The 66163-nt window shown below is 50.9% G+C and overlaps 1 protein-coding gene across 4 annotated transcripts; it reads left to right on the top strand.

The window, feature by feature from the left end:
- Positions 1 to 13912: 13912 nt before the first annotated feature.
- Positions 13913 to 32774, top strand: LOC102945093 (galanin receptor 2b). Of its 4 annotated transcripts, XM_037910822.2 has the most exons (5): positions 13955 to 14043; positions 19882 to 19986; positions 21203 to 21256; positions 24678 to 25078; positions 30745 to 32774. In XM_037910822.2, the coding sequence occupies exons 4-5, from the start codon at positions 24705 to 24707 to the stop codon at positions 31493 to 31495; spliced, it is 1125 nt and encodes a 374-aa protein (XP_037766750.1). In that variant the 5' UTR covers positions 13955 to 14043; positions 19882 to 19986; positions 21203 to 21256; positions 24678 to 24704; the 3' UTR covers positions 31496 to 32774. The 4 variants fall into 4 exon arrangements, with proteins under 4 accessions (XP_037766749.1, XP_037766750.1, XP_037766752.1 ...); XM_037910824.2 differs by lacking the exon at positions 21203 to 21256; XM_043523479.1 differs by lacking the exon at positions 13955 to 14043 and having other exon boundaries at positions 19894 to 19986; positions 21203 to 21259.
- The last annotated feature ends 33389 nt before the right edge of the window (positions 32775 to 66163 follow it).

Raw genomic sequence — 66163 nt, 5'->3', positions numbered from 1 at the left:
CGGCGTTCTGGAGCATTGCCGTAGAACCTGGTAGGGTTTCGTTTGTTCAGTAATGACTGAGTTGTATCGGCTTTTCTTGGTGCTCATGACCCTACTGTGTGAGCAGCACACAGTCGTGCAGTTAGCCTCACAACATGCCCAGGAGTAGGGAAGTATTAGTCCCATCACAAATGGGAAACTAGCACAGAGAGATTAAAGACCCAATGCTACGTTCAGTGGAATCATTAGACAATTAGCCATTGACTTCAATAAGACCAAAGTTGTATTCCCACGGACTGCCTGCAGCTGGGAATAGACCCAAGCCCTCCTGACTGTCAGTCCAATGCCTTAACCAGAAGGCCGTCCTTCTCTCTGACTCAGCCAGCTACTGAACACACCTGACATTGGTTTGCCTATGAAAGCTGACCTCACAACACAGGAGGGTACAGTGTGTCTAGTGGCAAAAAGCTTGAAACTGTGCTTAAAAATAACAGCATTGATCCTATTCCTCTGCATAGCATTTTGCAAGTCAGTCTTGGGTTTGTTTCTCCCACTCTCCTCCAAACACACAGTTTCGGATTTAGACGTCGGAGGTCACACTGGTTTTAAAAAAATTATTTTGGTGCTTTCAAAGTCGCAGCAACCTGCTTTACCCTAATTACCAACCTCTGTGGATGGAGAGACAACATCAGCCAAGGGTGTGCTGAGTTAATACACAGTGAGAACCTGAGAAAGCCATTCCAGAAGGCATGTTCCATGGGAAATACATCATTCAACAGGAGGTTAGAAGGACTCTCAGCCCTCGCACTTGTGTATGGAGAGTGCAAGTAACAAGTTTTCTGGGAATTAAAATAAGAATAGTGAGAGGACCTTAGTCTGGGCAGGTTCCTTCAGAAATTAAACAGAGCAAGCTTTATTTCAGTTTAACTTAAAAAGGAATCTCTCCCCAAACAATAAACCACATCAGGGCGGAATTGCTGCTGCAAAGAGGGTACCAAAGACACGGCAGTTTCTCACAAGTGGGTTTGCATTTTGGAAATGGGGAATTTCCTTTTGATTTGTATTGGGGACGGCGGGTGTAAACCCTCAGCTTGTGTAAATTGGCAGAGGTCCCTTGACCTCCATATAGCTCTGCTGACTTCAACAGAGCTACGCCAGCTGGAATCTGCCTGATGTTCACAGCACAACTACTGAGGACTTCCTTGGCTCTGCTGTCTTGTCAAAGGTTAAGAAGAAGGTCCCTGGGTGAAATTCACTCCTGCATAGAGGATCAACACAAGCCCCTTAATCACTGAAGCCAATGCACACAATGGAATAACAGCAGGCTGCTACTTCTCCCAGATGGATCTGTGGGTGTTTATCTCCCAACTCACAACTGGCCACCCTCCCTGTTACTTTGGTAGGGACACTGCTCCTGTGTTAATTCCATTTCCATCTCTAAGTTTCTCTCTCATGCATGTGTAGGGGACATACTGCAAAGAGTTCATAGAATAGAGTGGGCTCAGAGCAGGTGGAGAACTGGGGCAAAAAATCGTGACAAATTTCAAGATTGTGTCATTTTAAAAAAAAATGATTAATTTCATTTTTTGGAAAACAAGTGTTTACAAATTGTTTATTGTAATATTACATTTCTCACTTCAAGTTTATCATTTTCCATTTTGACAAATGTTTCAAAAAATCCCACCAGGTGATGCCAAAAAAAATTAATCTCTGAAAATAGTTTCAACATTTAAGAATGTTTTTGGAAGATATCATTTCAAAAATGGAAACACCATAAAGGAAGATTTTTGATCATTTCAATCAAAATGTTGCAGGGGGAAAAAAATCAAAGACAGGCACTTTTCAACGAGAATATCTTTTGTTCAAAAAAGATGTTGCCTAGTGCTAATTAGGCCCAATTCACCGCAGGCCTGGTGCTTGTTTGGTCACTTACACCTACACAAAATGAGCATCGGACACTACCACACCAGTGCTAGGGCTTTGAAGCCACTTTGGGCAGGGATGGCAGCAGGCGTGCGGCGGAGGAGGCAGACCCAGGTGAGACATCTCTTACCATCCTTAGCTCATTTAAGGCATTGGCGGCCCCTCAGATAAGATTTTTGAAGAGTCTTTTTAAAACTTTATATGAAGAAGATAAAATGAGCCCCGGTATGGTAACCAACGTCAATTTCAAGTAAACATTCTGTCAGGAACCAGGACCTGCAGCATTGCAGGTGTCCAGGCAGCCTCCTCAATACAGCTCGCTGCTGAGGCCAGCAGGCTAGCTTGTAAGTCAGCAACAGCAGCAGCTCGCTGGCTTCTCAGTGCTCATGCCCGCCACTGTGCCCACGCCACCTTGTTCCTGCCCCTCTTGCCTTGCACCTAGTCTTGCCTCAGTGCCACCCCTGCCTTGAGCCCTTCCTTACCTGATCCCCTGCTTACTCCATTTCCTGACCTCCGGTTCTGACCCCTGGCTCAGGCTCCTGATTCCAGACTCCAGTTTGACCCCCTGGCTCTGGTATCCCATTCCTGACCTCCGGTTTTGACCCTGGCTCTGGTGACTGACTGTGGCTCTGATCCTGGCCACTAGGCCTGCTGCCCAGCCTCATCCTGGTCGGCTGACACATTCACCCTTTCCAGACCAAGAAACAACAATGATGGGCACCAATATTAGAACCTCTGTCATCCACCTTCTCCACCAGAGAAGGAAGTTACAGATCAGAGCGATTGCTGCATTGAGCGAGACAGCCCTGAGAGGATAGTGAAGCAACAGGTAATGAAATTCCCACCCAGACTGCATTGCTATAATCACTCCGCAGACACACAGCTCTAAGGCTTTCGGTTTTTGTTCCCGGCGATTGCTCTTGCAGTGAAAATATTAAAACAAAATAATTCCTCATCTCGACTATGTTACTGGAAACAGAGGGGTGGGCAGAGAATGCAATCTCAGGATGATGGCACCCAAAATACCATTCTGCTTACATTTTAAATCACCTCTGATCGCCACATGGGCAAATTCAGATCTGGGGTGTGCCTGTGTTATAAATAAATTTTAAAAAATCTCAAGTAAAACATATGAAGTGGGAAGGGAATAAGCCAGGTTGGGGAAGGCTGGATGGACTGACCAGGAACATATATTGGCTATACCTGCCTGTAGGAGCCTCAAAGGTAAGACTGTGGCTTGAGTTAACAGCCAGCTAAGGCCACTTTGCTTCTAAAGAGAGCATTCACATGAGCGCTTCATGTACTTTAACCAGTGTATATTAATTTCACTCCTTTAGTTAATTCACCTGAACTTGCCGTGTTGACGAGCCCTAAGACGCACAGCAGATGAAGGGTAGGGGACAGGGATATATACCATACGAGCAAATGAAGATAGTAAAGGTTTGGCACAGCTTGGTTAATTACATGTGTTAGTGTTGGATTCAGTCTGGCCAGCTGCAGTCATTGAAGAAATCAGGAGACAGCCCAACCTCCTCCCTCTCCACAAAACGTCAAGAGAGATGATTTTTAAGCCAGAGATTTAAAAATACACTTTGGGTACTTTTCCTTTCCCTTCTGGTGTCTGAGCTGGTAGGGTGCACTAGGGCCACCATTTCCAGCTTCCCCCACCCCCACATGATGGCTAGAAGCTTACCTTTTATTTAAGGAAAGCTGAGAGCTCTCATGCAATGTAATACTTCTAGGAGCTGGGGTTTTAAGAAAAAAGTTGGCAACACGGAATTGGAGGTAGAGGTACAGTGAGGGGTGGGGGGTAGCAAGAGAAAGGGCGTGGGAATAAGGGAGGAAGGGGAAGCCCTCATGGCCAGGCCAGTGAAGAGTTTGGTAGCCCCCACCTGGCAGAGCAGTGTCTTAAGGAGATTAACTCTTAGAGCTGGTCAGAACATTTCCCCAAAAAAGATTTCAATTATTTTTTTCCATTTTCTTTGGTGGCTTGGGGTTGGGGGTTCCCAGAAAAACCGAAAAGTTTTGATTTTCAGCAACCCAAAGTTTTAAATGTAAACTGAAAAATCTGGTTTCTCAGCTGCTGAATACACAAAAAGTTGGGGTAGGTGGGGGTTCAAAGTTTCTATGAAAACCTGAACATTTGCACCGAATTTTTCATCACAATTTCCTCTGTATGCCAAAAGCCATTTTTAATTAAAGAAACAAAAAACCAAAGTTTAATTATTGGCTCAAACCATAAAGCAGCCAAAATTCACAAACATGATTCACAAGAGGTGATTTGGCTAGCTCTCACAGCAGCTGAATGCCAGCACTCAATCCGCAGAGGCTGAACTACCCAGAACGCGACATGCAACGGCGACATTATTCTCTGGGGAAATAGTTAGGTATAAATCGTAACTGTCCAACAAGAGGCTGGAAATGTGACCATGCCCTTGGCTGCGCCAGCCCCTGCTTTTACTCACTCACCATTGAAACAGTTCAGCACAAACTTTGCAGCAAGTGATTAAACCTCCGCTTAGCGCTTGAGCGGACAATGGAAAGCCACGTTCCAGATGGGATTCCCTGTGAACGCCAGACAGCTTAAGGAAGCAATGGTGCGAGGTGACACACCAGAGTGTCCTCAAGATGCAGAGGGAAGAGAATTATACTGGGAGCGCAGGCAGAAAGGGAGTCTTCCAACGGCAGGAGGCTTAAGCAGATTGGAAGGCGTTGGGAGGCTGAATGGTAATAACGACAAATAAACAGAGCTGTAAAAAGACTCACCCACCATGCCAAAAGCAGGGGTAAATGCAGTGGAATGATGTTAACAAGGGGAAGGCACATGAGTTTAGCACAGCATGGAGTCCATTTATGGACTGTATGGAATGTCTAGTTAAGGAATTAACTCTGCTATTTCCTTCAGCTCCCATGGAGAATCCAGCGGCCATATGGATATATTAAAAAAAACCCCAACACATCAAAAAGCAAAACACCCACTCACCCACAGCACAGAGCTTAGTGTAAACAAGTGCTTGCTGATTGGGTAGGGTTTGCTCTCGCTTTACTTCTCCTTATCTTACGCATCAATGAACCACCTCCAGATTGAGCTAATGATTTTGATGACCAAGTAATTTGTCTAAAATAAATGTCTTCTGGAACTGTGGCTCTACCATCTGGCGAAGGGGTGGGGGAGAGACCAGAAAGATGGGGTGGAAAATCTGAATGAGTATTTCTGAAAACACAGGCTCCTACTGGTAAAATCAGCCTCTGTCAAACAGGCAGCTAAGATTGTTTCAATTACATGTTAACAGGCACTAAGATCATACTCGGTCCTGTTTGCAAGCCTATAGGCTCCTGAGCTTGTACAATGGAGCTTCCCAGTTGGTTCCCCAAAGGAGTGGTCAGTCGCAGGAGGATTGTTCGGGGCCTGCAGAGAGTTAGGAGACAGGAGGTCTCATTCTCTTCTTGCATATACCAGTCCTACACTACTGGCGTCAATGGCATTACACCGATGCAAAAGGGGAATCAGGCCCAGAAATTCCAAGAATGTTTCTTTATAGTGGGGCCTGGGTGTGACAATCACAAAAAGAGGAGGTCAGCCAGTTACAAACAGAAAGCAGAGGGTCCCCGCTCTACTGTCGCTACTCCCCGTGCATCCCTAGTGAATCCAGTCCTTGAACTGAGAGCACTATGGCCAGTAGTCTCTGGCGCTGAAGGCCCCCTGCACTGCTCCCTGTGTAAGCTTCCTGTATCCCACCATGGCCAGTAGCTCCGAGGTCATAGCAGACATGCAGGGCCAGATGCTTAGCTGTGATGTGGTCCTGGTCCATGACTAGGACCCCCAGGAATGACGGTAGTGCAAATAAATAAATAAGGGCAGTTTTGGACCATTCCTCTAGTGCACAGTGGCCTGAAAGCCAGCTCAGCAGGCTATGGGAAGAATGCTGTATCATATAGGGCAGGCGTTTCTATGTTACCTCTGTCACTGGGGTCAGTTTAGGGAGTTGTGACTTGGGAAAAGCGGTGCATCTGGGGCATCCCTGTGCCCAGTGATTGCTGGTGCTGTAACAGCTGCTTGGGGCTCTTGGCAGCGGCCCAACTTAGAGCTCCCTTCATGGGGGCCTGGCCTGGCACAGGCTGGGTCACCGTCACAGGAGTGCAAGAGAAGATCCCTTCCTCAAAAATTCAATGTCAAATTTTGATTTTTTGTTGAAAAAACCGACACCCCCAATTTCAGTTTTTGATGGGGAAAAAAATGGAGGAAACCAGGCACTTCCCCTGGCAAGTTTCACTTCATCAAGCCCCTGTGCACCACCCCAATTTTCCAGAGGACAGAAACATTTCCACCAGCCTTAAGGACAGGTGTCTGTCACTGCTGTGTGGGCAGAGCTGCTGCTGTCCGCACCCTGGCTTTCCTGTGTACCTGTCACTTCTGCTGCTGAGCAGCGTGCCAGCCTGGATTGGATGCATCACTTCAGCAAGGGGTGCTAATTGGTTTGTTTCTCCCGCAGGAAGCATGCGGCGCTCTCTCGGCAGGCGATCTCTAGCGCCTTTCTCAGGCTCTCGCCCAGGAAATGTCACGCTGGCAAGTGGCGCGCTGGCCCTGGAGAGTGCACTCCCCAGCACTAGTGAAGTCTGCACAGGGCCAGCGTCCCAGCACCATCTCACCAATGCACCCCAGGGCTACGTGGGAGATCAGAACCTCCCTTAGCCCAGGCAGCCTTTGCTGTCTCTCCTGCTAGCTATTGCCCATCACATTGGGGCTTTTTATGATACAGAAATTTACCCCTAGGAACTGGGCTGAGTCTACATGGGACTACAAAGCTTTGTCATGGCCAGCTTGGGCTGGCTGGGCAGCCTGGCGAGTTAGAAAGGAATGCCATTGTGTCTCAATCCCCTGCCACATGCAGTACCCTAGGTTTGCTGGCAGTCTTCTCATTTCCCTGGTACCTGTTCCTGAATCGCTCATCAGATCACCCTGTGCCACTGGGGCTGGTATTCTTAACAGTGCAGTGGACTCATTTCCATAGGGATTCCTTAGCTACGTGTGCAAACACCTCCGCACAATACGTCAGGCTTAAACATCTACATGAACACACTCGTCATGTCAAGTGTCACAATGCCGCAACTCCCCCGACGGCTTACTGTGTCCACGAGATCCCGCTCCCTTACATGGCTTCACGCCATTTGTAAATCTCAACACGTTCAGGCTGTTAGCCACTTGACATGTCTTTCACACCCCGAGGCACATGGAGACACATGTCAGAGACTATCCTATTAGCAGGGTGTTAACACATGTCAAAGGCTTGTCTCTGCCCCTTTATTTCATGAGAATATCTACTAAAAATGCCCTTCAGAGTTTGCACAAATGAGGCATCCGGACAAAGCCCTGCTGAGATGCACTGCTGGGCTCTAGAAGGTACACTGAATTGTAACCTTAAGAGTTTGGGATGGGGGCAAGACAGCAGTATGATGAGGGTGACAAAAGTGCCAGAGAAAGAGCATTTGTTCTATTGCTTGTTTTATATTGTACAGAGATTCTTCTACCATTTTCAAGAGATGGGAGCAGAGTGGACCTGCATCCCTCCCTCCCCCACGGTCTGAAGCCCCCTGTGATGTAAGACCCAAATTCAGTTGTCTATCCCTACTCAGAAAGGCACTGCTGTGCTTAAGTGGTTTGCTCTACAGGGATGGATTTAAGTCAGTTCTTAAATATTTGGGGCTAGGAAAGTTCAGATTGGGAGTAGAGGGGGAAATCATGTTCATGGCACACATAGAGACGTTAGATAATAAAACATAAAACACCCTTGGTGGATGGTGACAATTTAACGCTGCTCTATTTCTTAGAATTCACCAGAACCCCAAAAACAGAGTGAGACAAAACAGGCTGCTCCTTAAAAATGGAGTGACACAATTCACCCCACCTTCTTTTAATCTAGGTGGTCTGCAGACTGCCTCTGATCATACACTTCTGTACAGAGCTCCCTGGCTGCAAGCAGGACCAGGAAAAAAAACCCCTGCATTTTAAGTAGTTTTCAATATACCATAGGGGAGGGGACGGACAAATCCGCTGTATTCTCAGTTCTGTTCCTGGGCCTGGATTCAAGCTATTTGACTCAAAGATCTCTCTAGATGAGTGGAACTAGAACACGTAATCCAAACAGCCTCAGCCTTTCAGGTAGTTCTGATTTGATTTCAGAGAATTCTGCTGGAGCAACCAAGACACAAAAACATTCATAACTCAGAATAGGGAGTGAAAGGGAAGAAATATCCAAACTCACTCCTAGTTTGTTCACATTTATATGCACTGGGCCCTATTGTGGGGGGTAAGTGACAACAGAATTTGGCCAACTAATTAGAAAAATATATCATCAAAATCTCCAGATTATAAGCAGTATGTTGAATCCTTATTGATTTGTATATGGTGCAGTAATATAAGCCAGGTCACGCTATATAATGCAAGAAGAAACTGGCATACAGAGTATAGCTAAGGAGTAATAATTAGGATTTCTGACTTATATCATAATACAGGATAACAAATGTATAAACATTTTATATTCAATGATTCTTAATCAGGTTTATCAGATTCCTTTCCTGTTGAGGGCAGCAAAATAGACCAACATAAAAAAGACTCCAAATTCAGTTTAGTTTGTTACAATCTGCAAAATGGTTCTTTCTATAAAGCCACCAGATGTGCTCTAAATCAGGCCATTTTCAAACAAAAAATATTTGCATTATAAGCCTGTGGCAATTCCCATGTTTGCATGTGTCTGATGCAAAGAGTAAATGACACTGAAATGTGCTGAAAAGCTAACATGAAATCAGCCAATCCAAACTGGCGACAGCGCTCCCATTCAATGCCATGAAAAGCTGTTCGCCAGTTGTGTGCAACAGAGACCTGTGGCTACACAGGGAAGGAGTAAAGTCCTGGGGTGCAATTTTCAAAGCTGAAGAAGGGACTTGGGGCCAAATTTTCAAAGGTATTTAGGCTCCTAAATACCTTTGAAAATCTGCCCCGAGGATACTCAGTTCTCACTGATTTTAATTCAATGCATGGGAACTGTCTACCAAATTAAAGGGTTAATTACAGCCAAAGGATGATGACGTGGTTGAGGCACTGGACTGGACTCAGGAGACGTGGGTTCAGTTCTGGGCACTGTCACAAATTTTGGGGCTGATTTTCAAAGGCATAAATGGGAGCTAGGATGACCGTCCAGAGAAAGGGTGGGCAAACTTTTGGCCCAAGGGCCACATCGGGGTTGCACAACTGTATGGAGGGCTGGGTAGCGAAGGCTGTGCCTCCCCAAACAGCCAGGCCCCCGCCCCCATCCACCCCCTCCCACTTCCCACCCCCCTCAGAACCCACGACCCATCCAACCCCCCCCCGCTCCTTGACCCCTGACCGTCCCCTCTCGGGACCTCCCATCCCCTGACAGGCCCCCTGGGACCCCACCCCCTACCCAACGCCCCCCACTCCCTGTCCCCTGATTGCCACGACCCCTATCCACACCCCCACCCCCTGACAGGCCCCCCGGGACTCCCACACCCTATCGAACCCCCCCCCCGTTCCCTGTCCTCTGACCCTCCCCCCAGAACCTCCATTCCAACCGCCCCCCAGGACCCCCGCCATCTACACTCCCCCACTCCCTGTCCCCTGACTGCCACGAACTCTATCCACACCCCAGCCCCTAACCACCACCTGGGACCCCACCCCCTATCCAACCGCCCCCTGCTCCCTGTCCCCTGACTGCCCCTCGGGACCTCCTGCCCCTTATCCAACCCCCCCGCTCTCTGCCCCCTTACCATGCTGGAGCCAGCCATGCTGCCACGCTGCCTGGCAGGAGCGGCTGGCCAGAGCGCTGCCCAACTGGAGGCGTGGCTGCAGGGGAGGGGAGAGAGCGGGGGAGGGGCTGGGGACTAGCCTCCCCAGCCGGGAGCTCAGGGGCTGGGCAGGATGGTCCCGCGGGCCAGATATGGCCCGCGAGCCATAGTTTGCCCACCTCTGGTCCAGAGGGAGTCAGTGCCTTGGTGTCTTTGAAAATTCCCCTCTCTTATTACAGCAGAGTCCAGAGGACACAGTCAGGAACGAACACCCCACTGTGCTAGGGGCTTTACACACACAATGAAAAGACAAGTCCCTGACCCAGGGGGTCTTACCATTTGGCCAAATCATCTAGGGTGGGATATTCAAATCAGCCTAAGGGAGTTAGGTGCAAGTCCATTGACATGTACTGAGAGTTGGGTATCTAAGGGTACATCTACATGGCTGCTGGGAGCAGGCTTCCCAGAGTGGGTGGTAGACGGACACGCGCTAGCTCAGCTCGAGCTAGTGTGCTAAAAATAGCAGTGTAGCTGCGGTGACACAGCTGGTGGCTGGGACTAGCCACCCAAGTACAAACCCAAGGGGTCAGGCAGGTTTGTACATGGGTGGCTAGCCCAAGCTGCTACCCATACTATTGCAGCCACAGTGCTATGTTTAGTGTGCTAACTCGACCAAAGCGAACCGACCGACCTTTAGGTTCCTCAGAAAATTCCAGCCTCAGACTCTGCTGCTCAATTCCCCATCGGTCATCACTGGGATAAAACGCTTTCCTTGTCCCCACTCTTTGTCTGTCGTGTCTCTTTGGGGTATGGACTGTCTGTACAGCGCCTAGCACAATGGGGACCTGATCTCAGCTGGGGGCTGTGGTTGTCATCCTAATACAAATGGGGAACAATCAGAAGATTTACCCGTGCTGAGCAAGTTTTACAAACAGCAGAAGATAAAAATAAATAAGAAAAGAAAATAAAGCTCCAGGGAAAAATCTATCTGAGCTGACAAGCAGCCCTTTGAATGTGAATGCAAGCTCCAGCACCACTCATTACGGGGAAAACCAGACACAGACAGCACTGTTTGCCCAATAGATGAAGAGAATGACAGGCGGCTCAGGGGAGATGAAAGGAGCAGACGGGAAACTTTCGCTGCAGCCTATGGATGGTTGCAGGGGAGCGGGGTGTCAGGGAACAGCTCTACAGCTACCAGCTCATAAACAAAACTAGCATTAAACAAAACCCTCTGTAGGCAGGGCAGCACCTGGGCAGGCTGCTGTCTTAGACCAAAAGGGATTGGCACTGGGGCCACTGTTCAGCAGCCCAAACCAGGCCTGATCACAGTGAGGCATCTCCAAACACCAGGAGCAGCCGTGTGTGACACTGTACAGCGATCAGGGAGATGCTTGGGCTGGGCTATTTGAGTGAGTGAAGGAGGGAGCGGGGAGCCAGGCAGGGCTAGGGAATGCCTGAACAAACGAATAGCTTACCAGGTGCCCAGGCCCACGGAGGAACCCTGTCTCCTAATACCAGCCCAAAGTGGCAGCCAATGAAACAGAAAGGCAGCACATTCACAACTGATACAAGGGAATACTGTGAACACAGTGCCTTACTAATCTGCGGAACTCGCTGCCACAAAACAGAACTCAGGCGAAGAGCTTAGCAGGATGTGAAATTGCATTATACATGTACATGGATAATGAGAATACCGCACCCCCCGCCCCACCCCAGTTACCTTAGCTAGGGAAAAGGAGGCTATAGACTCTGCTGCTTTGCAGCATGAGCTACCTGATGGGGGGACAGGAAGAAACATTCCCTACTCCGTAATTGTGCATTGCAGGGTTTTACCTCTTCCTCTGACGCAGCTGGTGCTGGCCACTGTCACGGACAGGAGATAGGATTAGAAGGGTCTTGGCTCTGATCCAGTCTGGCAGCTCCTATGTTCCTCTGAGCCTGGGCCAAGGGACAGTCCTGGCTTCACATCTTGCTGGGGAAGGGTGCGGTGGAAGCCTCTGAGATGCCATTCGTCTGCATCAGAAAGCAATGCTCCATGGGCAGCATCCCCAGCAACCCTAAAACAGCCTTTCTCTCAAAGGCTCCCCCCCCCACCCGCAACTCGTGCCTGATGGAATGATGAGACAGTGACGGGGACAATGTCAGATCTCACAGCTCCCCTTGTCGCAGGGTCCGCCTGCCCTCCCTCCCTAGCCAGGCGCTGCCCCCACCCCCTTCGGCACTGCCCCAGCCTTCACTCTCCAAACACAAGAGGAGGCTTGACATACCCAACTACCCTGTCTGTACTTCCAAAGAGCACCAGACTTTGCCTCCAATCTCAGCGATCTCACTTTGGGGAGGATCCTGGAGCCAGAGGACAGAGGCCTTGCAAGCTGGGGATTGTTTTAAAGGGAGGGGGCTGCTGGCAGAGAGTGTGTTTGGGGCAGATCCCATCTGGGGTGTCATATGCTGTCAACATCTGGCAGCTGCACCAGGGATATCTGGGGCCAGCTTGTAGAGGACCGGCTCTAGGCACCAGCAACGCAACCACGTGCATGGGGCTGCACTTTCCCAGGGGCGGCGTTCCGGCCATCCTTTTTTCCCCCCTGGCCCCGCTCAGTCAACCAATGAGCCCCTGTGTGGGGCGGGGCAGCGGGCTCAGAGTGGGGATCCCGGCCTGGGGGTGGTCCCTTCCCTGGCCCCCCGCCTCCAGGGGAGCGGGGCAATGTGGCTCCTCCCCCCGCCTGCCCCGCCGCACATGTCACAAGCGGTGGAGGAGCCGAAGCCGAGTAGAGGGGAGCCCGGGATTGGGGCAGGACCCGCGGCCGGTAAGGGACCCGCTGCCCAGGGCAGTTCGGCACTGGGCAGGCGCCCCTGGTCCACCCCCCTCCCCGCAGCTGACCCGCCCTCCAGCCACTCTGTCGGTTACTGTCCCCTCTGCGGGGGTGAGGATGGGTCTGAGATCAGGCTGGGGGCCCACAGGTGGGATGTACAGCCCCAAACACCTCACTCCAAACACTGCGATAGCATTACGCAGTCTTTTAACATTACCAGTATCAGCAGCTTCTGGTGAGTGCAGTTTCTCAAAACTGAAATGATGAAAAAATTATTTGAGGTCCACCATGTCTCAGAATCATTTGTCAGGACTGGCATGAATTTCAATTGAAAGGACCATCGCAAAAAATGTAGATTTCACTGAATTATTAAAAGACTACACAAGTATGAAACCCAGAAAAATTCAGTTCATATAAATTCTTTTAATGTATGAGAAACTGGGAGCATGGGAAGACACTAACATTTTTCATTACAGTGTACAGTTGAACCCGAATTGTTTGTAATTGTGATTTTGTTAAAATTAAATGAGTACACTAGTAGGGAATTGTTTTATTTCACTAACTACAAATTCTCTGTTTTCATTTTTGTAAAATTTTAAACAGTCAAAAAAATGGCAAAGTGCAAACTTGTGTAAAAGCCAAAAAATGGGGGGGGGGCAATTTTTTTTTTGCTTGGGGCTGCAAAAAACCTAGAGCCGGCCCTGGCTTTGTAGCTGTCCTGTGCTCTGGCTGTGCCATAAGCAGTGTCTCAGTGAATAACAACAGCACAGAGAGCCAAGTGCAGAACCAACTCTGCCAGCCTCAGGACCCCCGGCGGGGGCCATGCGGGGTGGGCTGGAGGAGGCGGGGCTGGGGTGGCCCTGCCAATTCTCTTGCTGCCACAAAGTAACTCCCATGGGAGCCATCGCAGCAAGGGGCTCTGGAGAGGAGGGTGCTCAGGGATGGCCAGCCCTGTGCCAAGGTCCAACCCGCCCCTAGGGTTGCCAACCCTCCAGGATTGTCCTGGAGCCTCCAGCAATTAAAGATTAACATTAAATTAAAGGTTATGTCCCTGTGATGAAACCAGAATGGGCAACCCCACGCCCCCGACCCTCCCGGATCGGCCCGTGCTCAGCTCCTGAACTGGCTTTGCCTCCTGGAGAGAGAGATTCTGGTCTCAGTCTCCCGGGGGTAAATCCGGAGTGACTCCGCTGAAGCGAACGGGGTTCACACAGGGTGGGGGGAGCCACCAGCCGAATCCGCCCCCCACTCCCCAGGATTGCGCTGGCAGCAGGGCGGAGGGGAGGCGCGTTGCCCGTGTGCCCAGCGCAGCGCCAGCCGGCGGCAGCCGCCTCGAAGGGGCGCGCGGGCGGCCCCGGGCGGGCAGGAGGGAGGGGGCGGAGCGAGAGGCCGGCAAGGGCGGGGCCGGGGAGCGCGATGCGGGAGCGGCGTGGCGGGGACCAGCCGCGCAGTGCCGGGGACGGTGCCAGGCGCGCAGGCAGCGCGCTGACCGCCCGCGCCCGCCGCTGCTGCCCGGCACGAGGTAAGAGCGCGGGGCGGCCCCAGCCCGGGGTCGGTGCCGGGGACAGGCGGGGGGAGCCGGGCAGGGCGCCTGGCTCCGGACCCCAGCTGTGCCACTGCGGGACGGGGTTGGCAGGTGCCCCGGGCGTCGCCTTCAGCCCGCGGCTCCGGATCTTCCCCGGGGCTTCCCGTCGCTGCCCCCAGCCTTGCTCCGCGCCTCCCCAGCCTCCGGGCTGCGCGCTTGGAAAGGCTCCGGAGTTTAGCCCCCGGCTGGCCAGGCTTTGCCGGGGGCCGGCTGCGCTCCGCCGGGAGCGGAGAACGGGGCTGGGGTCCGATCGGCTGTCGGGGGTTGGAGGAGGGGGGCAGAGTAGACAGATCCCCTCGCCCACTCCTCCCCTGAAGTGAGGCGTTACAGCTGGCTTGTGCCAGCCCTACCTAGCCCAGAGGTTGCCCCTGCCGCCCCCTGCTATTTGGTCCTCCTGGGGCCACCCCCAGTGATGGGTTACCCGCAGCACAACACCCCCTTGCCACCCCCCCATGAGATCTGACAACGCCAGCAGCTTTGATGGCCCACGGACCCAGGGGCTCGACTCTTGCCAGCCAGCTCCGCTTCCAAGGGCCAGGCAGAGGGAGGCTGGGTGGAACAGACCAAGACCCTTGCAAGCTCTTTAATAGGCGGTGAAGAGACAGAAGCGCCCACAGGATGCCACTGAGCGGGGATGACGAGCCACGTGATTGTCCATGGTGCCCTCTGGGCAGGGCCGGCTCCAGGTTTTTTGCTGCCCCAAGCAAAAAAAAATTTGGCACCCCCCCTTTTTTTGGCTTTTACACACGTTTGCACTTTGCAATGTTTGTTTTTGTTTTGTTTTGTTTTGTTTCTTGACTGTTTAGAATTTTTTTAAAAAAATGAAAACAGAGAATTTGTAGTTAGTGAAATAAAACAATCCCCTACTGGTGTACTCCTTTAATTTTAACAAAATCACAATTACAAACAATTCGGGTTCAACTGTACACTGTAATGAAAAACGTTAGTGTCTTCCCGTGCACCCAGTTTCTCATACATTAAAAGAATTTATATGAACTGAATTTTTCTGGGTTTCATACTTGCGTAGTCTTTTAATAATTCAGTGAAATCTACATTTTTTGCGATGGTCCTTTCAACTGAAATTCATGCCAGTCCTGACAAACGATTGAGACATGGTGGACCTCAAGTAATTTTTTCGTCATTTCAGTTTTGAGAAACTGCGCTCACCAGAAGCCACTGATACTGGTAATGTTAAAAGACTGCGTAATGCTATCGCAGCGTTTGGAGTGAGGTTTTTGGGGCTGTACATCCCGCCTGTGGGCCCCCAGCCTGATCTCAGACCCATCCTCACCCCCGCAGAGGGGACAGTAACTGACAGAGTGGCTGGGGGGCGGGTCAGCTGTGGGGAGAGGGGCGTCCCAGGGGCGCCCGCCCAGCGCCAAGCCGCCCGGGGCAGCAGGTCCCTTACCAGCCGCGGGTCCTGCCCCGATCCCGGGCTCCCCTCCACTTGGCTCCGGCTCCTCCACCGCTTGTGACATGTGCAGTAGGGGTAGGCGGGGGGGAGGAGCCGCATCGCCCCACTCCCCCAGTGGTAGGGATCCAGGGCAGGGACCTGGTTGACTGAGCGGGGCCAGGGAAAAAAAAGGATGGCCAGGATGCCGCCCCTGGAAATGTGCAGCCCTAGGCACGTGGTTGCTTTGCTGGTGCCTAGAGCTGGTCCTGCCTCTGGAGGTGTTCGCAGGAGGCTGGAGACAGATATCTGGTCAGGCAGGGGGTGGGTGGGACTGGGGGAATCTTGGCTAGCTGGGGAAGGACTCTGCTCTTGGTACACTTTGGGACAGGGGTGGGCAAACTTTTTGGCCCAAGGGCCACATCTGTGTATGGAAATTGTATGGCAGGCCATGAATGCTCATGAAATTGGGGTTGAGGTGTGGGCGGGGGTGCAGGCTCTGGGGTGGGTCCAGAAATTAGGAGTTCAGGTTGCAAGACGGGGCTTTGGGCTGGGACAGGGAGTTGGGGTGCAGGGGTGGTGATGAGGGCTCCGGCTGGGGGTGTGGGCTCTGGAGTGGGGCTGGGAGTGCAGGAGGGTGCTCCGGGCTGGGACCAAGGGGTTAGGAGGGTGGGAGGGGGATCAGGGCTGGGGCAGGGGTGCAGGGGTGGGGATGAGGGCTCCGCCTGGGGGTGTGGGCTCTGGAGTGGGGCTGGGGGTGCAGGAGGGTGCTCCGGGCTGGGACCAAGAGGTTAGGAGGGTGGGAGGGGGATCAGGGCTGGGGCAGGGTTGTTGGGGTGCAGGGGTGGTGATGAGGGCTCCGCCTGGGGGTGTGGGCTCTGGAGTGGGGCTGGGAGTGCAGGAGGGTGCTCCGGGCTGGGACCAAGGGGTTAGGAGGGTGGGAGGGGGATCAGGGCTGGGGCAGGGGTGCAGGGGTGGGGATGAGGGCTCCGCCTGGGGGTGTGGGCTCTGGAGTGGGGCTGGGGGTGCAGGAGGGTGCTCCGGGCTGGGACCAAGGGGTTAGGAGGGTGGGAGGGGGATCAGGGCTGGGGCAGGGGGTTGGGACCCCCACTCAGGCTCCTATGTGGAGGTGCAGCTAGGCAGCTCTGCGTGCTGCCCTCTATGCAGGGGCCACCGCTGCAGCTCCCACTGACTGTGGTTCCCAGGCAATGGGAGCTGCGGGGGCAATGCTTGGGGCGGGGGCAGTGTGCGGAGTCCCCTGGCTGCCCCTATGCTTTGGAGCCGGAGGAGTACATGTCGCTGCTTCCGGGAGCCGTGCAGAGCCACAACATGCGCAGAGTGGGGCAAGCCCCCGACCCTGCTCCCTGGCTAGACTGCTGGAGCAGGGCAAGCCCCCAACCCCGCTCGCCGACAGGAGCTTGAGGGCCGGATTAAAATGTCTGAAGGGCTGGATAGTTTGCCCACCCCTGCTTTAGGACAAAGGCTCAATGGCCTGGGGTACATGGGCCCTTTAGGACTCGGGAGGCAGAAGACCTCATTCCAGGGAGTTGGAATGAACAAAGACCCAGGAAATGGGGTAATTAGCAGTTGGAAGGTGGCCTGGGACCACGACCATTTCCTGGGCCTTTGTTCATTCCAGTTCCCTGGAATGGGGTCTTCTGCCCCCTCTACTCTTAAAGGGCCATTACACCATTACACTGGGTTATGTGGGGACATGGCTGTACAGCATCTTTAGGAGTCTGGGCTAGGGTGCGATTGCCATTAAAAATAGCACCCTGATGCTGCGAAAGCAGGAGAAAGAGCCCTGGTTCTGTCAGGGGCTCGGAAGGAGGAGTCAGGTTACTTACTATCCTTTAAAAGCAGAAGGCTCTGCAAAGATGGAAGAGGAGGGCATGCCCCTTCCATTTGAGGCAAGCCAGGAGTTTATTTGCTGCTGGGTCACAAGAGGAGCGTTTCGGGGGAGGTGGGTGTTTGAGTCAATACCACCTTCGCTCTCCCCCATAATAGAACCACCAGTCCCACTTGGCACTCAGGCACCGCCTTTAAGCTGCCCATCACGGTGCTGCACAAAGGTGGGCAAGTGCCATTATCCCCACTGTACAAAGGGGGAAACTGAGGCAAGGGGGAAAGGAAGTGACTTCCCCCAAAAAAGTCAGTGGCAAAGTCAAAGCTAGAACCCAGGAGTCCTGACACCCTACCCAGTGTTGAGGCCATTAGCCCACAGCGGCCCACTCCTCTCCTTTTTCAACTCTCCCTTCCTCTCCCCCTCTATCCCCTTCCTCTGTATGCCTCCCTGTCCTCTGCCCCTGCTGGTTCTGAGGCTCCTGTCCTGGTGCTGATCCTGCCCCACTCTCACTGATCCACCTGATCCTGCTGGGGCCCAGAGATTCATGCTGGGAGGAAGGGCACCTACTGCTGCAGAGAGCAGGGCTGTGCAGCTTCTGCCCCCAGCTCCCTGCTCTAGGAAATGGCCTGGGTTGGTTCATCCCTGCACTTTACTCCCCGCGTTAGGCGCCCCTTAGCTGGTGCAGGAATATCAGAGACCCTTTCCCTCCCCACCCTGTTGCTCTCTTCCTCTTCTGGTCCCACACTATGGCAGTCAGGACTCCTGAGCTCTGTTCCTAACTGCCATTCACTCAGTGGGCAGCCTGGGGCATGTCACATCACGCCTTGATTGCCACACTTGTAAAATGGGGACAAAGGGGCCTCCTGGAGGCTCGGGTACCATGGTAGGGTGCTTGGGACAGTATCCCCCATGGGTCTGCCTGTGGCTCCGGATCCCCCTTTTCTCTGTTCATTTCTCTCCCGTCCCTCCCACTTCTCCATTCAGGCGTAGCTGTGCTTGCTGTCAGAACCAAGCACAGGCACCGCTACACCCAACCTATTAAAGCCATTAATCAGACATGGGCGGTGGGAAATACTTGGAAATCACTTCACCCAAATCCCATGTGGAAGGATGGGCCGGTGACTGGGGTGCTAGAGGGAGACCTGAGCTTAATTCTCTGCTCTGCCACAGACTCCATGTGGGACCTTGGGTGAGTCACTTAGTCTCTTTGGTGGGACAGATCAGTATTGCCCCAAATGAGGTGCTAACTAGTAACTGGGTCACTGGACTAGGGAGGGAGGAAGCGTACCTGGATATTGAAAAGGATTTAAGGGGTTGGGGGGTGTAGCCATGGCCACTGCCATGGGACACACACATGAAATGTCTGGGCACATGCTGATACAGGTGATTCTGGAGTTCTGGCTGAGAGCTGTAAACTGGGCTCTGATTTTGCTAATAACCCTGCTCAGAAGAGTGTATACAGGGCCAGGTGTGGCTCTCAGTCACTGCAATGTAAGCACACAGTAATGCTATGGTCTCTTGATTTACACAGGTGTAAGGCCGATCAGAATCTGAACCATTTAGAGGAAGATGAAATAACTGGGGACCGGCTGCATCCTCTCCCTCACCTTGTTGCACCATGGAGTTACCGTTTTTATGGAGAAACTCCAATGGGGACAAGTGTGAAACCAGTATGAGACCCCATGTGAGATAAGAATGTTACACCAGAGAGTGACAGGGCCACACCCCTTCACCTCTCCACCCCCAGGACAATAGCTATTGCTGGTGCCCAGCCCTTCCTGGGTGTTCAGGCTCTGTGACCATATCCCTCAGCTGAAATCTCTGTAAATTCATGCTGGTCTGTGGCTGCTAGGGCTGTACATGCGATGGAAGCACCCACAGCTAGAACAAGCTCCGACTCTGCTAGTTTAATTGGCTTTGTTCATGCAGGGAGATCACACTGAGCACAAATAAGGGGGCCTAGTTTTTAGCGCTGGCCATCCTGTCTTTGCAAGTCTCTCTCTCCAGCTGATCTCGCCTCCCCCAGTCTCAAATTCATTCATTTCAGCCTTTATAAAAACCCAAAGAGCCTGAACTTGGACTTTGTGTGGGAGCCAATTTCATAGGGGCTCAGAGTGAAAAGCTCCATGTTCAAATCATCAGCTCTGGAGCCCTCATTGGGAAATTTCTTCCCACTCTCATTCCTGACATGAACACACTCAAGCCGGCTGAAGTTTTTGGGACTTAAAACTCCCCCCCCCACCTCCCCAAAGAAAAAAGAGCCAGTTCAGGTTGACTGAAACACTTCACAGATTTCTGTCAAATTTGCTGAATTGTTGGGCCAAAAAAAAAATAATAAATCCCCATAGTGTCTAAACATTTTGATTTTTCAATTCATAACAATTTTGTTTTGAATTTTACTTTGATTTTGGGTTTTTTTTAAAGTTAAAAAACCTCAAAAACTGCATGAAACTGTGTGTGTGTGTTGGTTTGAATAGTGTTTTGTTTGACCCACAACGAATTGTCTCTCAATGTTTTTGGTGCGGCCCGTGAATTGAAGAAACTCAGTTATTTGCATGAACCGACATTGCAAAGGAACATCTGCACGTGCGCATGAGTGAGCCCAACTGCCCTCCTGCACAGGCCAGGACTTTTGTTTTTGCTGGTGGGTGCTCTTTTCTGCCCCCTCCCTTCTCTGCCCACTCGCCTCGGGGGTGGGCCCATGCTGTGCCACACAGCCCCTGACTCCCTATGCCCAGCGTCCCCTGGAACTGCCATGCCCAGCAGCCCCCACACACACAGACCCTTCACCACAAATGCACAGTGGCCTTCACACCACCACCCCTGCCCAGGACCCCCACACACAACCACACCACTACTGCCCAATGCACTTCCCCACAGCCCACCACCACAACTACACAGCACCCCACTCAGACCCCCTACTGCCCAGCATCCCAACACACAGACCTCCCCCAATGCCCCCCAAGACACTCCCCACTGGCCACAGCCACAGCCCCCAACACCTCCAGAGACCCACTCCCTCACACCCGGCCCCCTGGCCACACTCAGCGGCCCTGTTGGAAGGTGACGGCATCTGCCAGGTTGAGCTGGCAGCGCGGCCGGGGCCGGTCCAGTGCCAGGGCGGGGAATCACTCCGGCCTCTCGGGAGTGGCGTGATTAGCCAGGGCAGGGTCTACCCCTGCCCTGGCCGGACTCCCTCAGGACCCACTTGCCTGGAGATATGGCGCCCATACGTCCCCGTTTGGCTGGGACAGAGCTTAAAAAGGGAACTGTCCCTGCCATCCTGACTGTTTTGACAAAAACGGGCATTTATCCTGTTTGCTCTTGCCAACTGATTAGTTGGCAAGAGCAAATGAACAAATGCCCAGTTTATCAAAAAAGTCCAGTGCGCCCCCCCTAGCGGGGCATGGAGGAACATGTGCGTGGGGGGGTGGCGACACAAGATGTCAGGCAGCAGGGTTTGGGGGGTCAGCCCCAGCCAGAATGGAGCTTGGGGGGGTTAGGGGCCAGCCCCAGCCCCTGGCAGCGGTGTGGGGAGGTTGTCAGCCCCAGCTCCTGGCAGCGGTGCAGGGAGCTGGGGTGAGGGAGGGGTCAGCCCCTGTCCTGGCAGTAGCATGGGGAGCTCGGGGGGTCAGCCCCTGGCTGCGGCGTGGGGAGCTGTGGAGGAGGGGCCAGCCCCAGTGGCAGATTTAGAGTTAGTGGGGCCCTGCGCTGAACTTCATTTTTGGGGCACCTCCTTGGGACCCAGCCAAGAAAAAGAACATTCTCTCTTATCTCCCCCCGGCCCCCGTTTTTCATTCCCCCCCCATAAGTAGTAGCAAGTAAATGAAACCAAAGTGAGGTAACTTATTTTTCCACAGACCACTTGAAAATCGCTGGGGGTCTCGGCGGACCACGTAAAGACCTTTCCAAAGGTTGTTTGTACCGTTAGCTAACGAGTGTAAAGTGCTTGGGATAAGAGCCCTCTAGAAAAAACATTGGGGTGCAGGGTCTGGCCAGGACTTACGGTGCGGAGTGGGGCTCAGGGCTGGGGGTGCACGGTCTGGGAGGGAGTCAGGGTGCAGGAGCGGGCTGGGGGTTTGGGTGTGGGGTCTGGCCAGGACTTAGGGTGGGGGGGCTCAGGGCTGGGGGTGGAGAGTCTGGGAGGGAGTCAGGGTCCAGGAGCGGGCTGAGGGTTGGGGTGCAGGGTCTGGCCAGGAGCTAGAGTGAGGGAGGGGGCTCAGAGTTGGGGCAGGAGGTTGGGGTGTGGAGCGCTTCCCTGGGGCAGCTCCTGTTTGGTGCGAGGGGTGCAGGTGGGAATGGGAGGGGTGCAGGAGCTCCCGTTTGGTGCTCAGAGTGGGGGGGGGGGGCTGGATATTTGTGGGGGGTGTAGGAGCCAGGGCTGTGGTAGTGGGGGTGTGTGAGGGGGTGCAGGACTCAGGGCAGGGGGCTGGGGGCTGGGCTTGTAGGGGTGCTCCCAGCCTCCTGCCCTGAGTGGCTCATGGAAGGGGTCTGGAGAGGGAATGTGTAGGTGGAGTGTGGGGGCCCCACCTTTGCTCCGCCCTTCCCCAAGGCCCCGCCCCCACCTCTTATCCGCCTCCTCCCCCAAGCATGCTGCGGCCCCGTTCCTCCCCTTCCTCCAGGTGCGTTCCTCCCCTTCCTCCAGGAGCACCGGCAAACAGCTGTTCAGCGGCAGGCTTGGGGCAGGAACAAGGCAGGCTTGGGGAAAGAGGCGGGGGGAGCTTGGCTGCTGGTGGGGGCAGGTGGAGCCTGCCCTGCAGCAGGATCCCCAGGAGTCGGCAGGACCAAGCTTCTGCCCCCGCAGGAGAGAGTGGGGGCGGAGAAGAGCTGGCGGGCCCTTGGACTGCAGCCCAAGCAGAGCAGACTAGGCCGGGACCCCTTTGGAGCCTGGTCCCGGCTCCATGACACCGTTGTAAACCTGGTACTGCCCTTGTGGGTCACTGTAAGGGATCGAATCCAGGACCTCAAGTGCTAAAACCATGAGCCTTTAGCATGTGTGCTAAAGGAGTAGCTCTTCTAGTGAATACATATCCTAGACTTTTATCCTTTGTGCACCAGCCACTAGCGAAGGACTCATCACTCACTGAAGAGCAGGTTAGAGGTGCATGCCAAAACAAACAAACATGGGACACTCTCACATTCATGTCTAGGCCTTTCTGTCTCAGAGAGATTTGTACCAGTGTAGCTACTTCACTTATGCATTCCTGCAAACCCACAGTGTAAATGTGCTGTGCAGCTGTGAAATGGGGCTCACTCTAGTTTCAAACAGCTTCATCGGTGTGGCTACACCTGTACAATTATCCACACTATAGACTGGGGTGGCCAAACGCACTGGCCTTCCGAGCCGCATACGACAATCTTCAGAAGTTTGAGAGCTGGAGCACACCTGCTCCACTCCTGCTGAAGACCTGAACCCCGGCAGGTGCGCCCTGCAGGGCTGAAGCCCCAAGACCTTCCTCCCCCCTGGACAGACGGCCCTACCCCACCATCCCATTGCGAGACAGAGGTTCCGATCTCTCCCCCTCCCGCCCAGTCTGGTAGACGGAGAACGCGGGGGGCGGAGGAGGCTTGCAGGCCATATTTTAATGGTAAAAGAGCTGCATGTGGCTTGTGAGCCACAGTTAGGCCACCCCTGGTATAGAGAAAGCCACATCTGCCTTTCCTTCAACACGCACAGCCCATGAGAGCGGCAGATACAGCCCTATGCTTTTCTGTACTGATGCTGTTCCCCAGGTGGGGGCAGCAACACTTCAGATAGTCATAGCGCCTTCCCCAGGAAGAAACCTTGAGAGCCCATCAATTCCCTGGGCGAGGGAGAGAAAACAATGGAGAGATCTTGACTCTCTGCAGAAGTTGACAGACGGGGCACCATACCTACTGGGAATGAGATAAAGGTGGGAGACATGCTGTTGCTGCAAACAAGTTTACTGGTACAAAGGTTTGCAGAAAGGAGATAAAGGGAGCTTGTGGATTTGAAATAAGGATTACTGTTTGCAAAGTGTATCCTTGCAGGCTTCCCACAGCTCCAGTGAGGAAGGACAAGTGGCTACATTTTCTTTGCAGAAAGCATCCCACTTTAATAAGTATAGGAGATCAGCTTGTGAGATTTCAAGCTTCTGGATTTAAATGCTAGCCCCGATTCAGCCTCAAATGCCAAACCTTAATCCAGAAGCACATGTGCATGTTTCCAAGTACTATCTACACAGCACAGACACACTCCATTCTCATCATCACTCATCAGGTCTGGGGTTTATTTTAATCTCAAATAATTTCCCAGCCATTATGGCTGTGCAGAAACCCTTCCAAGGGAGCCTGGTGCAATGCTGTGCAGCCAGACAACCTCTGAGGTGTGAGCTGCCCTCTTTAGTACAACCATTAACTCTGAAACCTAATGATCACTTTAATAGCAACATGGTTGACTACTTCATTGCTGGTCCCTTTAGCAGAAACATCTCCCTACTCTGGGATAGGATAGAGGGCCACCATTTCACCCCACTCCCACACATACCCCTCAGATCTCTTCGGGGAATCAATCCCCAGGCCCTCACCCCTTCCAGTTAGATGGTCCAATTCCCATACACAATGTTACGCTTTCAGGCTGAGCAACCTGTTTTAGAAGCAGGGAAACCATACAAAACACAAACAAGAGCAAAGTTGCCGTGTGTGGGAGAGTGAGTGCCCACACCTCTATAACTCACTGCATCAGCTCAGAGCTGCCCCTATGGACAGGCCAACTCCTTTACATTCACTGTCGGAGAGAGGCATTTATAGCCCTGTGTTTTGTGGCACTACAGTTAATCTAGCAGAGCAGGGGCGGGGGAGAAGGAAAACCACACTGTGTATTTATATAGTGTAATAAAACTCCCTGGCTTTGTGAGTGTGTTGATTTACCATGAGAGTCTCATTGCTGTCTGGGAGGCAGAGCTGCTGCAGAGGCCAGTTTGCGTAGATCCCAGCTCCTCCATCCCAGAACAGGGGAGCCCTGCTTTATTTGTGCTGGGGGCAGGCAGGGCTCCCCAAGGAGATAGTCTCTCCATCGCTGTCTTTCCAGGAGCGCGCCCGGGTGTGTGCTGCAGCTTGATTCCGGATTCAGAGGCATGGGGAGAGGAATTGAGAGCAGAGGCTCGGAGACACTGGCTTTGTTAAGACAGAGCCCAGTCTCATGCCGTGTATTCTCTGAGCCAATAGTAACTAGCAGATTCTGCTGAAGAGCAGTTGGCCATAGAGTTGTTAATGGGGTCTCATCCTCCTACTCCAGTCACACAGAGTCAAGGGCTCTGGCTACTGTCTTCCTCATTAAGATCTCTTCCCTTTCCCTCTCTCTGCACCCTCCAGGTGTTCTGCATCTCCCCTGAAGGCAGGATGACAGAGCACGAGGACTTTGCCAGCCTGGCTGGGTACTGGAACGCCTCAGACAGCTCTCAGTTCAGCCCCGCCAGTGTCATCATCCCAGTCATCTTCTCCCTCATCTTCCTCCTGGGGACGGTGGGCAACAGCTTGGTGCTGGCAGTGCTGCTTCGCAACGGACAGATGGGCCACAACACCACCAACCTCTTCATCCTCAACCTCAGCCTGGCCGACTTCTTCTTCATCATCTTCTGCGTCCCCTTCCAGGCCACCATCTACTCACTGGAGGGCTGGGTCTTCGGCTCCTTCATGTGCAAGGCCGTCCACTTCTTCATCTACCTCACCATGTATGCCAGCAGCTTCACGCTGGCTGCCGTCTCAGTGGACAGGTAAGCAAGACTGAAACCTGCCATGGGGCTGCTGGGCCCTACCAGATTCCCTGTGCCTGGCCTCGAGAGCTGGGAGGCTCAGAGAATGGGGAAAAGGGGGCTCATCACCACCAGGTCAAACCCAGCTTGCACCAGAAATGACTTAATGCTGTCCCCTCTGTGGTCTGTGCCAAAAAAAACCGCACCAAATGTTGGGAATCGTCAAGAAAGGAATAGATAATAAGACAGAAAATATCATATTGCCTCTATATAAATCTCTGGTAAGCCCACACCTTACTGCATGCAGATGTGGTCACCCCATCTCAAAAAAAGATATATTGGAATTGGAAAAGGTTCAGAAAAGGGCAACAAAAATGGTTAGGGGTATGGAACGGCTTCCGTATGAGGAGAGATTAATAAGACTGGGACTTTTCAGCTGGAAAAAAGTTGACTAAGGGGGGATATGATAGAGGGCTATAAAATCATGAGTGGTATAGAGAAAGTAAATAAGGAAGTGTTATTTACTCCTTCTCATAATACAAAACCAAGGGGCCACGAAATAAAATTAATAGGTAGCAGGTTTAAAACACACACAAGAAAGTATTTTTTCATGCAACGCACTGTCAACCTCTGGAACTCCTTGCCAGAGGATGTTGTGAAAGCCAATACTATAACTGGGTTCAAAAGAGAGCTAGATAGATTCATGAAGGATAGGTCCATCAATGGCTATTAGCCAGGATGGGCAGGAATGATGTCCTTAGCCTCCATTTGCCAGAAGCTGGGATTCGGTGACAGGGCATGGATCACTTGATGATAACCTGTCTGTTCATTCTCTTTGGGGCACCTGCCATTGGCCACTGTCAGAGGACAGGATACTGGGCTTGATGGACCTTTGGTCTGACCCAGTATGGCCGTTCTTATGTTCTAAAAGGGTTGGAGGAATGTAGTACAGTTCCTGTTGGGTGTCCCCTTCACAACCCACGTTCTTACAGGCCAAGGAGGCGGAGCCACTGTGCTCTCCCCCCTAGAAGTGGCCCTGCCAGGGCAGCTGGGTAGGAAAGCTTGTGGTGCCACTGCCTGTGTTTTTCTAGAGGAAGGATGGTCTAATGGTTAGGACACTAGCCTGGAACATGGAGGACTGGATTCAATTCCCTGCTGTGCCACAGACTCCATCAGTAACCTTGGGCATATCACTTAGCAGCTCCGTTCCTCAGTTTCCCCATCTGTGCAATGGGATAGCAGCAGTGCCCTTCTTCATGGAATAAATACATTAAAGCTTATGAGGTGCTCAGCTGACATGTATTAGGGGCTAGATAAAGTGTCTAAGATAAATAGATTCTAGCTCTGTGGGTTAATAGAGGACTTGCCTTTCCACCGCTGTCAGACCATCACTGAAACACATTGACGAATGATCAGTTTAGAAGCCCCAAGATCTGTGCCAATAATACATTGCACACACGGTGCATTCAAACTGGGGGCCAAGCTCAGTTCCTGGTGTAATCAGTGACGACTCAGTTGTCTCCAGTGCAGGTGTGCCTGCTTATAACAGGGCCTAATCTGGCCCTAGCTCGGTCTAATAAGGGACCCAGTGTCATATCACAAAAATATTAGGCCAGATCCTCAGCTGGAGTAAGTCAGCCAAGCTCCCCTGACATTAGCAGAGTGATGCTGATTTACACTAGCTAGGGATCTGGCCCATTCTGCCTTAAATGCAATTCAGCGTGTACGTTCAATGCAGAATTCTGAAAGCATGGTTTGGTTCATGCTACGTATTGGGCCTGATTCTGATTTCATGTGGACATACAGCAACATAGCTCTAGTGCCTGCAGCTGAGCTGTTCCTCATGTACACCTGTGTAGCAGATCAGAATCCGGTCAGTTGGTTTGCGACAGGACATCTGCCCAGTTTTGGCTCCACTGCCCCAACTTCCCCCACTGTTTTGCACGTAGGGGTGAAGTACATGTTCTTCCTATGGATCAGGCTTTGGCTTGGTTGGATCACCTCATTTTTCCTATTTGTTACATTCACTGCAGGTGGGGGGTAAGGATGGCAAATTACCCCTGTGATTAAGAGACCCCCACACTGATATCAGGGACTGAAGATTGCAGGACTCTTGACACCGTTCTGACAATACATCGATTGGTGCGATATAAATATTTACAGATCGATCGATCGATCAGGTCCATGCCTCAGTTTCCCTATCTGTAAATTGGAAATAATGATAGTGAACTTCTTTGTAAAGCACTCTGAGATCTACTGATCTCTATAAAAGCTATATTCTATATACAGGTAATTAATGACTATTGCTATCTTACCTTACATATCACCTCTTTCCGAACTATCCCAAACTACTTCCCAAGCTATATAGGAAGCACTATTACTAATCAACTGGAATTCTTTGAGGGGGTCAACCAACATGTGGACAAGGGTGATTCAGTGGATATAGTGTACTTGGACTTTCAGAAAGCCTTTAACAAGGACCAAAGGCTCTTAAACAAAGTAGGCAGTCATTGGATAAGAGGGAAAGTCCTCTCATAGATCAGTAACTGGTTAAAAAGATAGGAAACAAAGGGTCAGTGAAGAGAGGTAAATAGTGGGGTCTCCCAAGGATCTGTATTTGCACCTATGCTGTTCAACATAATGGGAAAAACGGGTGAACGGTGAGGTGAACAAGTTTGCAGATGATACAAAATTACTCAAGATAATTAAGTCCAAAGCTGACTGCAAAGAGTTACAAAGGGATCTCACAAAACTGGATGACTGGGCAACTAAATGGCAGGTGAAATTCAAAGCAATGCACATTGGAAAACATAATCCCAATGATACATACAAAATGATATGGAAATAGCTAATTTAGACCCTTCTAGAAAGGAGTCATTGTGGATAGTTCTCTGAAAACATTCACTCAATGTGCAGTGGCAGTCAAAAAAGCTAATGGAATGTTAGGAACTTTAGGAAAGGGACAGAGAAGACAGAAAATATCATAATATAAATATATATAATATAAATCCATGGTATGCCCACACCTTGAATACTCTATGCAGTTCTGGTTACCCCATCTAAAAAGAGATTTATTAGAATTGGAAAAAGTACAAAGAAGGGCAACAAAATGATGAGGGGGATGGAACAGTTTCCATCAGAGATGAGATTAAAAAGACGGACTGTTCATCTTAGAAAAGAGACGACCAAATGGAGATATGTAGGAGAACTAGGGGTCACCCAATTATATCAATAGGTTTACAACAAACAGAAGGAAGCACTTCTTCACACAACACACAGTCAACCTGTGGAACTCGTTGCCAGGGGAGGTTGTGAAGGCCACAAGTATAATTGGGTTAAAAAAGAATTAGGTAAATTCCTGGAGGAGAGGTCCATCAATGGCTGTTAGCAAAGGTGGTCAGAGACACAACCCCATGCTCTGGATGTCCCTAAATCTCTGACTGCTTAGGGGACTGGATGACAGGGGATGGATCACTTGATAACTGCCCTGTTCAGTTCATTGCCTCACAAGCATCTGGCATTGGCCACTGTCAGAAGACAGGATACTGGGCTAGATGGATCATTGGTCTGACCCAGTATGGCCGTTTTTATGTTCACTTCACTCACCACTGAAATACCACCTCTTCTATAGGAATGCCCACAGCAGTTATTGGTATTACTGTAGTGCCAGGAACCTAGTTAGGGACCAGGATCCCATTGTGCTAGGTGCTGTCTGGGGGTAAGAAGAGAATAGCAGCATGCCCAACTGAAAAGGCAAGGGGCATTAAGATAGCCCAGAACTGGACCAGGACCTCAGGGACACAGCCCCAGCACTCCTGAAAAAGAAGCTTAGAGAACTTTGATAATCAAACGTAGCCAGGTGCTTAGTTTTATATCTGATAGTGACTGATAAATCACTCGGACCACTTCCCACAGCACTTACTGTAAGCCATCTTTGGAGGTCTCCCACCCAAGTACTGGCTCAAAGCTGACCCCAGGTAGCTTGTGAGATCAGACTGAAGCCTAACATGAGGGGATATGGCTGATGGTACTTCACTGCAGATGGAAAGTAGGAGTTCAAGGAGTTGCAGTGGGAGACGGCATCTCTCCAGCTAGCTCAGATCCAGGGACAGTCTCTGAAAACCCCTACAGCTCCCCAGCATGCGCCCTGGCACAGCGTTCTGCCCACCTGGTTTCAGCTTATTCTCCACCTCTCCTGCTGCATACTATTGCTGCTGAAGAACGTGGTTGTGTTCCACCCAAGAGGTGGCTGCACTTCAGCACAGGATGAAGCCATCCTTGTACCTCGTCTGGGAAGTGCTTTTGGAGCTTTCCAGATGGACGGTACAGCAGAGACACGCTATGCTACTGCTTGGGGTGACCCTTTGTGCTGGCTGAGTTATTGTCTTGGGCTGTCGCCTGCGCTCTGTTGCCAGGGATGAACTCCTAAGGCACAGCGCGTGGCAATGAGCATTGGTCCCTGCTTGATGAGGACAGGCTTAGACTGGAGCAGTGAAGGGCTTGTGCCTGCATTGACAGCTACTCCCCCTTCCCTGCAGTCTCCTGTCCACAAGTCAGCTAGGATCCCAGCTGTCTCCCTTCCTAGCTGTCACCCGCACCAGGGACCCCGCAGGGACTGTCACACCAAACATGTTTCAGCTCTCCTGGGGTGCTGCAGACAGATGTTCCCACTCGGCCGCTCTCCCTACTGATGCGTGTGAGGGAGCTGGGCTCAGCGCTTCTCCTGCATGCCGCTCTGCTCTTTCAGCCTCCCGGCGCCTGCTGGAGAGCCAGGAGCAGCACTTTGCATTGTGTGGTTTAACCTGGAGGTGCGCTGGTGCAGCGCCAGGGGAGGACAGGCAGGCAGCAAAGTGTTGCTAGGACATTTATCAGCCCCAGAAACCAGCCCAACACTGAGAGCAAGAGTCATCATTTTTGGGACCTCCAGCTCCCCATCTCTGGGCCAGCACAGTCAAGGCCCCAATGAGCAGATCTGCCTACCTCTGGGCCAGATCCAAACCCCATGGAGATCAATGGAACGACTCTCATTGACCTCCTTTGGCTGTCAATTGTGACCCATATCCCTACACCCATCCCTGGAGTGTCCAACAACTTAAGGATCCCAAAGGCCTCAAACCAAGGCTCAGGGCTGGGCCTGAGTTTGATGAGATCCCAGCCTCAGTCTCAGCCAGGCAGAGGCACAAGCTCTTCCTTTCAGCGGGGGAGGGACCCTGTGTCAGCATGGGCTGCCATTTGAGGGGTTTGGCCCTGCCCTCCCCTGCTCCAGCTGGGTGTGGGAGAGCTATGGAGGGAACGTGCTCCATCCCTGGGGAGAGAGAGCATCGTGCATTACTCCTGAGTGGCCTCCCCAACCTCACCTCTCTGGCCAGTGGTCAGGGAACTGGGCCAAGCCTTCTGTCTGGAGGGAGGGGAAGGAACCTGGGTTAGAAAAATACTGCTGTCCAGGAAGAATCCCATGAGGAATCAAATGCTGCCCTACACAGGGCCGTATTCTGAATGGGTTAAGAGGGTTCGGCAGGGTGAGGACCCTTCCTTAGTGATGTCACACCCATTTGCTGAGGCTGGATGGAGGCAGAAGGGGAGAGAGGGAACCACTGCCACAGGACAGCAGGAATCCCACAGCAACTGCGTGTCCAAGGCAGAGTCCTCCACACCCCTAGCTACTGCCCGTTTGTTTTCATCTGCAGGTACCTGGCCATCCGCTACCCACTGCGCTCCCGGGAACTGCGGACCCCCTGCAATGCGGTTGCCGCCTTGGCTGTGATCTGGGGCCTCTCTGTGGTCTTCGCTGGTCCATACCTGAGCTACTACGACCTGATCGAGTGGGAGTCCAGCTACATCTGCATGCCCGGCTGGGAAGAGTGGAAGCGCAAGATCATAGACACCAGCACGTTTGCCTTCGGCTATGTGATCCCCGTGCTGATCGTCAGCCTCTCCTACACCAGGACCATCAAGTACTTGTGGACGGCCGTGGACCCCCTGGAGGATATGTCAGAGTCCAGGAAGGCCAAGCGGAAGGTGACCAAGATGATCATCATAGTGACCATCCTCTTCTGTCTGTGCTGGCTGCCCTACCATGTGGTGATCCTGCGCTACCTCTATGGGGACTTCCCCTTCAACCAGGCCACCTATGCCTTCCGGCTGCTCTCCCACTGCATGGCCTACGCCAACTCCTGCCTCAACCCCATTGTCTATGCCCTGGTCTCCAAGCACTTCCGCAAGGGCTTCAAGAAGGTCTTCAGCTGCCTCCTGAGGAAGAAAGCCCGCAACAAGGTCCATGTGGTGCATGCTGCCCACACGGTGCCTGGCTTCGAGGCGGGCTCCACTGAGGTATCCCAGATGAACGAGGAGAACAACGGGCAGCAGGACGGGTGCGAGCTGGATGCAGGATCCCTCTTGGTCCAGTCGGGCTCCTCCAGGCCCCTTCACCTCTCCTAGCAGCGAGGTTCCATCCTCTTGGGCAGCTGTGCTGTGTTGCCAGTGGCAGGGAGAGGCCTCCCCTTCTCGCTGGATGATGGAGAGGACACGAGGGACAGCCCCAGAGAATCCTACTCCTAACCCTGGACTTACATTTCTCCTGGCATGCCACAGGCCTGTTGTTCTCCCGAGCCCCCAGACAGCATGCGAGAATGGGCCTGCCCGTGGGAGGGAACAGACCCCAGCTCACACCGGAGCCACAGCCCTGCTAGACTAAAGCTCATTGGACCCAGTCTTTGCGAATGGAGCAGAGACCAGCAGCACCAACCCAGCTCTGATTGTGTCTGGGTTGGCTGCCAGTGCTCCCGGCTCCTTAATACCAGCTAACGCCCATCACTGCCTTGCTCTAGTGTAGTCCTGTCTAGGCAGTCCTGCTTTTTGCCTCATTTATGTGGCTTCTCGGGGTTAAAACATCCCCTCCCATCTCTAGCTCATGACACAGTGTCTGGAGGCAGATTCCCAACCCTCTGATCCATCTGTCACAGGTGAGGGGCATTGCTCAGAGAGGAGAGCACAGAAACACAGCAGGCAAAGCTGCCTGGGCCTGCTCTGTCCATCTTTCAAACATGCCCTGAGGGAACAAAGAGGGTTGGCCCATCCCTCAGCCTCTGCTTGGGGCACTGTTTTGTACCACTCCATTTGCCATGTGCATTTGCAACTGCCCCACTGACTTCATTGTACCAGCCACGTGCTTGTCCCTTTGCTCCCAGGACCTTGGCCACGTGCTCGTCTTTTGATCCATGATACCAGCCCACCTACTCCCCCATCCGCTCTGTGCTGCCCACCATGTGCGTGGTGTTCACCTTGCAATACCTGACACAAGGTCACCACCTGACACTGTCCCAGGTCTAGGTGCTGGGAGCATCATCAGAGCACAGCCCTTGTGTGTGAGCTGCTCGTCTCCCCTGCGCTCACTGTGCGACCTTCATCAGCACTTGTGTTCCGCATAGCAGGGGGGACCATAGCATGCAGACAGTCCGGCAATCTATGCTGGTTTATTGACTATGCCATGGCCAAGCCAGTCACCATAACGGGAGTGTCCTTAAAGCAAGTTGTATTCACGGCATGGGTGCACGGCTGCCTGTGCGCGTCTGCTTCTGGTGCTCACTGTTCTAGTGTAAGGGGCTCTCCTTCACACATGGAGCACTGGGGTCTGCGTGAGGGAGACGGAGCTGTACATACTGTAGAGGTGTCTTTCTAACCCCCGGCAAATAAATATGTTTTCCTAATTTGGAAAGCAACAGGGCCTTTGTCAATATTTCTTGTGGGATGGGCCCCAGCTGCAAAATCCAAACCTGGGTTTGGCTCCCAGAAGGTAAAAAGGAAAACAGGAGACGACCTTTTGAGCACTGGATCAGCCTCTTCCCCTCCACCCCATTCCTCTCCACCCAGCTCCCAGGAGTGCTAGATCCCTGGGCAGGCAGCCCAGGGGGTAGGGAATAGATGGCACTGCTTTGTGAGAACCCTGTGCTTGGCCCATGCCATGTTGTGTGGATCAACCCCTCCCTGGCCCCCACAGCACATGGCAAAGCGCCTTCCTCAGATCAAAGACTTTTCAGTCTCCTGCCAGCCTTCACCTGTGCAAAGTGCAGAGTGCACCAGGCTAGCAGACACCTGCAGGGCCACCTCCTCACCTGGTGTAAATCAGAGCTCTGCTGAGCTACACCAGCTGAGGATCTGGCCCATTGGCTCTGCTATCCACCCAGCCCTTCATCCTCTGGCTACAGCTCACTTGCCTTCCTGACACAAACACAGTTAGCTGACAACCTGGTTGACAGCCAGGGAAAGCTGGCTCTAGATCCCATGAAGGAGTCGATGGGATGGGCAGGATAGAGGATCCCAGGGTTGAGGTGTTCACGCAGGACCCTGGCTGTTCGAGCTCAGGAGGGGGGTGCAATCACAAAGCTCAAGGGGGTTGCGGACAGCAGTTGTTGGAGCAGGAGGGGGTGTTGCCAGCTGCTTTCTTTCCCTGTTTCTTGGATGCCATAAATCATGGTCACCCCAAACATCAAAGAGCCAATTGCAGCAGCACCTTCTGTGCAGCATGGTGGGAACTGGTGCAGAGGCCTCTGGGGCACTCCGAAGGTGGAGCAAGTGAGAGTTAATCAAAGTGGGGTCATCTTATAATTGGGGGAAAGACACCCAGAAAGGAGAAGGGTCAATGGCAGAGGTGGGACTAGAGCCCATATCTCCCAACTCCCAATATTGGGCTAACCCAGGTGCCGTTCAAAGCCATGAGGGGACCATTTCCCTTCTGCAAATGGGTTGTCCGCTGATTCGACTGCCAGACCATTCACCCCTTCCCCCGCCTCCCCCCCCAGCAGGACAGGGCCTCTCCTGTGCCATGGCCCCTCCACTCCACATGGTTACGGACTGCGAAGGGAAGGCAGAGAAGAAAGCCCCAGACGAACGAGAACGAGGCCAGCCGACAGAGAGGGGCCATGTGCCACGGAAGGCACACTGCTGGCAAGCGCTTGGTGAAAGAGAGCAGAGAGAAAGGCAGGGCAGGCGCAGTAATTACTCCAGTTGGCTGGTACTGTCATGCAGGCCCCGTGACAGTCGCACACACTCCTTACCACCACTTGAGGAGAGAGCAGTGGTAATTGGGTCAGCAGCGGTGAGAGATGAAGGGTCCCTCCTCAGCATCAGACCAGAGCTGCTGGCAGTGTGCAGATGCCTCTCCCTCTTAGTTCACCATCCTGTTAAAACAGTCAAGCACGGTGCAGTTCAGAAAGCAGCCGAGCCCCAGTGCAAAGCCCCGCTCGCGCCTGCTGGTCCCAACAGGCTGTGGAACAGAGCAGCCAGACGAGCACCACACTGCATCCTTCCGCTGAGCCCAGCAGCAACCAGCGGGGGCTGCTGGCATTCAACTGAGGATGTCACAGCGCCGCTGTCCTTCAACAGCCTGTGTCCCCCCCCCCGTTCCAGACAGTCACATGCACACGCACACCCCCCAAGTCACACTGCACCACACACAATGGATCCCCTTCACCCTGACAAACGCATACCTACACCACTGCCCCCGGCTCTCACCTCCTTCACACAGGAGGGGCCTGGGCCTGCCAAAACATACACTGTGCCCCTGTGCACATAGCCACAGTCACACACCCACAGAGGGACGCTAGAGACGGACACTATACAAACCCATTCATGCACCAGCACCCTGATGTATGTCCACAGGCAACCTGCCCCTCACCTCTGCAGGTAATATGCAACACGCCCTGAAAAACTACCCATGCAGAGAGTGGCACCTGCCAACACTTGGAAACATGCACACACACACCGCACCAAAACCCAGCTCCTTCGCGACCTAGGAATAGTACTTCCAGCTAGTCAACCATCCCCCCACGGCATACGGAGAGACACCCAGCACCAGTCTGCTCCTTATACACATGCCTGTGGTGTCAGGCATGCAGCACAAACGGAGCCCATTGCAGACCTCAGCATCTCTCCTTGCAACACTCCTGGGCATCGCAATGGTGCCTCGTTGCTTCAGCCCCACTCCAGAAGATTCTTGCACCCTCACCTGTGCCGTCTGATCAGCATCTCTCTCTTGGTTGGCCTGTCTCCTTTGCCCTTCTCTTCAAAACACTCAGGGGGTTTCACTCCAATCCCTCACAAACACAGCTACTGATATTTAACCCCTCACCACCTGCAAAATCCGCTCCTTTCATTTCCCCCGGTTTGCTACCCCTGCAGATTTTGTCAAAGCCCCTCGGAGGGTCAGAGAGAAGCAGGTGCTCAAGAGCAATGGGAACTGCTAGTGTTTGGTCTGTATGAGATTCACCCCAGCACAAAGCTTGTGACCACAGGACTCCAGTGGTGTGGCTGGGCCCCTGCCCCGGGGAGGATTTCTCCCTCCCAGGAGCACAGGGCTATGAAAGATCAATATCCACTGAACTGGGCTCTCAGAGATGGTGCTGAAAGCCCTCGGCACCCCCATATTATAATGGTATTTATGAGTACAGGCCAACACTCAGCACAATTCAACCTGCCTCTGCTGGGGGAGAGGTGCCCGGGGATTCTTTTGACATACAGACGTTAGGGTTTCTCTTGGCAGAAAGGCTAATTAAACAGCTGATAAATATTAATAACACCAGGTTCCCAGAGAGGGTACAACTGGGTCCAAGAGATTTATTAGGAGTCAGCTGCTTTATGGATTGGAAAGATGTAAATGGTGTGGCTCCGGAACCAAGAGCTGCTTGGTGACCTCTCCAGATTCCTTTTTGTTTTTGCAAACGTGCCCCCCCTCCCCCCCCCAGGCAGAGGTGTCTCCACAGCAAACTGCACAGTCAAGTCGCTTTAATTAACTGATCGGCAGCTTGTAGAGACAACCCAGAGCTGCTGGGTAAAGATACGGAGCAGTGCTTCAGGAGGCACTTTATTACAGAGCTGCTCAGAAGCTCCCTAGTTAAAGCTGAAACCCACTCCAGGCCCTATAGAGTCATCTTCCCTCTAGCTTGGGGGGGAGAAAGAGGGAGGGGAACGAAAACTCCCACCTTTGAGCTCAATAAATGTTCTGGCTCCTCCCACGCCATCGGACTATTGCTGGGCAGAGTTGGCAGGAAGTTACTCCAGAGGCAAGTGACGAACCCTTCTGCCAAGTGGAGTTGGCAGCAATAAGGGCCAGGGTCAATACCTAAGGGTTCCTTTTGACCTCACAACCCAGAACCGGCTCAAGCCCCAACCCAGTAAAACTAAACACCAACCCTGGGCACCACCAAGAGGCAATACTTCCCCTCTCACAAGCACCAAGTCTGTGTAGGGAAAAGAAAACTTTTAATAAAAGGGGAAAGGAGCCCAGCATTAATTTGGGAAAACACCACAAGCATGATTCGAAGACAAGTGACCAGAGTACGCTGGGCAGCATCCTTTGCCTCAGTCTCTCACCTGGTGGTGTGAAAGTCTGACAAACAACTGTTCCTTTCACACACTACTCCCCTCTCCCTCCACTGCACCCCACTCACAGTTGTTGCCCTTGGTCAGTGACAACCCAGAGTTCAGAGGTGCGTTCACATGTGTTCACCTCCCACCCCAGGAGGGGGGGTAGAAAAGGCGTCAAGCAATGCCTTAGCGGCTGCTGCCTCAGCGTTTTCTGCGTCGGCCGCTCTGTGTCTGTGTCTGCCTTCACTCACTCCGGAGCTACTTCCCTGTCAGCTGCTGTACAGTCCTTCACTCTGCCACTGCCCTCTACTGCAGCCTCTGGGCTGGGGTCTGGAGCTCCCACCACTTAACACAACTCTCAGTGATTTCAGCGCTCAGCGGGGGAGCCTCACTGCTAGTGCAGGCTGGGCAGTCTCTTTTCCCAGGGACACTGTCCCATAAGCAAGGCTTGGCACTTAGACCTCGTTATCAGTGATTTCAGCTCTACTGATCCACAACAAAAGACTTTTAATTGAGTTTTAATCAGCTCTGCCCTTAAACAGTGGAGAAGGAAGAGCGTCAAAGGGTGTCTAGGGCCCTTAGGCAGAGCAAAAGCAAAAACCCCTCTCCCCCTCCTCTCTCCTCCCCACTGGGCTTTGGCACCCCTACCCAGCGAGTGCAGTTCAGTTGAGCGCGCACCCCTCAAACGGGGCATGCCAAGCACTGTTCTGCTGCTCTTTATTCACACAACAAGGACGACCCTTTATTACCCCTGCACCCAAGAGCAAGGTGCCTTGCACTCCAACACCAGCTCAAAGTGATCATTTGGACACAGCAGCTCCATCATTCTGTGCAGCCTAGGCCGAGCGGGCGTGTCTCTGCAAACAAGGGCAGTTCCTGAAGGCTCCTCCTGCAGCTCATCACTAGATGTCAGGGGTGAGCTCACGCAGACCTCCCTGACTATTTGGCATGAGTCAGATTTTTCACGAGTATCCAGTGCTCTTTTTGTGCCAGAACTCAGAAATTACTCGGTTTGAAAATGGGACACTTCGAGCAGGATCAGAGCTCTCTAAGATCTGCCCCATGGAGTGGTTTCTGGAAGTTACAGTCAATAAATAAGAAAAGGAGTACTTGTGCATTCAATAAATAAGGTTATTCTCAGTTTCATCTGCTACTTACTGGTTATGCATGAAGCCTTCCTGCTGGAAACTGAATCTGAACAAGTGGTCCAATACCCTGCGTTACTCATTTCCTAACCCTCCATGGGGAATGCTGGATGCACCTGGGAGAGGGAACCCACCTGCACTCTAGTGATCCTTGGCTAGTATTATAGATCTTTGGGGGACCATGGAAGTGCCATGGTAGTGTTCACCTAAACAGTATCCCCTGCCTCAGGTCCTGGGCTGAGCAAAGCTCAACTGGACCTCAAGGGCGGGTCCATTATGTTCTTCACCCACTGTCACCTTCCAGGGTGCAATTCAGACCTGTGACCTAGGGTGCCTCACAAGGCCTTGCTGTTGTAGTTCTCCCCTGAGTTGCTCACAAACAGCCTGCCAGCATGTAATTCACTCCCCGTGTGTCTGTGTGCAGCTATAGCCCTGGTCCAGAACCTCTGATCCCAACACCCTATCAGCAAACACCAGCCACACCCTGGCTCCCACCGGCCTCGGTTACTATTTGCAGAATGACCCCAACACACTCCCAGTCCCAAATTTCCCCCCCAAATGTATAATCTGCACTGTCAAGACCTTTCCTGGACTGCCCAGACATTAGATCTGTTGTTCCTCTAATGATACAATACACAAGAGCTTACCGCCTTAAATAGAGTTACCCAAACAGTGTAACAAATACGATGGAGTTGAGTAAACACTAAAACAAGTGTATTAACAAAAGAAGATAGGATTAAGTGAATTCAAGTATAGGCAAGATGGTTAGACTCCGTCACAAGGAAAATAGAGATAGAACACTTCTGATCCTAAAACTTAACAAACTAGGCTTGATTTAAGGCAGAGTTCTTACCCACATGCTCCCATCAGCATTACTGACCAAAAAGATTGGTCAAGACCCCTCCCCTGAAGTCCAATGGCTGTTTCTTTAGTCTTCTTTGGTGCAAAGAGAAAGGGGGGGGCGTGTCTTGGGGTGTTTGCCTCTCACACAGATCTGACTGCAGTCTGTGTTTGCAGCTGGGTATGGTCTTGCCTGGGTGTGTGCTGGAAAGGGGCTTGAGAGCCTGGCACAGCAACCCAGTGCAAGGGAAACTGGGGCTGGAGTGCTGAGTGGGACCCCAGCACATCAGGTGGCATCCCAGAAGGGGGGGGTCTAACTCGTCACTAGCCCTATCTGCCACTAAGAGCGCAAGAGCTCCAGAGTAGAAGCTGAAGAGGCAGAGCAATAAAGAAGTACAGAGCTGACTCTGGGGTTGCACAATACCATCCTCCACAGGCTGCTGGGACAGCTTTGGTGTTCACCCTCCTGCTCTGGCCCTTACCTTCTTGGATTTCACTCAGGCCATTTCCGTAGTGCATGGGGCATAGAGAAGTGTAGCCCATGGCAACACAGCATGGCTGTGGCTCTCCTTCTCTCTCCAGTCGCTAGGGTTGCCAACCCTCCCAGTTTTGCTGGGAGACTCCCAGAATCAGGCCCTATCTCCTGAAGGCTACTGAAGCCAAACCGGGAGATTTTAGGCACTGAAAGTCTGGCAGTGAAGTAGGAAAAAGGCAGGCTCTCTGTCTGCCCTGGTCCCGCACTGCTCCCAGAAGCATCTGGCAGATCCCTGCAGTCCCTGGGGCGGGGCGGGGGGGAGGCTGGGCGTCTCCATGCACTGCCCCCGCCTCAAGCGCCGACTCCGCAGCTCCCTTTGGATGGGAACTGTGGCTAATGGGAGCTGCGGGGGCAGTGCCTGCTGAGAAGGATTTCCCTCCCCTGTTGCATATGTTCCCTGCAGCACTTACTCAGTGCAGGGAACATACACTCAGGGCCTGCTCAAGCCAGCAACAGATCTGCCCCGGGGGCTTTCGTTCCCATTTCCCAAATGCCGAAGATCAATTCTGCTGCACGCAAGGGCTTATCTACACAACAGCTTCTACAGCACCTCAGCTGTGCCACTGTAGTGCCAGAGCATAGCCACTTCCTGTGTCAACAGATGGGATTTTCTGTTAACATAGTTAATCTGGCTTTCCAAGAGGTGGTAGCTAAATCGATGGAAGAATCCTTCCATCAATCTAGCTGTGACTACACTGGAGGTCAGGTCAACTTAACTATAGTGCTCAGGGTGTGAAGTTCTCCACAGCTGTGAGCGAGGTAGCTAGGTTAAATCTATTTTTTTAAAGTGTATACCATGAGGTTTGGAAATCCACTTGCTCATTCTCCCAGCTGAGAGGGCTCCCAGCCAGCCGCCCATTAACAGCTGTTAACCAAGAGTGCTTTAGCATAACTCATGTTCCTTTCCTGCCGCACCAACTCAATAGCTCTTAACATGAATGAACAAAAATAGTCATTGAAGCAGCTGTATGGAAAAGAGCCCATAGCCCATGAGAGTGAGACCCTCATGCTCAGATCAAGAGGCGGCAAACACACCCATGCCACATCCAAGCTGTAACTCATCGAGTCGGTGTGTGGTTTCATTGGAGCGGATAGGGCCTGAACATGACTCCAGCCTGCTGTGCTTAGATACATCACTCCCATCGCTATCTGCTGCTACCCTTGTGTGACCCTGAACACCCCTGTATTCACTCCCTACACACTAGTGTAATAATCTTTGTACAAAATATGCCTTGTGAAATATATGAAAACTAATAACTAATTGACCATTACTATTCTTGTGTGATGTATGTACACAGTAGGCATTAAGAGTTATGGCTACATGCTAGCATTATGACTAAAGTGTGTTTGAACCAGGTATGGCAGTGGGAGTTGTTAATCAGATCCATCCTAAAGGAAGGAATGTGTGTTTGCCTCAAATTACATATAAGCAGTAAACAGGCCCATCAAGGCAGCAGGGGAGGAGATGGCAGGAAATACAAGTGGAGGAATAAAACATGGACTTTCCCTCACCACCAGTCTTCATGTTGCCTTCCTCAAAGCTTGAATGAACTTTACCTTGAGGGGTAACCCTCAGAAGAATCCATTTCAAAGGTTCACTGGTCTATAAAGACAGGTGGGGCTGAACCTCAAGTGATAAGCAAGTGACTCAACTGGCTGTAAACAATATCACTGTATTCTACAAGTGTATAGAGTGAGGTCTTGTCTGAAAGCTAATGACACACTGACGATTAATATCATTGTGCAATGTTTGTATTGACACGATATGAGGAAATATGGTTATGTAATGATATTATGCTTTGAAGTCTGTGACCAAACAGGAACGAAAAGGTTCCCTCCCAGACAGAAGAGAAGGCAGCTATTGACCTGTTTGCTATGTAAATTAACCATAGTGGCATCAAAACCATTGAAGCCCCATTTACATATAGGGGGATGGGAAGCCCACAGGAAGGGAAGAACAGCAGAAGGTCATGCTATCTCTTGAAACAAAGTCATTGAACCCTGGAAGATATAAGCAAAGACAGGAGCCATCTTTGGCATCCATCACTGGACAGACACAGGTACGGTGACCAGATAGCAAGTGTGAAAAATCAGAACACGTTTTTTCAGGGGTAGGCGGTATAGTTGCCTATATAAGACAAAGCCCCGAATATTGGGGTGGTCCCGATAATATCGGGACATCTGGTCATCCGAGACACAGGGTGACAGCTTTTGCAAGCTGAAAAGATGGGTCCGTCAGTCAAGTGCATGTGGGGGGGGTATGAAATCTGGGAACTGAATGTAGAAAAGAAAAAAATATCTTAAACAGAGTCTGTATCTTGCTAGATTAAGCTTTAGATTAGTGTTTTCACTTTTGTTTGTAACCCTTTCTAACTGTATTCCTTTTACTTGGCATCACTTAACCTCTGATCTATTGTTAATAAGTCTGTTTTATTTTGTTACTATAAACCAGCTCAGTGCTGAGTTTAAATGGAAGGGTGTATTTGCCCCAGGTGAGTGAATAAGTTATGATGTGTTTGTGTGCCTTCAGAGGAACAAACAAATCTTATTTCTCTGAACCATCCAGGGGAGGGCTGGACATTGCAGAGCACACGGTTTTGGGAAATTTAGGATTGCAAGTGTGTTGGGGTCCCCTCACTGGCTATAACCAAGGCTGGTGGAAGCCAGAATGGGGCTCTGGGGTCAGAGTTGCTGAAACAGGACTGTCTAAGCACACAGACACTCAGCATGTGACCTGTAGGCTGGTTGTGAGACCTGCTGCCAGTAGGCTGGTTGTGAGCATCCCAGGTTGGAAGCTACAGCAGCAAGGCATCATAAGGCACTCAGGGTCACCGGGCGGGCAGTGACACAAAAGTCATTGGTCTGCATCCCAAACCACCTGACACTTTGTCCCCTCTATGCTGTCTAATGCCCTGCACGGTGATTTCTGGATGGAGCAGGGAGCAGCTGGGACGTGGTATTTCCCTACACAGCTTACTGCTCTTAATCTAGACATTGCCGAGGAGGGGAACCACATCTCCCTACTCTAAACCATGAAAACTCAAGCTTCACGAGGGACATGCAGGTCATGTGGTCAGTGCTGCCATGGCTTGAGAGTCACACACAGGGTCAAAAATCTGTGCTGATTCACAGCATTCATTGACTCTAATGGTACCACAGTAAATCAATGGAGAATTTGGCCCTTCATGTGCCTCTGTGTTAACATTAGAAACAAGCTAGGGCTGGATCTGGATTTTGAATGCCCTGTAGTCTAAGGGTTTCAGTCCAACCCCATATATAAGTATCAGGAGATGCGGCAACACCCGTGGATTGGGATGGGCAGCTGGAATTGTAGCATGGATGGAGTTTGCCAGCCTCTGACCCAGCAGTGCCTAGAACAGCTCCTGCACTCCTTGCTTCCAGCACTGTTGGTGAAGCCATCTTTGCCAGGCCAAACATGGAATTAATGCCTCCATGTTCTCTCTCTGCACAGAGTGGGGAAAAGATAGTCCACTATGGCCACCATGCACAGCACAACCCTGCTCCTCAAACAGACAATGCTTTGCTGGCACAGAAGAAAATCCTCCGGGAGGAAAAAGCCTGCTATTTATTTGAGGAGACCCAGCCCAAAGCAAAGAACCGTATGGAGCAGAGAATCTTAGAACTGCAGGGCTGGAAGGGACCTTGAGAGGTCAGCTAGTCCAAACCCCTCTGCTGAGGCAGGACCAAGTAACCCTAGATCATCCCTGACCGTGTTTGTCCAACCTGTTCTTAAAACCTACAGTGGTGGGTGTGACACTGTACTTCATATTCTTCATAGTAATTTTATTATGATGCATTTTATGCAAGTCATGTGAGAGGTCATTGGAAAAGTTATGGACGGAATATGATTATCCTATTTGTATGCATGTGTCAGTTTTGTATGTATCTGTATTTCAAATGTAGTTACACATGGTAATGCCCACTAGACAAGATGCTTTCAGTCTAGACAGCTGGTTGGGAAGGGTCTATTGAGGGCAATGAGCCATTAGGGAGAACAATAGGCCTTATGAGAAGCTTATCTCCCACCTGGGGAGCCTTCCTGAGAACACTACAGATGGCTTCTGAGTAACAGCTGCTAGGACTCTGCAAGGACATGTGATGAGACCACATGTCTCTAGACTCCATCTTGGGCTGTCAGTATTTTTCCATAGACTGGTCTGGGAACCAAGCTTTGGAACAAAAGGTTCCCACCCCATGCAAGAGTTATATAAGGCAAGGAGCGACATCATCTGGGGTTCTTCACTCCCCATCCAAGATGACTCCTGGAAACACCTGAGGAACAAAGACTGAATGGGAGAAGTGCTGGACCCAGGCTAAAGGGATTTCTAGCCTGTGTATGAAACACCTGGGGATTCCAAGCTGTAAAGCAAGTGCCACTTGTCACAGCAGTACCACGTGAGAAGGAGCCCAGGCTGGTGGGTCGGGGGCGGAGTGGTACCCCAGTTCCAGGTGGCACGCTGGGGGGGAACCTATCACAATGGGGATTCCACAACCTCCCTTGGAAGCCTAGTCTAGAGAATTAGAAAGTTTTTCCTAATATCTAACCTAACACTCCCTTGCTGCAGATTAATCTGATTACTTCTCCTAACCTTCAGTAGACACAGAGAACAATTGATCTCCATCCTTTTCATACCAGTCCTTAATATATTTAAAGATTGCGGGGGGGGGGCAGGGGGGAAGAGGAGGAGAGACCTGGAAAACAATCTTCTCAGGACTAAACATGCCCAGTTTTTTGTACCTTTTCTCCTAGGTCAGATTTTCTAACTCATGCCCCCCTGTCTGTCTCCCCCCACAGAGCTGGGGCTGGGAGTGGGGCTGTGGCTCTGGGAGGGAGGGAGGGACATGGACAGGGGTAAGGGGGCCAAGGCTGGGGCCATAGCTGAGGGTGGGGCCAGCAACTGGCGCCCCGGGTGTTGGGCCAGGAGCAGAGCTGGGTGGTGCTCCCTCCTCACCCCTTGTGGGGGCTGGCCTGGGCCCCAGCTGCAGCCCTCCAAATGTTCCTCCCCACCCCCTAGGGGGGTGCACCCCACAGTTTGGGGGACCTCTGTTCTAAACCATTTATCATTTTTTGTTGCTCTCCTCTGGACTCTCCGATTTGTAGGCATCTTGCCAGTGCCCACCACGGGACGCAGTACGCCAGCTGAGGCCTCACCAGCACCCCTCTTTCAATTGACTTTTTGAAGCTCGACGGCACAACGCAAACAAAGGCATGTGCACATGGCATGCTCCTCCAGAGCCCTTCTCTCCACAGAGCAGCTACCTTCTGCATGTCTGGGTGCAACTGTCTCAGCTGGTTCCCCTAAAGGGCCTCCTCTAGGTCCTAATGCCCCACACACCAAGAAGCTGTTGCTTTTCTGTGCTAGGGAAGTGGAAATGCAGGGGAACCATGGCACAAGGGCTTGTTTTGGGGACCATAAGGTCCTGTCTCACTCCTCAGAGGCTTCAGGCCCCTGGACACCAGTCATGGGGATGCATTCAGCAGCTTGTGATGGAGAGCAGGTGTGCACAGGAGCCAGCAAAGAGTTCTTCTGTGTAATGGACAGTGGCTGGCATTAGGTCTGAGAAATCCCAGTGAGGTTCCCTTGTGTGCTAAGCCAAAGGCAGAGTGAAGGGGTGTCTGGATATGGGCACAAAGACAGGACCCTGATGAGCATCAGGCATCCCACAGCAGAAGCCTGATGGAGTAGCTGGCCTGACCCAGGACAACATGTGGGGAGAGGGTTCCCATCATGCCAGAACTTCACAGGCAACTCACAAACACTGGCATTATGTGGGGCTGAGATAATGACAGGCCAAGTGGACACGTACCTGAATATACAGGGCTACAGAGTGCCCCACAGAGGATGGGTGTACCAGAAACCAGGTGCATTGGGGTGGAACGTGCAGATCCCAAGGGCTGAATGATCACAGCATGTAACCTTCCCCCCTGCTTACCTGATGGCCGGTTGGGCCCTCTCAGGCTCCACTGGGCTGGAACAAATAGCAGGGCTGGGGTTTGTGGACTGATCAGTCTTTAAGGAGTTGCTAGCAAATTAATATCCCAGAATAAATTTCCTGCCAGTTTCCAACAAACTGTCTGGCTCTGGGCCTCTGAGGATTTGCTGCTGCAGTACCCACTCACAATTCATAGGGAACACTAAAAAAAGCTAATTAGTGGTTTGTTTACTACTGAGTGAGGGATCTCCTGGTGGCTGATGGCAGCCTGTGGCAATTAGCAACAGACAGCTGGCTTCTCCCTGCCCCCCAAAACATACAAGATCCTCTCTCTAAACAACGGGACTGGGGGACTGCAAGGCCCCCCACCCCACTCTCAGGGCTGTGGCCTCTTCAAACACTGCAGATTCATGAGCACAGGGGTTCTTGCTATGGATCTGGGCTGGTGGCTCACACTTCCATCTTGCTCCTGCTGAGAGTCACCACTGTAGATAGATGGAAAGATCCTCCCAGAGCCAGCCCCCCTCCCCGAGAACAAGATCAAGAGGAAATAGCCAGAGCTATGTATAGTGCATATCAAGCCTGGTTCTCTGCACTTGTGTAGCTAGTGGATGTGCAGAGGAAATGTAGGATGCTACCACTGGCATGAGCAAGTGGAAAATGGGACCCTGGTAGCAGTTTGCATGGGTGTAAACACCACCACCAAGTGCAGGGTGATGCACAGCCAGGCCCCCCCACGTGTGTGAGTCCTATCCCTTTATCTTGGTTCACACCAAAGAGTCTCCAAGGCCTTGAGCACTCGCAGAGCACTCGCAGCTCCTATTCACTTGGTAGGGAGCCAAGCAGCATCAGCACTAGAGCCGGTCAAAATGCCTACAAGGCATCCTGGCATTGGACCTTCCCCATTTGGTGCAGAGCTGGTCTGATTGGCAGAACCCAGGCAGGTTGGGAAGCTTTGCCTGCCAGGTAGATTTCCACCCGAAACCTGCCTGGTTTGGAGCCTGCTCACAAACCAGTGGCTGGTGGAGAGCCCCTGACTTCCTGGCTCTGGCCCCTGCCCCACTCTGCTCCTTTTTGGGGAATTCCAAAGTGGTGGGTTTTCACATCTTATCAGGATGAAACCCAATTTTGACATATCAAAATCCTGCACACAATGGAACTCTCCCCCTAGCCTCTGCTCAGCATCTTACAGAGCCAGGCCCTCTTTGGCTTTAATGCAAGCTTTCAGCTTGATCTAGGCAGGAGTAGCCTCTCCTGCATCATCCATTGTTAGGAGTATTATCGCACCTAAGAGCCCCCAGTTATTGTGCCAGGAACCCCACAGTGCTAGGTGCTGTACAGACAGAACAAGATGACAGTTCCCACCCTGATGAGCTTACAATCTAAGTAAGAGACAAGACAACCACTGGAGCTGGGCAGGGGGGAAGCACCAGGAAAGAATACTGCCAGGATTGTAGGTTGTGGTCTCAGCACCCCAGCTGCCTAGCCACCCTCATCAACTCCCTTGGCCAATTGCTCATGAGAAAGTGGATCTCCCTCTCTAGTTCCAGCTCTGGGACCAATGTGCGTGCATCAATTCAGGAAATAGCCATCGCGCCTGTGTGTGCTACTTCTACACCCCTTCTGTGGGGTTAACGAGGATGCCTATTCTTCCTGCTAACTCACCCACTGCAGACCAGGCTGATCATCCAGCTGGCCTGTCCTATCAGCAGCCACCTTGACTCACTTACTTCAGTCAACAGGGAAGAGGATTTGATTTTCTCAGCTCAGAACAAATAGATATTTTCATTTCCTTAACAACATTACTTCTGGGCTTTCAGTGCTGCTCTTCACCTGGGCCAGGAGAAGAGCAGCAAGAACACAGTAAGCAGCGTTTATGACGCTACCCCTCACCAAAGCAGCTGTGCACCTTCCACATCAAATGGTTAGCAATAGCTCAGTTCCTAGTAGACTTCAGGGCATTGCTGGTTCTTCTTTCTCCTCCTTTTGGGGGTTAAAAGGTAAACTTTGCTTGTGGGTGGGGGTTTTGATTTTTAGTGTTATTCATTTTGCTGGAATTTAGGATCTCTTTTAATTGGTCACTTGGGGTAGAAGGGGTGGTGGTATCAGTGCTGTGTTACTCTCACAATGGTAGAGTGGGTTAATATCACTGCTTCATATCCAACTTCACCATGTTGGCTGCCCCACTATTGGACTTGATGAACGCCCAGCCGCAGAAAGTCCAGTGGTCAGAGGACTGTGAGGCAGCCTTCCAGGCCCTGTGAAAGCAGCTGACCCATCCCATCCAGGCTTCACAAAGCCCTTCATCCTCCAAATGGAGGACTCAGAGGTAGGGCTGGGAGCAGTACTATCTCAAGTAGATGACATGGAGGAGCACCTGATCCTCTCCTCTCAGCCACAAGCTGTTCCCCCAGGAGACCCACTACTTTACTATAGAAAGGGAGGCCCTGGCTGTCAAGTGGGTGATTGACACCCTGAGATATTACCTGCTGGAGAGCTTCTTTCAACTGGTCACTGACCATGCAACCCCTCCAATGGATTAACCACATGAAGGACACCAACACCCAAATCATGTGGTAGTACCTCTCGCTCCAGCCCTATGACTTCCGTATGTTACATCAGGGCCAGGGAAGGCCCACACAAAATGCAGACTTCTTCTCCCAGGTGAGAGAAGTTCTGTTAATTCTGGCCACTAGGCCACGCTGCCCTGGCAGAGAGTAGTCCTACTGGCTCTGGCTGTTAGGTCACGCTGCCCTACCTAAAGGGTAGCCCTAGTGACTTGGGCCATCGGGCTGTGGACTCTCACCAAAGGGCTGCTGAACTAACCACGACCATGAGGCCACACTGCCCTAGGAGCCAGAGCTGCTGTGGAAGACGAGGACACTTTGGCCACCGCAGTTCTACTTCAGCTCCCCTGCCAACCCAACGCCCCCTGATGGAGTGCACCTACCCTGCGACATTACTATAAAGGAAAACAATAAAAATAGTGCTTGACACTTAAAGCTAGAGTAGCAGCTGCAGAAAGGTGCATTTGTTGTGTCTGGAAATAATGGAGTGAATCAGCAGTTACCAGAACCTCAGATGGAAATGACTTCCAAAAACCAGAGAGCAGAATTACTAAAATTTTATAATCCAACAGCTCAGATTGAATGCATCTATGGGGGCACAGTGATTCTGAGGAAAGATACTTAAGACTCACACACACACAATTCCTTAGAGACACATACAGAGTGTGTGACTGGACTACTGCATATTGTATTACATTAGCCAACAAATGGTGAAATCCTAATTAACTAGAAAACATTATAATTGAACCTGCCAGATTAGCTAGTTCAAATCAATTAGCAGGGAAGCCAATTTATTGCATTGTACATGCTGTGTGTAGAAACAGGCTCTTACAGCTATGCATGGAAATATACATAATGGGCCCAGGCACATAAACATGGGCCTGCAGCCGTGCATACATAAATGCACCCAAACACATAATCCCCACACAGGAACAGCCCCATTTCTGTGCCAGTAACCTACTGGTCAGTGTGTATTACAGGTCCTCCTCTGAGCCTGATCCACAGAGACTAGATGCTTGTAACAGTTTACGCTCAAGCTGCAGCAGCCCATGCCTTCAGCTCTGTGGTCCCTGGTTCAGTCCCTAGTGGGCTGGCCAAGATGGCAGCTGTCACATACCTATGTGTCTCTTGAGTGCTTCTTTGCCAGCATATGGGTCCTTTGAAATGGCATCTCTTCCAAGTGCCCTAGTTGAATTCCTGTCAGGTGCCCTTTGCACACCCACATGAAGGCAACTGTGGAGGCCTTTTCATCAGTGGGACTGGTTTAGGGCTGGTCTACGCTGGGAATTTACACATAATCCACACCCCTGAGAGATGTAGCTATGCTGACCTAACTCCTGATGTAGAAAGTAGTAGGTCAGTGGAAGAATTCAACTGACCTAGCTAATCCACCTCTCTGGCAGGTGGATTACCTACACCAATGGGAGAACCTCCCATCAGTGCAAATAGCGTTTACACTGAAGTGCTGCAGCCACGCTGCTGTAGCAGTTTAAATGTAGACATACCCTGACTGGCCTGGGGCTGATCACAGGCAAGTCATATCCTCAGCCAAATGTAGAAAATGAAGTCTCAGACAGATGGAATGGAAGGGCGGGGAGCAGATGAAGAAACAGGAGAAATATCTGGGTTATCACCAGTATTTTTGGCCTAAGTCAGTGGTTTTCAACCTGGGGTCTGTGGCCCATCTCTAAGGGGTCCACAAAAGGTTGTTGTTATGATAGGACAGTGGTATTCAACCTGGGGTCCATGGACCCCAAGGGTCCGCAGACTGTCTAAGACTTCCAAAGGGGTCTGCACCTCTATTTGAAATTTTTAGGGGGTCTGCCAATGGGAAAAAAAAAAAGTTGAAAACCACTAGCCTAGGGAATCCTTATGATAATACTTCAGCTTTCTCTAGCTCTGGCACCTTTGGAGAATTTTTAAGTCCTTTACAGACACTAATGAATTCAGTCTTACAGCCACCTCACAGGGTGGTATCTCCATTTTACAGCTGAGAAACCAGAAGCACAAAGGTTGCATGAGTTGCCAAAGGCTGCCCAGTGAAGGCAACAGAAGAGCCAGGAACACCACCCTGATCTCCTATCCCATAGTGAAAAGAAAAGGAGTACTTGTGGCACCTTAGAGACTAACCAGTTTATTTGAGCATGAGCTTTCGTGAGCTACAGCTCACTTCATCGGATGCTGTAGCTCACGAAAGCTCATGCTCAAATAAACTGGTTAGTCTCTAAGGTGCCACAAGTACTCCTTTTCTTTTTACGAATACAGACTAACACGGCTGTTACTCTGTATCCCATAGTGCTGGGCTTTAGTTGCAAGGTCATCCTTCCCTCCACAAAAAAGGGATTTTTTTAATCAAAGAAGAGAGTGGGAAGCAGTGCAAGGTTTTTTCGAGACAAAAGCAATTAAAAGCTAGAGACTAAATAAATGCAGTTCTGGGAAGAAGTGATTGTATCTGTATAGAATGCATTCAACAGAATGACTTAAAAACGAAAAAAAAAAAGCCACAATATGAGCAGTGCAATTACCTCAAACAAACCTGTGTGCCATGTCTCAGGAGAAAAACAGAAAAATCTAGATCTAGCCTACACAATCTAAGAGCACAAAGCAAAAGCATATCAGGGTAGGGATTTACAGCTGAAGTTACCCCTACACTTTGGATTGGAGCATTACAGGCCATCACAGCTTCCTCAACAAGTAACCAGGACAGACAGTTGTGCATCACATGTAGGGGGGTGGTGATAGAAGCCAATAGGATCACCCCATGCAGAATGTTTGTAACAGAGGGGCTAACTTGCACCTATAGGATGTGACAATAGTGGGAGAAGGACTAAGAATGTATTGTAACAGTGAGAAAGCGTCAAAGACTGAATTCCCTTTCAGCCCAGTCTTCATTTGTTTGGAAGAGATTAAATCTTATGTGGAGAGCGGGTGCTGCTCTGGTCCTTTTTAAAAAAAAAAAAAAAAGGCTTACTGAGATAGAGGGGAAGATCTTAATATTCATAAAAGGATAGGGAAAGATCAGATGAACAACAGCATCCAGTGTTGCATTAAAGGGGACAAAATTTAAGATATCTAAGCCTGCTTGCTTCGGCACATAAGAGAACTGCTAATTTACAGGCAACCATTGACCATTAGAGGGTTTTTTGATTTTTTAACCTGCTGTGCAACATCTGGTATGGGCCATTGTCAGAGACGGGATACTGGACTCGACAGTGCTGCAAGTCCCCAGTTGCTAGGAAAGCCATTTTAATTCAGAGGCAGAGCACCGGTCCCCTGGCCAAGCGTAGAGGGGAAGTGTTCACTGAATAGTTTAATGTGGATGATCTGACATTCCTTGTTACCCTTTGTCCCTAGCTAGTTTTATCTGATTGGGTCTTGGCCTTTCTAATGTTGTCCCTTCGTACTTGGGTTATTTTTTTATATTCATTCTTTGTAATTTGACCTAGTTTCCACTTTTTGTAGGACATTTTTGCATTTCAGATCATTGAAGATCTCCTGGTTAAGCCAGGGTGGTCGCTTGCCATCCTTCTGGTCTTTCCTACCCAGTGGGATAGTTTGTTCTTGTGCCCTTAATAATGTCTCTGAAGAACTGCCAACTGTTTTCCCCTTAGATTTGCTTCCCATGGGATCTTACCTACCAACTCCCTGAGCTTGCTGAAGTCTGCCTTCTTGAAATCCATTCTCTTTACTGTGCTTTTCCCCCCCTCATACAGTTTCTCAGAATCATGAATCACCCAAGCTGCCTTCCACTTTCAAAATTCTCAGCTAGTTCCTCTCTATTTGTCAAAATCAAATCTAGAACAGCTTCTCCCCTAGTAGCTTTCTCCATCTTCTGAAATAAAAATTTGTCTCTAGTACATTCCAAGAACTTGCTGGATACATTTATGCCCTGCTGTGTTATTTTCCCCAACAGATGTCTGGGGAGTTGAAGTCCCCCATCACCACCAAGTCCTGTGCTTTGGATGATTGTGTTACTTAAAGCCTCATCCACCTCTTCTTCCTGGTTCGGTGGTCTGTAGTAGACCCCTACCATGACATCACCCTTGTTTTTTACCCCTTTTATCCTTACCCAGAGACTTTCAGCAAGCCTGTCTCCTATTTCCATCTCAACCTCAGTCCAACTGTATATATTTTAAATATATAAGGCAACTCCTCCACCCCTTTTTTCCCCCCCGCTTGTCCTTCCTGAGCAAGCTGCACCCTTCTATACCAATATTCCAGTCAGGCGTATTATCCCAACCAAGGTGACCTAGCCGCATATACACTGGATGTTAGGTTGACATCACTATGGTGCTCAAGGGTGTGAATTTCTCCCATCTGTGAGGGATGCACCTATGTCAATCTGACTTTTAAGTGTAGACAAGGTCTAGGGATGAAAGGAATATTAAATTCTTACTGGTACTGGGGCCTGGCTCTGCATCCCCAGAAGGGGCAGGGCTGGGGTCAGCCTCCCCCAGCCAGCCCATCCATGCTGCCTGGACCGCACCATCCGGGGGTGATTTAAGAGGGCCCAAGGCCCTTTTAAATTGCCAGCCCTGGGACAGCTTTTGTGCCCTCCTCCCCGCCCCATCTGCAGGAAGAGAAGGGACAGCAACATTAGAGCACTGCCATGGCAGCACTTTAACGTCGGCTATGTACGGGCTAGTACCAGCTTCTCACTGGTACGTCGTACCAGCCTGTACTGGCCCACTTTCACCCCAACAAGGTCCAAGTGCTGCAATAGCCCTACCCCCTCCTTGGACTGTGGTGTAGGAAGAGGCCCTCTCTCTCTCTGGGGTACCTCCAATCTGCTCGGGGGAGGGGGACGTACCAGATGTCAGTCAAATTTCTCTCAGCAAGGTACTCACTTAGATGCCGAAACCACAATTGATCTCCCCTTTCTAGACACCACCACAAACAAAACCCCAGAGAGAAAGAGTGTGCTGCAGGGCCTCTGTCACCTACACACAGTGCTTAGTGATGGCCCAGTTTTCAATCAAGAGACTCAAGACAAGTGGTTCATCTCATGAGATGCCTGCAGGCTGAATTGCTCTCTGCAAAGCTACAGGCTCCCCATACTGATGGGTATACCTCAAATGCTCGGTCCTATACATCATTTGAAGGTCAAACATCTCAGCACATGAAAATTACTGTTCATCAGACCAGACCATTGTTTAAGAGTCCAATAGCATTGATTAAGCTCTACCCCACAGCAGCTGTCTCCTGTTGTGGGACTAGCATTCTCCAAGGGCGGCAGCTAGATGTGCTTTCCACCAGTGCAACCTTGGTCATAATACACCCGCTGCTTCATGGAGTGACAGCTCCTGCTGTGCTCAGCCACCGGCCAGCCTTCTGGGACACTGTCAGCATGTTTGGCCCACAGCAGCAGAGCTGGGCTGATAATCTGTAACAGAGTAAAAAACCAGATTTGGTCTTTTCCTGTCCAAGATAAGGATTTTCTTGAGCTCTCATTATTTGAAGCTCTCCACTAAGTTTGTGAATTATTCTTCCTCAGCATTTACCATGCCTAGCAGTATGGGGCCCTGATCTGGTTGCTATATATTTGGTAATGCCTAGAGACCAAAGGGCACTTCCAACCCCCACAGAGCTACTTGAGCTGCAACCACTGGAAAGGTTATTACATCTTCAAAGAACAAATGCAGGCCATGAAGACAGCAGTAGAGCTGGCTGGATAATGCAGGGTTTTCCTCAGCAGAAGATTGTGACTTTTCAGCAAAAAATTGAAAACTGAAATATTTCAATTCTGAAATTTCAGGACTTGTGCATTTAGCTCCAGAGTTAGATCCCAGGTTCGATCCCACCTGAACAACAACCAGGGTCTGTCCAGGTTACCCAGGGAGAGAGGTAAGAGTGCCCTATAGCTAGTATTCCCCTGTGTATCCTTAGAAGGGGCTAATGCCCACCCCCCCCATGCACTCAGGTGCTGGGTGCAGCCCTCCTAGCTGCACATCAGTGCTAAGCCATTCAGAGGATGTCTACACTGCAATTAAAAGCCGTCAGCTGGCCCGTGCCAGCTGACTCGGACTTGCAGGGCTCTGGCCACAGGGCTGTTTTACTGAGGGGTAGATGTTTGGGCTCGATCTGGAGCCCAGGCTCTAGGACCCTGCAAGGTGGGAGGGGCCCCCAGAGCTCATGGCAATTAAGCAGCAGGCACACAGCCTGAGCCCAAGGCAGCTGGCACAGGCCAGCTGCAGGTTTTTAATTGCAGTGTAGACATCCCCTCACTGGCTAACTTCACTTCTCCTCAAATGGTTTCCCAGGGCCTCTGAGTTAAGGTGCCATTGGGTAACTGCCATGAAGAGCTGCAGAAGGAGAATGGTTTTGCAGGTGAGAAATTGTCAGAGAAGGCAGCTCTGCCTGAAGAGGCAGCTTGTCTTCTAGCATTAGCAGAGGAGAGCAGGCCCCATCGGGATGGGGTCATCTCATTTCACACAGCACACTAGCCACATGCAAACATAGTCTGTTCCAATCCAGGGGCCGCCAGGTGCCTTTGAGGCTTGGTGCAGGAGCCTGCATTTGGAAGAGCTGAGTCAGATAGAGATGGACAAGACCAGCTGCAGCTGGAGGTCAGAGAGAGAGAGAGGACAGTGAATGAGGGAAGAAGGGGCAAGAGGAGGGAGAAAGGAACAGGGTGAAGGATGGAGAGAGGAGCAGGAAAAAAGTGAGGCCTGGTGGAGAAGAGAGAGGGGGAACAGAGCAGAAGCAGCGACGACGAAGTGGGACAGAGTGAGACAGCAGAGAAAGAATGAAGCAGACGGGCTACAGCACTGACTTACACCCTAAGCCTGCTGCATGGTAAAGGGAGGGGCTGAACTTGTATTGAAGCCCAGAAGCCACTAGCTGAAGTGACCCAAGGTTGTGTCGGGTTTTCTGCAGAGCGAGATGCACAGGGCTCCTTCCAGCTCTCTTGCCACCCAAGGCTGAGCCTCCAGCTGCCCTACACACATGACGCTCCCCACTATGGTCCCAGCTGGCCAGGCTTCAAGGAGCACAAGTGGGGATGGGAGGTGGTAGCAAGAGACTTGTGGTACAGCACATTGGCAACACATGTAGGGAGGCGGGGTGATGGGGAAGGAACTAGGAACAGAGGCAGAGCATGGAGGTGCTGATGGTCATGGAGTGGGTACTTCACCAGCAGGAACTGCCTCTCATTAGAGATGGTGGGTTGAGGTTCCAGGTTCCACGATATTAGAGACCAGCCAGCACTATGCACAGAGTGATGGTCAGCAGAGGACTGAGACAGGTGGACACACTGCTGTCCTGTTTTGTCAGCAGCACAGACAGAGGGGCTCAGCCAGCATGGCACTCTCTCCTGCATCTCTTCTTGGTGCCTGGTAGCACCTGCTCCAAGGCTGTCCCCTGTGGGGTGTATGCATATGCACTCTCTAACTCCCCCCACCCCCAAGTTCTCCAGGCTTCACCCGGCGCTGTGATAGTCCATCTGCACAACAGAACAGAAACTGAAATTATACACACACACACACTTACTTGTCCCATGTGAATTACAGCTTGGTAGATGCATGGCATTTGATTGTTTATAATTGTTAATTACATGCCTCTCCATTAACGGCAAACTGTGTGAATGCAGAGAGCTGATTAGATTTGCATGAAAACAAGCTATAGTTTGGAAAGGTCACAGGTCAGAGTTTGATATGATCTGGTAGAACTTCTGCAGATAACAGCTAGTACATAGCCTTGTAGAGAAGCAGGGGGTGGTGGTATCTAGAAAAGCAACAAGTTCCTCGTGCCCATGGTTCCATTCTGCCATGAGCCACCGCTCTGAGCGCCTCAGACATTCAGCATAACCCCGGCTGGAATATGCCGAGTCTGGAGAAGTGGCAAGTTGGCCCATAATCACCAATATCTCTTGGGAAGCCTGCACTCAACCAGCAGGAGTCCATGACAAGAGTGTGTCATTTCTAAGAGCAGGGGTATTGCTGTTCTCCCTGTGTGCGATTGCAGCCCTGAGCTCACCCCCCAGCTGACAGGTGTAGGTATTGCAGAGATTCCCCCAGAAAGGCCCTTTATGAACCAAGAGCAAAACAAGGACTTGGTCTCCAGGCCTCCAATGAAAGGCCTGATGTTCTGCCCACCAATTTACCCCACGCAGATTAGCATTACCATCCCCATACAGGGCCAAGCGCCCTGCAGGCTCAGAGCACGTCTCCATGCCAAGCCTGGGGCAAGACAATGCCATGCCCACAGAGGCCAGAAGGGTACTGAACGAGGGCATTAAGTGCCTTGTTAATGACCTTTAACAGATAACTGGAGGGAAACCCTCTTTCCAACATGAAAATGAATTCATAACATCAAGGGGAAAGCCTTCCAAAATGGGCAGGGTCACCTCTTGGAGCTATTGGAGAGGCTGAGCTGCATTCACTGGGCTCCCATCTCACATAGTGGAGAGATGGAAGAAAATGTGAAATACTTAGCTAGGTACAGATTCACCTAACACCTGAAACTCTGAGGCGATAGCAGCATATCAGGGGGCACTCGTTATGACCCATCCAACACCTTAGATGTGACAATTTTTGAAGCAGCAAGGAATAGCCTCACTGCTCTTACACCGAGTTCCAGTCTTTCCATGCACATATGCTGGCCAGTGTCTCAGACAGGGCTCTGCATTCGGATTTCATAGGAAGATAACGTTTAGATGAATAGCCACACCTAATGTCCCAGTCTGTGGATGGCTGTGCTGGGACACTTGGGCTGTCATTCTGTATCACACTTCTGAACTTGTACGTAATGGCTCTAGGATGCTGCACTGATCCTAGAAGTAGTTTTATTTTGATGGAATTCATGATGTGCCTTCTACACACACACAAACTACTGGAGGTGGGGAAAGGAGGTGGTTAAAGCTGCAATTTCTGTTTACAGGTGATCAGAAAAGGACCGCCAGAGTCCTGCTAATGAAAGACCCGTCACCACGTTGCTGTTCTAAGATCACTAAGGGTCTGATCTAAAGCCCACCGGAGGGAATGGAAAGACTCCCATTGACTGGAATGGGCTTTGGATCAGACTCTAGAGTTCATGAGACAGGTTGGAAACAAGAGACCCTGTCCCCTTGGTGGTGAGAGGGCTATGCTGGGCAAGAAGGAAGCAGTGCAAGAGCGGAGTGCCAGCTGCGGGCTGAGGCAGACCCAGGCTGGCTTGAGAAGTGGTGCAGCATAGAATGGAAGCCCTGGGGTATGAGGAGAAGGAGGGGTTGGGGCAGGCAGAGAGAGCTGGCTTTCCTCCAGGTACAGGGGTCTCCCCTAGTATAGGGGGAATTTCTGGCAGAGGGAGACAGCTTTCAAGCCACAAGTCAAATGAGCAACTTTAGAAAACTCTAAGGTCTATTAAACAATACCCCTGTGTAGGGTGACCACCAGTTTCTTATTTCAAGGTATCACCCCTTGTTTCATCCCTTAGGGTCCCAACCATCCCTTATTTTAAAACATTACTGTCACGATGCAAAGACTCACCAGTGCAGCACCACCTGCTGGTCATCCTGGGAATTAGCTCTTCCAGCCCAGAGCACCCTCCACAGGCCAGTGTCTCACCTGCCACTGGCTCTCATGTCCCTCCCAGGCCTGTACCCCTTTGCCTTGGATGCTGCCCCCTGGCAGTGTCCTCACATTCTGGGTCTCCCCTCCAAGGGGAACCCCCAACCCTCTATCCCTACCTTGCCTCGGTGGCTGCTGCCAGCCAGCATTTAGCCCCTACTCACTGGGGCAGACTGCAGTCTGTAAACCATTCATCATCAGCAAGGAGGGTTTGGACCTGCTGCCTTTGCCTAACCCCAGGCTACACCACTGTAGCCTCAGTGCCTGCTTTGGCCTTTCTATCAGGCTGCAGCCTGGAAGGTTGCCAGGCCTGAGCTCTACAACACTGCTCCCACTCCCTATACCCTAAGCTCCTAGACATCCAGATCCATCTCCCACCAAAGATGGCAGCCCTTTTATAGGGCCAGCTGTGGCCTGATTGGGGCGTGGCCTCAGCTGTGGCTCTTTCCCAATCAGCCCAGTCTTCTCTCTTAGGAGCAAGGTAACTGCCCCACTACAATTACACTGAAGCTGATGATACATGCATCGTATACTTGAGGGCAATAGAAATGTACCCTTGAGAGAAAGACATGATCTGCTAAGAGAAATAGCATTTCCCTAAAACATTCCTTAAAATAAAGCATTACCGCTTATTTCTTGTGTGGTTTTCCCTCATTTTCATCCAAAGGTAGTCACCTAGCTAGCTCTGCTTAGCACAGTGTCACTCCAGCTGGGCTGGTTTTGTTCTCTAACAAGTTTGGTTTTAGTGACCATTAGTGGGAACAGCTGCCCTCACCCTGCCCAATCCTCCTAGAGCTTCATCCCCCAGCTCCTCATGGCCCCTCCCTACTTTGGTCTCCCCGACTCCTCACGGCCCCTCCATACCCACCCATAGCCTCATGTCCCTCGCTTCTCACAGCTATTCCCTGTCATTCCCTCCCACCCCCATCTTCCAACTCCTCTCCTCTGGAGAGGAGGCTGAGCTCTGACTTGGGGAGGGTCTCAGAGCAGTAAACACTTGAGCAGTCAAGGCTGACAGAAGATGCAACCCCTCCTCGAGAGCTGGTCACCTCCTGGAACTACCCCATCTGGGGACTTTGATACCTGGAGGAGTTTCAATCTCACTTGGGATTGATGAGCAGCCCAGGGCACCGTACAGGCCTGTGAGAAATACACACACCTGCAAAAGGCAGGGTTAGCCTAGGAGCTGGCATGAGTTCCATGTCTCAGAGTTACACCGTCCACATCCACACACATGCCCCCTCCCCACCTTTCACAGCACGTTATCCATCACCTAGCACTCCAGGGGGCTGGCTGAGATGGTCTGAGGTTTCTCTCCCACCTCTAGGGGGTTCCTTGGCATCGGCTGGTGGCCACCCTGGCATTTGGCAGCTGGCAGTTCTGGTTTATTCTTCAGGTGCCAGTGTGAGCTTAATCCCAACAGTGAAGGAATGCAGCTCTCCAGACCAAAGCAGGAGCCAGGGCTCTCAACCCACAGATATGCCCAGCTGCAGGAGAAGGGACCGAGAAACTCATGCAGAGCAGAGCTAGGGTCCAGATTCGTCGGTCATGAAACCACTGTCAGATCCAGACTCAGCACTTCCATCCCTACCAGACTCTACCCCTGCTCACAGCCAGCCCCAAGACCCTCACAACCTCCCCGCACACCCTCCCCTCTGTCCCACTCACACACCCCTTCTGTCATAAGTTTACACAAACTTCACTGACTCCACTGTATGTTTAAGTCTCCAGCTAATCTTGATACAGGTTGTGGGGTTTGCTGTGTGGGGTTTGCTACACTGAAGCCTGTGTGCCAGTTCTGGGCACTTAACGATGCCTTCCCCCATCCCTTTCTCCACCCCTTTCTTTGAATTAAATGCAAGGTAATTCATTTACTTCTTCTGAAACTAGTTATTTGATGTCTCTAAGTTAACCAATGATAGCCCCCTGCCTAGGTCACACGCTGTGTTCTCTGTAACTGGCCAGCAACAGCATTGGATCGATTTGCCTCCTGCTTTATATCTGAGCAGAGCAGGAGCAGAAATAAAACAAAGAAACCTCCCAGGCTGTTCCTGCATGAGCACCTGAGCCCAGAGACCACGTCTGGATCTGTAAAGCAGTATCATTAAGTCAGTGGAGCTACACCAATTGACACCAGCTGTGGGGCTGACCTCAGAAGTCTGTAACCCCACCCTGCTGCAATCCATGTACATGGAGAGAACCTCCTTCTCCCCCTGAGCTGTCTCCCCATGTCTCCCCATCCCACAGCACGTGCACCAGAATATTAAGATTGCCCATCCAGAAACTCAGGTGCCTGTCCTGGATCTGCCCCACCTGGCCAGCCTCCTGCACATCTAGAGAGCTCCAAAGAGACACCCTGTGCTTCCTGTTGCATGGCAGTGCCACCCCCACAAATAAATGAAGGGAGCAGGGTCTAGTGGTCAGAGCAGGGGACTGGACATCAGGAGACACAAGATCTACCCCCTGCTCTGCTGCTGACTCACTGAGGCCTTAGGGATGCTTCCCCATTTCCCTTCCCGCAGCTGCAGAAGGGGCTTACATTAATACAGGCAGGGCAGCGGGAAATCTGTCCATTATTTGTAAACTTCAGCTGGTAGGTGCTATAGGAACACACATATTCCACAGCGCACCTCCCTCCCACCCCACTAAATAAGCAGAACTGCAGCTTCATCCAGGATAACTGGCCTGCACTGATACTGGTGTTATCTAGCGTATGGCTCTCACGACCCCTTTCCCCTCCATAACCCTGCTTAGCTTTCACCACTAGCTCTCTCTCCAGTCATGCTGAGACACTCATGCTGTGTGTTTCTCTCTCTCGCACGTGGACCAGAAAGGAGCAAGGAAAGCGGAGAAAGAGCGTGCTAGCACCAGGATTCTCCCCCCCACACACATCAGGGTGCAAGGGGATGTTGTAATTACAAGAGAGACGCACAGACACCCCCCTAGCCTCTCATGGCACCAGCATTGTACCCCAGGGTGCACCGCAGTTCTCCAGACCAAGCCATGCTGCCGGGTTCCATCATCCATCTGGTTACCCAGGAATCCTCTCTCTTGTGCAGCATATTGTGTCCACCCCTTGAGCTCTTGTGATATGCTGGGAAGGAGAGACCTTCCACTGAGCACTAATCAGGGAATATGACAGTTGTATCCTGGCCTTGACTTCGGGTCCTACCCTCTGGACCTCCAAGACTTTGGCATTCAGTTTACACTGATTAACAGGACTGGCTAGAATTACTGACTGTTTGGAGAAAAGGAGGACTTGTGGCACCTTAGAGACTAACAAATTTATTTGAGCATTAGCTTTCGTGAGCTACAGCCCACTTCATCGGATGCATTCAGTGGAAAATACAGTGGGGAGATTTTATATACACAGAGAACATGAAACAATGGGTGTTACCATACACACGGTAACGAGAGTGATCAGGTAAGGTGAGCTATTACCAGCAGGAGAGAAAAACAACCTTTTGTAGTGATAATCAAGGTGGGCCATTTCCAGCAATTGACAAGAACATGTGAGGAACAGTAGGGGTGGAAAATAAACGTGGGGAAATAGTTTTACTTTGTGTAATGACATATCCACTCCCAGTCTTTATTCAAGCCTAAATTAATGGTGTCCCAGTTTGCAAATTAATTCCAATTCAGCAGTCTCTCGTTGGAGTCTGTTTTTGAAGATTTTTTTTTATAATATTGCGACTTTTAGGTCTGTAATCGAGTGACCAGAGAGATTGAAGTGTTCTCCGACTGGTTTTTGAATGTTATAAGTCTTGACATCTGATTTGTGTCCATTTATTCTTTTACGTAGAGACTGTCCGGTTTGGCCAATGTACATGGCAGAGGGGCATTGCTGGCATATGATGGCATATATCACATTGGTAGATGTGCAGGTGAACGAGCCTCTGATAGTGTGGCTGATGTGATTAGGCCCTATGATGGTGTCCTTATGGCAGGTTGTCTGTCTGGGCTGTTGATAATAGAGCACTAGCCCGACTGACTTCTGTTTCAAAGGGGGAAAAAGTCTTTAACTAAACACAGACGCAAGCAGCAGCTCTTTAGTGGCACTGAGGGCTCCTAGCAGTGTGATCTCCTCCTCCATTGATAGGCTGCAGCGCCACACCAGATTCAGCTGCAGCTGCAACTACTTAACAGGGAATATCTCATGCTGTTCCCTCAGTGCTGATGCAGAGCCACAGGCAACCTCTACCAGGTGTCCTCAGCCCCAGTTGGGCCACACACTGAAACCCAACCAACACCATATCCCGTTGTACTGGAAGACCCTGTTTCGTCAACCAAGCAGAACCCACATTGTGTGCCAGTATTCCAGATCCCACTGCAACCCATCCCACATGCTGCTCTATGGGAAGATCCAGCTGGGTGTAATCCACACAACAATGCTGTTCTAGGAAAAGACAGAGTTTGTCCCAGACCTGCAGCTCCGTGCAAAATCTCTAACTCCCCATGGTGCTATACTAAGCACCTGCCCCAGAGTCAAGTGTAACCCACGGCACAAGTGGCTTTAATAGGAAAGACCAGCTGTGCCCCCAACACAAGTATTGCTGTGCTGGAAAGACACAGCTCTGCCCCAGAGCTGTGCGGAAGTTGCATCACACGTCCATCTCCAGTCCCAGGATAGCCTATAGCAGATGTCTCGCTACCCCTTAGAAAGCACCAGCAAGCAAGCTGTAAATGCTGATTCAGCCAGCCACGCCTACTGGTGCAAAGGAGACAGACCCTAGTTTTTGCATTTCTATATAAGCAGGCTCTGTGCACTGCATAGTGGCTCCGTGCTTGCTCACCAAGAACTGGATTCTGCACTGAAGTCCGTTGAATTACTCTGGATTGACCTGGGTGTAAGAAAGATCAGAATCTAGTCAACTGAATGAGAACAGCGCAGTTTCGAAGCATCTTCCCCTCCCTGGGAAGAGACTGTATCAGACAGTTTGTAAACAGCCCTGGTGTGAGAGACAGAGGAACTTGCAAGCATGAGGAAATGTTGAGGTGCTGATGCTCCTGTGGGAGACAAGCCAACAGAAATAGCTCCTGCAGTTTCAAACGTCAGTCTATCTACTTCAGAGCCATCACAGGGCAGCACTGCGACAGTTCGGAGCCACCGTCGCAGCTCCAGCTGTCCTTTCAGAGGCAGTGGGGACGTGCATTCATGGAGCCAAGCGCCCGTTTGCCACGTAGATCACAATATACAATTCTATTTTCCTACGGATTCTTGTTATGGTGACTGGCAGGTTTGGGGGTAAGCAGCTACCACCTTCTAGCCCAGAAGAGGCTGCATTTCAATGGGGGCAGGGAAAGAGGACTTTATTCGGAGCATCTTTCATGACACAGGACTCCAAACTCCATATGCAAATGGCTTCCCCCACTACTGGAACACAGCCATCTCTGGGGTGGAAGGTGGCAGCTGCTAACCTTCATTCAAGCCCCCAAATCCTGTCAGTCATCAGTATGGATACTGTCGGCTTGTCTACACATGGAACACTACAGCAGCAGTTGGTGTAGGTAATTCACCTCCCCTGAGAGGCATTAGCAAGATTGACAGGATCCTTCCATGGACCTAGCACTTTCTACACATGTGGTAAGTTTGCCTTAATTACATCACTCAGGGGTGCTGATTTTTCACACCCCTGAGCGACGTAGCTGGGTTGATCTAACTTTTTAACATAGACTAGGCCTTATTCTCAATGGGAGCTGAAGGTTGTGGAGCATTTTAGAAAGTCTGGATGCTTTATTTGGTGCCTAAATGGGAGCGGAGCTCTTTGGAAGTCCAGACCCTGCCTGGAGGTCTGACCAAAAGCCAGTTGAAATCCCTTGGAGCCTTCGACCAAGATCTATCTAGCAGCATAAAAATTGACCAGCGACAGTCAAGCCAATCACCAGTATCAATTTGCCACTGTATTTGCCAACACAATCTGGAATTTTCTACAGAGGGAGCCAGCTTTCCTCAAGCTCAAATGATCTCAGAGGCATCCCCACCCCGTACTTTTATGGTAAATAGAGCAACAGCCATTCCATGCTATCCCCATTTCATGGGTTCACACTGGGCCCAGCTCAAAGCCCACTGGAGTCCTTCGATTGACTTCAGCGGGCTTTGGTTCAGGGCCATGGTTGTGGTGCAGATAAGCCAAGCAGGACATGAAATTGTACAGCCTGGTTAACTGGAAATTCAAACCACCGCATGCGATAATATCCCAGGGCCTGATCCAAACCCCACTGAAGTCACTGGTTGTCTTTCCACTCCCTTCAGTGGGCTTTGGACCTGGCCGTGAAGCAGGAAGTCAGGGATTTAAGTGGCATTAGCTTGTAAGTTCTTACACGCTGTTTGATATTAAAAGGGAAGCTGTAATATATTTGGGCTTGATGCATGGGGAAATATTTCCCGTTAAGGAGGATTCTTCATTATCTGAGTTAATACTCCAGGGATTCTGTGACACATATTCAGCAATATCCTTGCAAGATCTTATGGTATTAAGTCTATGGGATTGTAGTTTCTCTCTCTAGGGGGGAGATACGACAGATATTGCAATGCCAGGCAGTATCTTTGGGATCCATTGTGCTAAATTAACAGTTTTGTGTGGTTGTGTTCTGCTCCCTGGGGAAGGGCTATCACAGCTCTTCCAGGAACTAAAAGCAGTGGGTGGTGATTGAGACAAATCACCCAGGTTGTAACCCAACCCCCACCCCTGAGAGGTACCACCACTTGGGGAGGTTCACACACACTATTTCGAACTGGATTATCCAGAGACCAGTAGACAAAGAAAGGCCTTTTGGATGCATTGACCAAGTTTTAACAGACACAGGGCTTTAATTCCAATGAACAGAAGGTTCTGTTCAAGGCCCCCCGCCCCATTCTCTGCGGAAGGGTTGGAAGGACTTGACCTACTGGGGCCCAATAAGACTGACAGGTGACCTCTGGTGAGCTTTTAATTCATGGTTAAGTTCTTTTATACATTTTCTCTGTAATGCTTTCACCTTAAGAATAAGTGCACTTGCTTAGAAAGAGTAGTGTGGTAACTCCTAAGTGCTGGCAATTACACTGTTTGTAGCATTCAGAAAGAGCAAAGTGCGGACAGTTTGCCGGTTTAGACAGTTTGACTTGATGGGGATATCACAGTGTAGGCAGGGAGCTGTGCAGCCAGCAAAAGCCCAGGTCAAGAGAGGGAGACACACGGGTCTCTGCCTAAGAGGTGGCAGCTGGGAAATAGAAACCTTTAAGTGGATGCTCTTGGGGAACAATAGAGGGGGAAAACAGGTGTAGTTACCCTGAATCTGTGAAAGGTTCAGCCACACTTCCTTCTGCTCGATCACAACACAAGTACCAGTAAATGCTTGCTCTGTAAGGTGACTGCAGTGCTGTCAGAGAAACCTTAGCATTAAATTAGATCACTGGAAAACTTGCCCAAAGCCAAAGCCTGAGGGATTCTTCATGGAGGTGCATGCATGTGCATACTACTCTAATGCCACTTATAATGAAATGCTCCTCCATCTTTTGGACCAGTATTTCTGTCTAGCACAGGTTCTGCACAGCACCCATCACCACAACAACACATCATTTGCTTCATGTTAATTGCAGGAGAATTAGAAACTATATTTAGATTGTAAGCTTTGGGGCGGAGAGTGTCTGTTCCTATAAGTTTGTCCAGCACCTAGCACAATGGAGCCCTGATCTCAGTTCAAAGTTCCCCTCTTTCCTCCAAACATTTGAGTTTCTCAGATGAGTTTACATCAACTTGTGCCTCTTTTCCAGGCATATTTTAAAGCATGAGCTATAATGAAAAAGAAAATTCAGCTCATATACTAAGGTTCGCCAAAAATATTTCATATAACTAAGTAGTGAAAGTTTCTATTTGGAAATTTTACACTGAAATATGCAGTGGACGTGCTGGTTAGATAAGTGATCCAATCCAGGAACAAAAACAATACCACACCATGAGCAGAATACAACATTTGAATATTTACAACAAGCCACACAAACATCCTGCAGACCAATTATTTGCTAAAGAAATTCACAGGTTATTCTGAACAATTAACAGATCCCACAGGTTTGCAATCCTCTCATGGAAGAGTCAGCAGAAAAAGCAGCGTAATTTGTTCGGTAAAGCATTTCCTATGAAGGATTGATCCAGTTCTATTTATTCCAAGGTCCTTTGATTGCTGTTAACAGCTGTTAGAAAAACATCTATTATTGGCTTTAACGTACAGTTGCCTTCAAAGCTACAACTCTGGTTTGAAGAAGCCAGATTGATTTCTGCTCCTTGCTTTATGAGTGGCTCATTCTCCCCTTTGCTATCGCCAGCACTGAACTGCACTTCTTGTTTTTATTTGCAGTTTGGTTTATGATGGGCCCCAGCACACCCAGCCTCACAAAGGACTGGGACGATATAACTTTTTCAGAAGAGCAAAGAAAAAGAGTGTCAGGTGGCTGAAAAGTTCCTTGGTAACATTTAAGTCATTTGTAACTATCAGATCTAGTACTACTTAAATGGATTTGCCGTGTCTATCTTCTAACTGCAGGGTGCTGGGCAATCATTGGCTGTCACTTCTGAATAACTTTCTCTCTTCTACAATGGGTGCTCTCTAGATGGCATGTTTTATTAGCCTTGTAGAAAAGAGTTTTCTCGGTTAATGTGTTACAGGCACATATAAAGAGAAGGCTGGCGGGCAAACAAGAGTTCTGTTTCGCCAAAGCTTTAGAGGTTTCAGCACAGCATTTGGTCTCATTCCACATCAGAATAAAAAACAGACTTCCAAAGTTGTTTCTCTAACCACTATGCTGTTGGCTAACTGGCAGAGGGGGGAGCTCTCGTTCTGAGCAGACATTCCATCCTGGACCCGACAGGCCTTCCCAATGAAAGTTGCATGGAATCCAACCCATCTTTGCAAGAGTTCAACTTGGACAAATCAGAAAAGAAAGTCTCATCAGTAAGTTCCAAACCAGCTCTATTTAAGACACAACAAGCAAGAGAAATCTCACAGAACCCTGGAATAGGTCTTTGGAAGGCTAAAGCAATAGTGTGGGAGCAATTATCTTACAGGTCAGTGAGGCCAAAAGGTGGAAGCCATCTTAGAGCTCAAAGGCATCCCTTCGGAGGACCCAGGCTTTAGGTCGCCGTGGGGTCATATCCTATCCTAGGTTGTGGACGCATCACACT

The sequence above is a fragment of the Chelonia mydas genome, chromosome 10 (assembly GCF_015237465.2).
Source record: "Chelonia mydas isolate rCheMyd1 chromosome 10, rCheMyd1.pri.v2, whole genome shotgun sequence".
In the NCBI taxonomy this organism is placed as follows: Eukaryota; Metazoa; Chordata; order Testudines; family Cheloniidae; genus Chelonia; species Chelonia mydas.
Note: the sequence above shows the minus strand (reverse complement) of the source record. Positions and strands in the feature narration are given on the sequence as shown.

Bases quoted from the DNA above. Each gene is read 5' to 3' on its own strand.
- LOC102945093 (XM_037910824.2), top strand. From the start codon at position 24,705: ATGACAGAGCACGAGGACTTTGCCAGCCTGGCTGGGTACTGGAACGCC. The intron at 25,079-30,744 runs GTAAGCAAGACT...TTTCATCTGCAG, and splicing joins GCTGCCGTCTCAGTGGACAG to GTACCTGGCCATCCGCTACC.